The 72,089-nt window shown below is 44.1% G+C and overlaps 1 pseudogene across 1 annotated transcript; it reads left to right on the top strand.

Moving 5' to 3' along the window:
* Positions 1 to 52,390: 52,390 nt before the first annotated feature.
* Positions 52,391 to 56,298, top strand: LOC308370103 (annotated as a pseudogene). Its single transcript has 4 exons — positions 52,391 to 52,729; positions 52,914 to 53,253; positions 54,851 to 55,425; positions 56,193 to 56,298. The product of its transcript is annotated as an uncharacterized misc_RNA (transcript).
* The last annotated feature ends 15,791 nt before the right edge of the window (positions 56,299 to 72,089 follow it).

Below are 72,089 nucleotides of genomic sequence, written 5' to 3'. Positions count from 1 at the left end.
TATGAATGGAGACTGCGTTGTTTGACGTCAGCACGTAGTAGATCTGGGTAGCAGTAGCGTTGTTTGTGGCCTTAACAAGCGCGGCTGTTCTGTTGTTTGGGATTGTACCGAGAGGGTAAGTGAACTTTTGATTCGTGTGATAAGATAAGGTTAGTTGTTTTGATGTATCTGCTGCAGTAGAGAGGTGAGATTTTGGTGTCGTTGCAATATTGTCTGATAATATAGACTGGGTGGTTTTTCTGTGATTGGGTTTTGTGGTTTGTAGTAGTCTTCTTGCATCGCGGTGGTTCTGTCCCTGTTAGGCTAGGCACGGATTTCCTTGGAGTTCGTGCTGGGGGGTAGTGTGGTGTTATCGGTGGCTTGAGCAGTCGTCTCGGGAGCACAGCCGAGGTCGCAGGTGAGTCGTCAATTGCTGGTTGCTTACCGGGCCTACGGTATCTAGTGTCAGTACCGAGCACCTGAAGAGCTAGCGGGGAAGTTATTTAGTTTTCTGGTTAGGTTGATAGAGGCTCCGGGCTATCGGAGCTTTAATTACTGTTGTAGTATCGTATATTGCATCTGGTTGTGAATTCGTTTAAATTGTGGACAGGTTTAAGGGTCATTGATCATGGAGGTTGCTAAAAATGTGCAAGTTTTTTTGGGTGCTCCATCTGCCGAGTTGTTGGATCTGTGTTCGCGTGAAGAAGTTGTCGCAATTGCGGCGCACTATAAAATTGATGTGGGCGATAAACGCATGACTGAGAATATGAAGAGAATCCTCAGAGAGAAATTAGGTCTGGAAGGAGAAGAGGTCGTTGATTTGAGTTCAGGGGCAGCTGCTGCGACGTTGGATAGTTCAGGAGGATTATCCTTCGATGAGCGTAGACAGTTGTTACAGTTGGAGGTGGAAATTCAGCAGAATGAGGTAACGAGACTGCAGCTGGAGGAGCGGGTGCGCCTTCTAGCCATTGAGGGTGCTGGTCAGGGTGCTGCACGTTCCTTCGATGTTTCAGGTAATTTAAAATTAGTTCCTCGTTTTTCTGAAAGTGATCCGGATACGTTTTTCTCGTTGTTTGAGCGGGTTGCAGGAGTCAGGCGTTGGTCTGATGCTGAGCGAACCCTGTTACTGCAATGCACGTTGACTGGTAGAGCCCAGGAGGCTTATTCGGCACTGACAGTTGAGGAAAGTGGCGTTTACGCATCTGTTAAGACTGCTGTTTTGAAAGCCTATGAGCTTGTGCCTGAGGCTTACCGGTTAAAATTTAGGACTTGGGAGCGGTCTGGTAAGCAGACTCATATGGAGTTTGCTAGAGATCTAGCCAAACACTTTAACAGGTGGCGTTCTGCACTTGAGGTTCATACTTATGAGGAGCTGTGTGACTTAGTTGTATTGGAACAGTTTAAAAACTCTGTCTCTAGTCGCATAGCTACCTACATAAGTGAGCATCAGGTGAGAACTGCCTCTGAAGCTGCTAAACTGGCTGACGAGTATGCCTTGATACATCGTGTGCCTGAGTACAGAACCCGAAGCAATTATAGAGGGGATGCCAGTGGGTCCTTCCCTGAAAGTAGACGAGGGGAGAGGGTAATACCATCTTTTACTGGTAGGCATAACGATCACAGGGCTGCTCAGAACTCTTATGACTACAATAAAATATGCCATTACTGTAAAGACAGAGGCCATTTCAAGGATGAGTGTCCTAAGAAAGTTGGCCACGCAAAGCCTGTAATGGCTGCGGTGTCTGTTGAGGCATCAGTAGTTAAGCCATCTGAGTTTGTAATTCCCCGGGTGAAGCCAGTTTCTCCATGTATTCGTCCTTGTACATCTCGCTGTGTCTCTCCCTGCGTTTCTTCTTGTCAGCAGGTGGATACTGTTGCCGGTCCAGATTATTCAGCTTTTGTGTCTGAAGGCTATGTGTCACTAGTGGGAGGTGATTCGAGAGTCCCGGTAAAGATCCTTCGGGATACAGGTGCATTCGATTCATTTGTAGTGGGTTCGGTCTTACCATTTTCTCCTTGTTCAGATACTGGGGATAGTATACTGATATGTGGGATGGGATTGAATGTTGTACCTGTGCCTATGCACAAACTAATCCTGGATTGCGGGTTTGTTAAAGGCGAAGTCACTATGGGTGTTCGCCCTGCATTGCCGCATCAGGGGGTTCATGTCTTGTTGGGTAACCAGTTAGCTGGTAGCCGCGTGTTTGCTAACTTACCATCTTTAGTGGTTACGGCTACTCCTGTGTCACGCATGCCTGATAAGGATGCTCAATGTTTTCCGGAAGTATTCTCAGCGTGTGCGGTGACTCGTGCCATGACTACCGCTCAGTCTAAACTGGAAACCGAGGAGGGTGTTGCTCAGTTGAGTGAGTGTTATCCTGTGCCTGTTCCTGACTCTTTGTTTGTCTCCCGCAGTGACCTAGGTTCTGAACAGCGAGCTGATCCAACACTTGGCGAGTATTTCGACCAAGTGCTGTCGGAGGTTGATGGGGAGAGTGCCCTGAAGGGGTACCTGTTGCAGGACGGGTTGTTAGTAAGAAAATGGGTGCCACATGGGGGCGATCTTCTTGGTGACCCTGTGTTTCAGATCGTGGTTCCTGTGAAGTTTCGACAGGAAGTTCTGAAAACGTCACATGATCAGTCTGGACATCTGGGGGTCCGGAAAACATATGATAACATACTGAGATATTTTTTTTGGCCCCGTCTGAAACGGGAGGTGGCTACATACATTAAGACCTGTCACACCTGTCAGATGACAGGGAAGCCCAATCAGACTATTAGCCCCGCTCCTCTGTCTCCAATTCCAGCTATAGCCCAGCCGTTTGACCATCTGATCATAGATTGTGTTGGCCCATTGCCTAGTTCTAAGTCAGGCAGTAAGTATTTGCTTACAGTGATGTGTCAGAGTACTAGGTATCCTGCTGCATATCCCCTGCGTGTCATTAAGACCAAGTCTGTGGTTAAGGCCCTTACACAGTTTATGTCCATCTTTTGGGATCCCAAAGGTTGTACAGAGCGACCGTGGCTCGAACTTTTCGTCCAAGATGTTCTCTCAGGTGTTGCAACAGCTCCGTGTCCAACAAAGTCAGTCCTCTGCATATCATGCGGAGAGTCAAGGTGCTTTAGAGCGGTTTCATCAGACCTTGAAGGCTCTGTTACGTAGCTATTGTGTTCAACTGGGGGGTGACTGGGAGGAGGGGTTACCCTGGCTCCTGTTAGCTGCAAGAGAGGTTGTTCAGGAGAGTACGGGCTTTAGTCCAAATGAATTGGTCTTTGGACATACAGTGCGTGGGCCTTTAGCCTTGCTCTGTGACTCTGTGATGCTCTCTGAGCCTCCTCAGAACATCATTGATTATGTTAATGGTTTCCGTCATCGATTGTACTTGGCTGGGGAGAAGGCTCGGCAGTCGTTAGCGTCCTCCCAGGTCAAGATGAAACGGCTATATGACAGGAAAGCTGAGGTCCGTCAATTTAGTCCTGGTGACCAGGTTCTTGCCCTGCTTCCTGTGGTGAGTTCCCCATTTCAGGCAAAATTTCTTGGTCCGTTCACGGTACTTCGTAAGCTGACTGATTTGAACTATTTGGTCGAGACTCCAAGTCGTAGACGGAAAAGTCAGGTGTGCCATGTCAATCTGTTAAAACCTTATTTCTCCCGGGAGGCACATTCTTCTGTGGCAGGGGAGAGTGTGCAGCCAAGTATTAGGCCTGCACTCATGGCGAATACGGTGAGAGGGTATTTGTCTAGTGGTGTGGTTGTACTGGATGATGATGGGGTGACTGCTCCGGATGAGTGTAGATTGCAGGGTCGGCTTAAGAACTCTGAGACCCTGTCTAATCTTGACTCTGTGTGTGGGCACTTGTCTCCTGAGCGCTTGACTAAATTGTCTGCTCTTATCAGAGAGTATTTGTGTTTATTTAATGATGTTCCATCACGCACAACCCTCATTGAGCATGACATTGACGTTGGGCAGGCCGAGCCTATCCGCCAACGGTTCTATAGGGTATCAGAACAGAAGCGTCAGGTAATGGAGTCTGAGGTCCGGTACATGCTGGACAATGACTTAGCCCAGCATTCGTCATCTGCTTGGGCTTCACCCTGTTTGATTGTAGATAAAGCGGACAAAAGTCCCCGATTTTGTACTGACTATCGAAAAGTCAACAGTGTGACAAAGCCCGACGCCTACCCATTGCCTCGGATGGAGGACTGTATAGACCGTGTTGGTTCCGCCCTCTTTGTAAGCAAGTTTGATTTGCTGAAGGGGTACTGGCAGGTCCCCTTGACTCAACGTGCTAGGGAGATATCCTCATTTATTACACCTTTTGGTTTGTTCTCTTACTCAGTCATGAGTTTTGGACTGAGAAACGCCCCTGCGACATTTCAGCGTTTGATGAACACCGTCGTGGGTGGCTTGGAGGGCTGTGCAGTGTACCTGGACGATGTGGTGGTCTATAGTAACACCTGGGAAGACCACATCGTCCAGATCCGTCAACTTTTCGATCGGTTGCGTGATGCAAACTTGACAGTCAACTTGGCAAAGTGTGAGTTTGCCAAGGCGACTGTCACATATTTGGGTAAGCAAGTTGGTCAAGGCCAGGTTTGTCCGGTACAGGAAAAGGTTGCTGCGATAGAGCAATATCCTGTACCGGCAACCAAGAAAGATCTTATGCGTTTTCTAGGTCTGGTAGGGTACTACCGCAGTTTTTGTAGGAATTTTTCTGCAGTAGTGGCACCTCTGACAGACCTGTTAAGGGCCAAAGCCAAATACATCTGGTCAACTCCTTGCCAACAAGCATTTAACAATGTTAAGAGTCTTCTCTGTGCTGCTCCTGTCCTTGCAGCTCCCTGTTTGCATCTTCCATTTGAACTACAGGTGGATGCGAGTGACCGTGGAGCCGGTGCAGTGTTAGTCCAATCCGATGGTAATGGTGTTCAGCGTCCGGTGAGCTACTTCTCTAAAAAATGTAACACTTATCAGTTAAATTATTCAGTTATTGAGAAGGAGGCACTGGCCCTAGTGTGGGCATTGCAACATTTTGAGGTCTATGTTGACTCCGGTGCTCCTCTAGTGGTCTATACAGACCATAACCCTCTGGTTTTTTTACATTCTTTGTCCTGTCCAAATCGCAGACTGATGCGATGGTTTTTGTTTTTGCAGTCCTATTGTTTAGACATCCGTCATATTAAGGGCAAAGAGAACATTGTGGCTGATGCCTTGTCAAGGGCGACTTGCCCTTGAAGGTTTAGCTACGGCTCTTAGTATACACATTAACACCTGTGGTTGCTCCCCTTGGTCTATGCTGTCTCTCTCTATCCTCCACTCTTAAACTGCTTCTCCAGGTGACAGGGGTTGCTGGGTTGGTTGATGGTGGGAGAGTTGGATCTTGGTGAGTTTTCCTGGTACGTGTGTTGGTATTTGTGTGCATTGACACTTGGGAAAATTTTTTTTAAAAAAAAAATAAAAAAAAGGAAAAAATATAGATAATGAAAGGTGGTATGTTTAGCTTTCTGGTTCCTTGCCATGGGATATGGCTGGGTTTGGACTGTTTCTGGTGGAGGGATGTAATAATGTTGTCCCTACCCTGTCTGGGTGCGCCAGGTTGGAACTCTGCTCTTGTGGGGGAAGGTGTCACGGCCCCAGTGGGCCGTGCTGCTGTTCTTTGCGCGCGTGCAGTGTTCCACCTGGGCACTAGGTGTCCCTCATTGTTTGTGCTCCTGAGTTGTAGGTTGCCGCGGATCAGCTGGACAGGCTGCACCTGGGCCGGGTGTGGCTACTCTTTAAAACATCGGAGCAGTTGTTCTTGCGGTCTCCCTCACTCGCGCCTGCATGCTGGTGTTCTGTGGGTCTGCGTGGTTGCGGACCAGATGCCAGCCGAGGCGTTGTTTGATTAATTTAAGCATTTTCTTTACTTTACATAATCTCTATTTTTGTAATAAAGTGTCATTTACCACGAACCTCTCGTGTCCGTCCCAGACTTTTGTCACGGTTGTGAGCCGAACTGTGACAATTAACATAACAAAAGCAAGGCCTGGCCAAGGGAAGGGGTGGGGGGGCTTTCACACCAATGTGGGCTTCTACGGCAATACACAGGGTCGAAGACTGTCGTAAATCTCACATTTCATGCAGTGAAAGTGCTTAGCAACCGCTGCACAGGGTAAGTGACAGCCAAGGGACATTGTGAACATGTGACTCATCCATTTATGATCATGTGTGCTCAGAAATACGTTATGTGTGGTTTCCGTTGGGATGAAGTTCCCACTTACCAGCATGTGTCTTTAGCGTAGTTTTTTCTCCGTTTAGTTTTCCCCTCTATAGTTTATACCAGTAACTGGGTATTCACAAGTCTTTGTGCAATGCCACTCTGACAACAGGTTGCGGGCCCAGAATTGTTCTGAAATGTTAGCATAGGAAAAGATGGCTAGCAGGAGGAAAAGGACAGATCGAGCAGCAGCCGTTTTCGATGGAGATGAAAAAGTATTGTGAGCTGTGGGAAACACAATTCTCAGAACGTATACGATTGCAAGGATTAAAGGACGACTTCGCACATCATTATGGATATGGCTAAATCCAAGCGATTCGACAAAAAGTTTCAATCCAGAGACTCCGTGAGATTCAACTTTGACAACACGTAGCTACTTGTGCTGCCGCCAAGGGATATTGCTGAACAGGACAGAGATAACATTCCCCAACCACTACAGCAACAAAATACGGTGCCTATCAGTTTTACCTATCAGTTTTGGTTAATAGTGACCTAAGCAGTAATGGCCAGAAGCTTAACTGTTCAGGCTATTAAACATCATTTTTTTTTTTTACACATTTAGACAAGCCCATTAAGTCAAATAGAACGACAAAGTGATTTATTTGGAACAACAATTAGAAAAAGAAACAAGCACTGCATTTTTATGGATCAAGGTATTTTGTTAAAACATTTCTGATTCTTCGCCCCTCTGACTCGTTGCACTCAGTGGGCCTGCGTTGGGTTGGAGGCTGAAACTCTCGCTCGTAGAGAACAGCAGCGTCAATGGTCAGTTGAGCAACTGATTCTTTTTGCAGTTCGCAAAAGTTGTGCAGGACAAAACAAGCCATGATGACCACAGGCAAATGATCCAAATATAGATCCATAGGTCTCCGTAGTGCACCAAAGCGCGCCTTCAAGCGTCCAAAGGCGCACTCGATAACCATCCTAGCCTTACAAATTGACAGTCCGAAGTACTGCTCCTGGGGTGTCAGTCCCCCGCTTGCATACTCTTTCATCAGGTATGGCATGAGAGGGTAGGCTGGATCGCCCAACAAAAACACCGGGACTGAGGTTTCTTCCTCCACCACAGCCTTTAGACACGGGGGGATGGTGCCATCCCTCAGGTGCCTGTTTATGTTTGAGTTTGCAAACACACGAGCGTCGTGGACACTGCTGGCATCGATGAATTGGAATTTATAATCACATACAGCTTGTACATTGAGTGAGTACCTATTTTTCCTATTTATAAAATCAGACGAATTTGACCTAGGTTGTTTAATATCAATGTGTGTGCCATCCACTGCTCCTATGCACTGATGGAAATTGATATAACCCCTGATTCATATATTTACAAGTGCATTGCAAGCATGTATGCTCTCCCATGTGTGTGTCTGCCATTTGCCCCCATGGTGAGGCCCTCAGACGTGGCCTATGCTAAATGAAGCCCCCGGAACCTCTCCAGACACCCCCTCTCCCAGGGTGATGAAATACACATCACCTATTTACCATGTGCCTTTGTGTGTGTACCTTCCGGAACCTTCCGTGGGGGAACCTCCCCTCCCCTCCCCTCCCACTCACATACCCCTTTGCCCACCTTGACCTATCACCCCATTGGTATCCTCCCATGATCGACCAGTATTTAACTTGTAACACTGTAATACTCTTCAGTCCATTCCTTGTCTATATGGTGTGGAATTGGCTCCCTGCAGGCGCACGTAGAAATAAACCGCAAAGAACTCATTTGATTCACCTCGTGGTCCGTTTGTCTAAAATATTGGCTCAGTTATTATTATATCAGATGGTCCTTCGATTGCCGGATAGTTATTAACTCTCAGAAACAGCAGATAATACAAGCTGACGCCAACACTGTGAATGGGCAGGTAAGCGAGAGAATTACGCTCATTCTATGTGCAGAACTGTTTAAGAGTTGGGACAGTAGAGAAAGCTTACGGCGTGCGAGACCGGCTTTTATTGTACTTGCTGTCTGTTACTAGATTAGATTACTTTGAGTTGATCAATTGGTATCTCTTTGGCACTGATATCCGGCACTACGGCGAATTGTGTAAGGGACGGAAGCCTAGTCCTAAAGGAAAAAGACTGGTTAAAAGTTATATAATATTTATATAAAGTCAGGGATACCAACGTTGTAGACTAACGTTTGGTCTGAGAGAATCACACCTCGGTGGTCCAGGCTTGTAGCGCTGTACAAAGCTTGGAATACGTCTACCATCGGGTGCTCTTGTGGGGGTAGCTAGATGGACCTGTTCGGATGTGTTTTTAGAGAGCTCAATTGCTATTGACTTATATTGTTTATTACTGGGACCATAACGAATCAAATCTCTTGGCGGTCTGTTTCAAGCGTGCTGTGTATTGTGTTTAACTTTGTTGTCTGGTCATAGCAATCTCTTGGTCTGAATTAACATGGCTTCATCTAAAACCGCACCCGCTACGACGGTAACATTAGCGCGCTTTGTTCTCGACACAACAAAAGAGATGTGATAAGATGATAAAAGATGGCTGGAAGGCCTTGTGGGGCGTTAGAAGAAGCTTGCAGTGGTGGTCTGATTTAAAAAGTGAAAAGAAAAAGGCAAAATATGGAATGTATTTATGTGCTGTGTTGATTAATCAGCAAAATGGTGTTTTAATGGGAAGTAATGGTAAACCGATTAATGCAGAGCAGCATTTAGATGCGGTTGTGGAGTCCACTACGAAGTTATGGGGATTGCTGAACATAGTTCAGGATCGCCCACCATTGTTGCTTGATGTACAGGACTGGGCCGGTTGGTTGGACAGGGTGGTCAAACAGTCTACTTCTGTAGTTTACCCTGTTATAACCGCGGGCGCTGGTATCTCTGTTGCCGCTATTAAATCAGACGTTGCGCACACCTCCTGCCTATGCCCCTAATTTTGGTAATATAGCCACCCTTCCATGCTCTCCCATTGTACCCGCTCAGCAAGTTTTACGAGCCCCTATGGCTCCAGTTACCACGCTTGCAGGGCCCGATCCAGCTGTGCGAAATGTATCCATGCATGACATCACAGGGCACAGCTCACATGCAGAGATGAGTACTCTGGGTGAATCAAGTCCCTCCTTACCCATAAGACGCAGAACATCTACCCCTGCTGCGGCAGTAAATGCCGACACTGATAATGCTAGAAATTCCCATGAAACATCTGCAAACGGGTCTTATGGTGTGTGGCAAGCTCTCACCCCACAGGAAAAGCATTCCATACTCAATTACATCCCTCGATTAAAACCAAACGACCCCAACATTGAAGCGTGGAACCGTATCTGGTCTGCCATGCGTAACCATGGACTTGGAATTAAGGATATGGTATCTTTGGTCGAGACAGCTTGCCCCCACGCATACACTATGGACATTCAATCGATCCACCTGTCTAACATGTACCCACAGTCCGTTGCAGAATATCATCAATGTTTTAAAGGTTTCAAAGATGATGTACAAGAATTGCTTGGAAATGGTTTTGCTAGTTTTGTGGATTTATATGCAGTCAGGCATGCCGAGAAAGAACCATTCTTTGATTTCGTTAAACGTTTCGAAGATCGCCATAAGCACTACTGTGAGGTGAAAGCAGACTGGACTGTAACCCTAAATTCTGATGTAATGATTCATACAGCAGTTTCGGGCCTTAATTCTGAACTGAAGACTCTATACTTTAACACCCTGCCTCCCATCAACACTTGGCTTGACTTCAAACAGTGGGGCCAGCGAGTTGACATCAGATTAGCTGTGAAAAGGGATTATGAAAAGGTGTCCACCACACGCATAGCTGCGATAGATGGTGCTACAGACTTCGGCCCCAATCCCTACACACATTTCACTGCCCCTTCTGCCATGTCTACTCCCACAAATAATACATTGCATGCCAACACTCCTTCGCGAGGACATTTCTTTACATGCAGAAAGGATGGGCACTGGTATAAAAAATGTCCTAGCAAGCAGTACAGGCAGGGTCGCAAGAGTAATACAAACCCTGAACCGGCATATGATAAAGACGCTAAACTTATGGAGCAAATGCGCAAATTCTTTGGTGTTATGAACGGTGACGATCAGTCAGCATAACGATTAGAAGCCTCTGATTCAGAGGCTTTTAGGTGCCCGCCCCCGAAACATCGGTGAGCGCGCCAGCCACATTTCTCTGACCCATCCACGATTTTTAACGAGTCAAGGTCTCTCCCTCCCCCCCCCCCATTACGTTTTCAGCTTAAGATATATCTAATGGCTTTATGATTATTTGCCTTTTACTCCTTAATCCAAATTCATCAAATTGTCGCTGAAATCAGTTATTAGTATTGTTAATTCATGTGCACCTTTGTGTATTCTGCAATATTGTGATCATTTATTGATAGCATCCCCACACAAAGCTCATGATGTGGCAACTCCTAATTCGACTTTTAAATGCATTGACAACTACCAGAGCAGGGGCGTCCCTCTCTACCTTCAAGAAGCTCTTGAAGACCCAACTCTTCAGAGAGCACCTCCCTTCCTAACTGGCACCTTGGCTTATCCTGCCCTTATGCAGTAACAGGCCGCACTTCTTTTTCTTTCTATGTCGTTATTTGTAAATTGCCTATACCCACGACTGTTTCAGGTTTGTGTTCTGTTCTAGGCTACAAGCGTAATACATTCCCGACTACAGCGTCATCGCAAAACCTCTCAATAATTATTAAGGTGGCAATGGTTGAACGCAATCTAATAGGGGACAGCTCAACAGATTCCGCCAACACATTTGAATGACAATTATGTTTTCCACACAGCCCTTTCTTATAGACCTGTTTGGAAAAAGAGGGGATACTTGACGACTATAGACACCGTTTAGTCTCGCCAGCAAAATCACGACTGTCGTGGCATTGCTTTCACAAGTACTACCGCACAGTGTATTGTATGGAACAAGAGGGGAACGATCAAGCAGACATAAAAGCGAAAGTAACAGTCAATATAGGCGTTGCTGAATTAGCTCCAACACTAACAGCCCTATGTAACTGGTTTAAAATTAATGTACAAATCAGACGATGTTAGAAAAATAAATCATTGTCTGTAACCCTCCAAAATGACCACTTTGAAGCATTTTCCTTCCAGCATAGAACAGATGATAAAACTCAATTTGATCTGGAATTTTAATATAATGCTTACATTGGTAATAAGATAAGAGTCCAGAACATCAGCGTGCTTTAGGCTCTCCATGCTAAGTTAAGGGACCTTGCCCAGTAGGTTTGGCCACTCCCACATCAGTGTTAGTGGACACGTGCACATCAAAATCTAAATGGTACCATCTTTCCCAAACCAAGAGGTTGCTTGACTACTCGCCGGCTAAATGTTGCATGTTGTACTAACTTACTGCTTATGAAGGTCATACCTGACCGTGTAAGTAGGTCTGGTATGGCCATGCTCGTCTTTATGTTCATGTCCCATGGGTTGTCTGTGTCTATTGTGAAATGTACTGTATTATCAATGAATCTGCCTGTGTCAATCAGTGCTCTGCTCTGCCAACCGCCTCTGCTATGCACTGTCACCTGTTTCCTGTCTCCTCAGATACTGTTCGGACGCGGAGACACTCAGGCTGTTGCAACCATCTTCATCACCATCATCTGGGTCCAGAGAGCGCATCGCAGACCAGGAGAGATCCTACCATCACCTCCTGACCACCACAGTCGCAGGCTGACGACCCCACCTCCATCATCTGGGTCCAGAGAGCACATCGCAGACCAGGAGGATTCTACTATCACCCCCTTACTGTCTCAGTCACACCCAAGGCGCGGTTACACAAGGTCCTACCATCAACCACGGACTTCCTTCAACCCCTTCTCCAAGCTGGACGTTGCCGGCATTTACCACTCAATGAACTGAATTGCCCTTGAATGTTAAGGCTCATATATGTCAATATAGTAGTCTGTGCAGGGAAAGGAATTCATTTGGTGAGTTAAGTTGGTGGATGCACAGCTATCACTCACAGCTTACAATAAGAGTTGTTGCATCTCAAAGCTGCAGAAGAATTTGTCCTCTAAACGAGGTTTCGCTTCTGCCTGTGAGAGAAGGGCTAACATCCTGTTGTTTGTCACCAACCCTCGAATAGACAGAAGTATTTGCCATTTAATGCAGGGTGTCTGAAACATTCTCCACATCCATTTCATTTCCTTTATTTTTTAAACTAGTGCAGTGCCCGTAGGAATTATGCATTCTGTAGTGTTAGCAGACGTAGGTGTAGGCTAGCTGTTGTTCAGTGCAGAACTGGGAGGATAACATGACGACGTGGCCCGACATGACTTACAGCGAGAATTGCGCGTATTTCGTGGACTCCATAGCAACAGATGGGAAAGCAATGTACAATCTGAAAGCCTCCGAGGCTTATCAATATAAGCTACCATTTGTAGCGGCCACTCTTGCGTTGTGATTTTGATTGGCACCCAGCCGTTTATTCATACACTCTGACAGGTTTAATGAACACAGAGCAAAGGCGATCACACACAGTATCTTCCGAATGACAGCCTCTCCCAGCCAGGGTAAATGCAGACTGAGGTTTATAATATTGCAATAATGAGAAAACAAAGTCTACACACGAATTACAACAGATACATCGGGACACATCTGAAAACCTCTCATTGCGTCAGTAGATGCATGAACGCATGGTCACTGGTCTAGGCTTACCATCAACATTGAATAGAAAGCTAACTCTTATACAAATACATCAAACTACAATATACCGGTACTACTTAACATGGTAATGAGAGTTGGTTACATGCGAGGCCCATACGCATCAACTTTGAAACGTAATATAAAGAAGCTTAAAAATAAACGAAACGAAATCAATCACTGTCTTTAGATTATAAAGAAGCTTAAAAATAAACGAATAGATAAAATCAATCACTGTCTTAAGATTACCTGAGCAAAAGTCTGTATCTGTTCACCAAGAAGAATTTGAATGCAGACCTCACCTCCTCTATCCAACGGTATTCTGAACTTTGAGTGAAGGCAGGATAGTTTATAACGCTACGCGTTTGATTGTGACGTCACTACCCATAGTGCCGACGGGACGGGAGACGATAACCCATTGTTTCCTACGGGAAACGGTAAAATACAAATATCTCGAAAACTATACATTCAAAAATCTTCAAAATCAAGGATGCACAGGTTCATGACATGCGTAAGCTACTTGCGAAATATCATAACTAACGTATCTACCGTCAGGGAGATACGCCCTAGACAGACTGACACTGCCACAAACCCACACACAGAGATTCCTGGATTTATAGATAGATATTCGGTCTGGTCGGCTGTGGGGTACCCTAGTAATCACCCCTTATGTACGTTACTTTTGGCACTCCTCCCTGCCTATGCTCGTAGCTACCATGAAAACTTGGTTGTTGGGGTTATGGTTGACTATGCAGAGAGCTTCAATTATACTAACTGTTGGATCTGCCGGAAAATGCCCTCAGGTTATACTGATGCCCGTCCCACATAACCTTGGAGACGTCCAAGGGAGTGTGGGCAGCGGTGTCAGGCCTGGTAGGTATCTTCCTGGCAATCACTGTTATCTTAGCCGTCTACCAGACAATGGAATGTCTCTGTATTGGTCACCACCATCCCCTCCAAGCCAGCTACTGTACAGGCTATTGCCTCTTGGTCAAATCCCCAGCGTATGAAACATTGTGTAGGTGTGAGCATGGCGGAGAGAAGTCCCATCCACCTGAGATGGCTGAGTAGGTTATTGTTTTTAAATGTGAATATTTACATATTCAAATAGGGGACTGATGGAAATTGATATAACCCCTGATTCATATATTTACAAGTGCATTGCAAGCATGTATGCTCTCCAGTGTTGGGCACGTTACTTTGAAAAAGTAATTAGTTATAGTTACTAGTTACTTCTCCCAAAAAGTAACTCAGTGACTGAGTTACTCCACTATAAAAGTAACTAGTTACCAGTAAAAGTAACTATTGCGTTACTTTTGCGTTTCTCGCCCCCGTAACCCTCACCACCCGTCCCCCACCTTCTCGGCATGTGTTTCAAAAGCCAGATGAATAGAGTGCACAACAACAAAGACAAGTTCCTGCACAGAGTTTTGCATTTATTGCAACTCAACGTAAATGACATCGGATGAACATACACTTTTCAAAATATTTTTTTAAAGAGAAATACACAATCTAAACAGAGGCTTTAAACTGAAGTGAAAATGTATATGGATTTCTTAAATCCAACTTAAAGTGCATGAATGCATCTGTTAATTTTGCATTTGTGCAATCATTTATCCACCCAGCCAACCCAGTTGTCTCACCAACAGCAAAGACAGTCAACAGCACAAATGTTCACTTCATGCAACTCTAACTCAACAGAACTAGTACACAACGGATGGACAAAAAATGCTCCGATTTTGTTTCTTAAAGAAAGTAAATTGCTTACAGGAGTGCAAATTGAACTGGAATTGTTCATGGGTTTGTAAAATCCAACTCTAAACATGGATGCATTCCTCTCTCCATCCATCCACCCAGCCCAGTCATGTCAACATTTTAGCCCTTAAACCAGTGGTCACTGCATGAAATGTGGGATTTACGACAGTTTTCGACCCTGTGTATTGGTAATTAGTATGATTACAGTCAGAGAAAAGGAAGGGAACACAAGAAAATAATTTCTCATTTTTATATCTTTTGAAAATATTTACAAATTGTCATTAGCAAAGTTTACAGAACTCTGTGTCATCCTACAGGATTTAGCACTTAATATGCTACATTTCAGCCAGTGTGCAGAGTGGCATGACAACAGTAACCTTTTCCCTTGTCTTCCTTAACTGCACAGTGGATGTGTGTACAACACATCTCCCAGCAATGCGTTCTATAGGGAGGAACGATGCTGGGTGGGTGGTGTCTGCTCCCTGCAAACTCCAAACTTCTACTGGCTTTCCATAAAAATGTCTGTCAGGATGGGGATTAAGCCTAGAAACTTTAGCTAGAACATGTTTGCATGTAGTACTATTTGTCTTGACATTAAGACATTGGCTTTATAACAGCTGGTCTTGGTTCAGATAGAGGGTCAATGATGGGCACCTCAAAACTGTTAGTGTTGGTACACCACTCATTATACGCTGATCTCTTTACTCTAGATCAGGGGTCTTCAACGTTTTTCAGGCCAGGGACCCCCAAACTGATGGCGAGATGAGCAGGGACCCCCTACTATATAAATTGCATAACATTTTGTTTGTAATACTGGGCCTAGTGCCAAATAAACATAGCTACCCTGTTATTGTGTATTCAATACTAAGCTATTCAAATAATACAAAGGTTAATACATTCATTAACATTTTTATTTTTTAACATTGAATTTAACCTAACATTTTTTAACATTGAATTTAATTTAACATTTAACAACATGAAAGGTACAGGGTGGCCATGCCACTGCCATTTATAAACATACATCTCGCAAACAACTCTGAGCTAACAATTAATAACAACTTATTCAAATAATTCAAAGATATACAGTACTGTGCAAAAGTTTTAGGCAGGTGTGAAAAAATGCTATGAACTAAGAATGCTTTGAAAAATGTAAACAATAAATGTTTATTTTTTATCCATTTACATGGTAAGACTGAGCACAGCAACAAGACACAACGTAGTTATACTGCATCAGCAGGGTCTCTCCCAGACAAAGATTTCAAAGCAGACAGGGGTTTCAAAATGTGCAGTTCCAGCTCTTTTGAAGAAGACGTTGAGGATCGTAGACGCAGTGTTCAGCCAAGGAAACTTAATGCAGCTGATGAAAAACACATCAAGCTTATTTACCTTCGAAATCGGAAGATTTCAAGCAGTGGCATCAGCTCAGAACTGGCAGAAACCAGTGGTACCCAGGTACAGACATTTACTGTCCGGGGAAGTCTGGCCAGAAGTGGTCTTCATGGAAGAGTTGCAGCCAAAAAGCTCTACCCCGACAAGGAAACAAGGCCAAGTGACTGAACTAAGCACGTAAACATAGAAACTAGGGTGCAGAAACATGGCAGAAGGTGCTCTGGACTGATGAGTCAAAATTAGAAATATTTGGCTGTAGAAGAAGGCAGTTTGTTCGCTGGAGGCTGGAGAGAGGTACAATAATGAGAGTCTGCAGGCAACAGTGAAGCATGGTAGAGGTTCCTTTCCAGTTTGGGGCTGCATTTCTGCAAGTGGAGTTGGAGATTTGGTCAGGATGAATGGTGTCCTCAATGCTGAGAAATACAGGCAGATACTAATCCATCATGCAATACCATCAGGGAGGCGTATGATTGGCACCAAATGTATTCTGCAGCAGGAACATAACCCCAAACATACAGCCAATGTCATTAACAACTATCTTCAGCTTAAAGAAGAACAGAAAGTCCTGCAAGTGATGGTATGACCCCCACAGGGCCCTAATCTCTACATCATCGAGTCTGTCTGGGTTTACATGAAGAGACAGAAGAATTTTAGGAAGCCTACATCCACAGAAGATCTGTGGTTAGTTCTCTAAGATGTTTGGAACAATTTACCAGCCGTGTTCCTTCAAAAACTGCGCAAGTGTATCTGGAAGAATTGATGCTATTTTGAAGGCAAAGGGTGGTCACACCAAATATTGATTTAATTTAGAATTTTCTTCTGTTCCTTCACTGCATTTTGTTAATTTATGAAGAATTGATGAAAATAAACTGTTAACACTTCCATTTTTGAAAGCATTCTTAGTTTACAGCATTTTTTCACACCTGCCTAAAACTTTTGCACAGTACTGTATGTTTTTATTTCATCATACATAAAAAAGGGACAGTGAATCCTTAAGCATCTGTCGATGGCACACATCCTCCCACATTAGTGAGATGTATCTTCTTTTCAATAACTCCTGACTGTCTGGCGCATGGAGTTGTGTTGACAACATAGATGTTATAGTGAGATTGACAGGTCGACAAACCAATCACACCGCTAGCAAGTTGTTAAGATTGTAGGTAGTAGCATGCTAACATAAGCTAGGGGGCTCATACACCTCGCAAATCCTCTCAGACTTATTTTTCAGTTACAATTAACGTTTTTTGACCTTGTACAGTGTCTATTTGTCTTTTTTTTTTTTTTTTTTTTTTTTAAATCTAAGCAAAAAAATGTCAAACTAACAATTTATAGGTACAAACAAGACCAGCTATGGAGTTTGGTCCGCCATCTTTTATTTTTGATCTTCGATCTCTTTAGACTAGGGCAGAAACGCAATCTGATTGGCTAGTGCCTGTGCTGTCGTATTTGCATGAAAGGTGCTGTGAGTGAACCGTGCCCAGCTTGTGAGAGCTCCTGTGGGTAGCTGAATTTGTCGATTGGACTGAAAGATAACGTCTTTTTGATCAATTTATACGTTCGCTACAATATGTTGGATTCATGTTAAGGTAAATTTAAAGGGAATAAATACAATTCTGATTCGGAAGACATTTAAATTTGTGGGGAAAAAAATTGGTTGAATGTTTTTTTTTTTTTAGAAATACAAAAAAAAATTGTCTTATCAACCAAACATTTCGCGACCCCCCTGCAGTACCTCCGCGGACCCCCCGTTGAAGACCCCTGCTTTAGAGCCTTCTATGGAGAAATATACATTGAGATATGATACCCTTTTGCATGTCATGCTAAAACAGTCAACCTCAATTATACAGTTGTTAGGGTACATCTGGTGATACATTGTTCGTAAAGCACATCTGTCATGCTCATCCAAGATAATCTTATGGAATGGAGAGATTGGCAGAACGTTACAGTTTTCTAAGACACGTTACAGTTTCTTCTGAACACAATATTAGTTTGTTTAATCAAAAGCTACATTGAATTGAGAAAATCTTTACATTTTAATCTAGTGCAATTAACTTTTACCCAGCACCACTTTTTACAGTGTAATTGAGTGTTGGCACACACAAGTGATTATGTACTGTATAAATACCAATGTCTGTTTTAAAGATAGCTGCACTAATATACTCAAAATCATACATTGTATATTCTTCATGCAGCTTTGTCCCCAGCAATTTAGACCTCCATAAAAATATTATAATTCCATATTTTTCCCAAGTTTATGTGTCAGGTACTTTAGATTTATTTGTTGACTAATAGCCATCGTCCAAACACACGCGTCGTGGGCGCTCGAACGGTCTCGCGAGACAAATGAGATCACCCCCGCCAACAATTTCAACCTGAACCGCGGAATTTAAACTGCTGCCAGAATGCCAATGCGAAGACGACTCCAGTTCCCTCTTAACGGGAATCTCCTACAGCCGCATCACAGCTGCAGCTGTCCAGAAAGCTAATCCAAAAATCGCCGTAAGTCTATTTATTTTTAGGTGATTTCTTCTTACAGATATACAAGGCCTCAGACTTTGCCCGCAAGCAATGTAAATTATCCAGGGAAATCATTGTGAAACGTGCCAGACTGTCCATGCCTGTTGCTTAGCCTAACTCTGAAAATGTGTATTGTAGGCTACTACTACAGGAAACTGAGGCGTTTACACAACAGAGAGGATAACGCCATGCAATATGAACCAATGCAAGGGTGAGATTTAAAGACAAATACTGGATCTGTTCAGCTAAAGTCGGTGTATCATTCTCTATCATTCAACTAAACTATTGACATTTTGTTTTTCACAGATTGAGCTCACCGCATAACACGGCAGTCACAACAGATTTGGTGGGTGCCCTGTCCCAGTGTCCGGACATGAGCGGTGTGGACCGTGGAATTATTTTAAGTAGCCTAAGTGACCTTATATATTACTTTTGTTTTCCGTTTGTTGTTATCTGTTATTTAACTTTTAACTTAATTATTTATTTTCCAGCGGCTTGTAAGACGTATTACGAGACTTTCCGGAGAAATTACCGGTAGCCTACAGCCAGCCAAGCCTTGCTGTCCAGGCAGCGGCCACAAAATCTGCAGCCCGTCTTTGCCAGAGAAGAAAGAGGGTAAGATTGATAAGGATTAGATCAGCTGTAGGCTACAGTAATTGCAGCGCACGGTCCTTTGTAATCGTGTTAATAAAATGTGACGTTTTTGCATCAGAAACTTTATAAGCAAATGTAGCCTACAACCCAGCCGTTAAACACATTTGATGGACGAAGTATAGAAATATGCGTAATTGTTGTGTCAGCACAACGGCACTAATTTGGTTTATCTTTACAGCTGTTGGAGGCGAGGACGACTGTCTTGACGAGGGACGAAATGGATGGCAAGACGTAACTCTGGACCTGATGTCCGATGAAGAAGATGGCACAGACGAGGGGGGAACTGGCTGGATCGTCCGGCAGCCAGTTTTCAGAAGCAGCGAGCTCTCTGACCTGTGTGCGGCTCTGCAGGGAAGACTCGACCTGGACCCGAGATATGCGCTGACGCACCATAGAAGGCTTCGTGGCACACCTTCGCCAAGACTACCACCACTGGTGTATGACTCTGAGGCTGCAAAGAGACATTTCCGCCACTATTAAAGCCGTTGCAAAAATATTTTGTCCCAGTGCTGTGTTGCTGTTATTGCTGCTGCCGTTTTTTTTTCTTTTCTCTGTTTTTCTGTGTAAATAAAGCTTTGGTTTTCAATTCCTGACTAATGCTCGATTTGTCTAAAGCAACTGCCTTTCTATTAGGCCTACTATGATTATGATTATTTAAATGATTAATAAGAAATTCATTAATTTTATATCTAACCATTATTAGTAGCCTATATTATTATACATAAATTATTAATTTCGTTTTTATGAGGCAATAGCTGATACTGGGAGGGGCTACGATTTTGTCAGTTGAAAGATGACCAATAGGGAAGAATCTCTTTCCCCAATCACAAGACGGTTACATTTTAAATCATGGTCATTTTCAACCAATGGCTGCATTGTGTGTGAAGCTACAGTCAATATGCTAATAAGAGCCTTTCACACCTCTGTCAGCGGGAGGTGAGAATTAACACATCGCCCCCCTCTCCCCTCTTGGTCTGTATTCGGGAAATTCCGTGAGTTTGCGGCAGACGGAAATTTCGGGGGAATGTCCGATATCAACCAGGAATGCATATCATTCGCGGCAGTATCACAGCGTTTACGGGCCCGATAATCTTGCTTTTCGTGCAGTGGGTTGTATCGCAAGAGAAGCAGCTTCTCAAACTTGAGGTCAGAGAGCCTGTTCCTTTTTGGTGTGAAGACCAGCTTCCTCAGGCTAAACAGTCTCTCTACCGGAGCACTCGATGGAGTGGCAGCATTATACTTCAGAGAAATTCTCCTTATAAGAGGAAATCCATGAAGTGAGTCAATCCCTTGGGCTCCTGATTTCAAATAATCTGCCACTTGACTTTCCGCAGTAGCAGAAGTGTCGTCCTCATCATCAAAGGAGAAGAATGCATCCTCAACAGTTGAGCTGGTGCATGTGGGTGTGGTGGTGCTTGTACCTTTATGCTGGTCTTCACTTCTTACACTTGCACGACATACCGCCAGCAGCTCTGCTTTGGCCTTGTCCTTTCTTTCTTGGGTCCGCAGCCAACGTAACTTGAACCTGGGCAGAGTCACAGCAGCCAGGAGAGCCCTGTCGCTGTCCAGCACCTCTGCAAATCTTGTTTTTATTGCCTGAAATGACATAAAGCAAAGAACACATTACTGACAGTCTACAAATGCAAACTCTCTCTCTCTCTCTCTCTCTCTCTCACTCTCACTCTCACACACACACACACACACACACTGCGTACATGAGTACAATATATAATACATTATACACAAGTATACACATTTATTATAATTATACACATCTATACAATTATACACATTATACACAATTTTCACAATTAGACAGAAATGTAATTCTTACCTCCACAATTGCACAATTGGAAGGTCCACAAGTATTTGAAGCCCACTCTTCAGCTCAAGGGTTTTCATCATCAAGGTCTCCAGGGTAGGTAGCAGTGTGCCGAGGTAGCAGTTGTCCTCTCCTTGGAGGATATCTAGGGCGACTGTCAGTGGCTTCATTGCAATGCAATATTCCTTAAGGAGTTGATGCTCTTTTCTGTGGTTGCTTTCGAGCCAAACTTGGATGAGATTGTATTTAGGTCCACTATGGGAATCTCGCAAATCCTAGCTAGAGCATCATAGAAAGAATTCCATCTGGTACTGCAAGGCACTATCAGCTTCTTTGCAACCACATCCTCTACTGTCTCTGCGGCCACTGTGGAACGGCTGGCCTTATTCCACAAGGCTGTGCATTTTGCAGTTGCACTTCTGTAAACTGCCTTCTCTGGTCTGGAGAGAATCCACTTTTCTATGTCAGAACATGACACAAGGTTCAGAGTATGTGATGCACACCTGTAGTGTGGTGGTAAATTAATCACATCATCATCCTCAACAGGGGCTTGCAAGACATCATTTATGTCAACAAAAGTAACCTCGTCATCTTCATCATCCTCCTCAACTGACTGATATCTCATAAATGCCTTAACGAAATTTGAGCCATTGTCAGTGACAGTTGCCGTTATTTTGTGCGAAATGCCATAAGACGAGTGGATGTTGTCAAGTTCTGTGGTAATGCTCTCATGTGTATGACGGCCCTTGAACCGTCGGCATGCCAGGGCAGCTTTTTTTCTTTGCGTGTTTGCTGGATGCATCCAGTGTGCAGTTACGCCTAGGTAGCTTTTGTTATGTGCTGTCCATATATCTGCAGTAGTAGCCAAGTATTCCAGTTGCTCGAATTCTTTTTTTAGCTCAGCATTCATGTTAGCATATTCGATATCAATGTATTTCGAGAACGTCTTTCTACAGGGCGGACCGACGCCTACTTTTCTTGGGATTTTGCCTTTCAACGCCCTGAAGGAGTCTGACTCCACTGTTGATATCGGAAGCATGTTTTCCACAACGTATCTCCCTATCAAGCCATAGAGCTCTGTCTGAGATATTTTCTGGGGAGCAGAAGCACTGAAGTCCAGCTTTTGTTGTTTGCTCGGGGAGGGTCCTTTATCAACACTCGCCCCCCTACTAGAACCACCTGTTTCAGGTGCTTAATTAAATTGGAGTTGCTAATACAAGACGTGGACAAATGTTTCGTTCCGCAACATAATGTGCACTCGACGTGCACATTTTTACCCTTGACTTCGATGAGTTTGAAATAATGCCGGTATTTCCATCTGGAAAAGGCTATTTTGCTGCTGGAGTCCTCCTCACTCTCCATCTCTCTCTGTGTGCCGTACGTAAACACCCGCCACTATGCATGCGGAAACACCCACCTACCCAACTTCTCTGATTGGCTGATGTATAGTGAGATTACCAATCTCATCCTCCCCTCTCTCATGAGTCATGACAAGGCGAGCACCTATCATGAGGTTAAAAAAAGAAGGTTAAATTAAGGTACAATTGTGCGATCTGAGTAACGTGCAGTAACGGGGTGTCGGCAATGGTAACTGCGTTATAGTTACAGTCAAAGTCATTCGTTAGGAAGTTCCGGTCGTCGTCGAGCATGGAGTAGACCCTACGATAACTAACCTACAACTATTAACCCCTAATAATCGACCCTGTGAGATGATGGCCACGAAAACCAGCAGAACTACGAGAAAGGACGAAACTTCAGCCAAAGATAGCGTAGCTGCTGGCCGTTCGGATATGGACGCCATAGCCGCCATGTTAGAAGAACACAGAGGGGCCCTTTCGACGGAATTCAGATCCGCTTTCTCAACCCTCGAGAGAAAATTGGACACTATTCAATCCAAAGTCGATGACCATGACATTCGTTTGCTATCCCTTGAGGCCAGTGCCAATTCGGTCAGTGATAGCATTAGGGAATTGGAAACTAGCTGCTCAGCCCTAGCCAACGACAATGCTAAGCTACAAGCAAAGGTGGTGGATTTGGAGGGACGTAGCAGAAGGAACAACATACGTATCATTGGCCTACCTGAGTCAGTCGAGGGCTCACGTCCCACGGAATTCTTTGCTGGGCTGCTGGTGGAGGTGTTGGGGGAAAATGCCCTTCCTACAACACCAGATTTAGACCGTGCCCATCGTGCCCTCACCGCTAAGCCAAAACCGGAGGATAAACCCAGATCAGTTGTCATTTGCTTTCACAAGTTCCAAGTTCGCGATCGGGTGATACGTGAATCCCGCAAGATGAGAGGTAAACTCCAGTATCGTGGCAATCCAATTCACATTTTTGAAGACTACAGTCCGGATGTTTTGAATCAGCGCTCTGAATACCGAGATGTCATGAAGGACCTCTACAACCTTGGCCTCAAACCTACACTTCACTACCCAGCTAAGCTGTTTGTCACGCTTGACAAAGGCAAGAAACGGCTATTCTCTCCCCAAGAGGCTCAAGCGCTTGTGTCTTCGTTTAAACGTCCATAACCGAGCGAGTAGATGGATCATACTACGCTGACAAGGGGCAGCGTGAGTACAGATATTTCAACAGCCATACCACAACACAGACTTTAGGCGACGAGATCCAATGTGAGCTGTTAACCATACGAACTGTGAGTTTTTTTACTTGACGTGAGTTAAACAGGTCAGCAGTTCGTTTCATTTTTATGTTGCTTGCTTTTCTAACAGTCTACTAAGCTTTACTTCATGCCTGTGCCTTGGATAGATACATTCTCCTTTATGATGTTATCGCTAGATGTACTTTAGAAGTAATTATATAATGGTTAACAATTCGTTCTGTGATGATATCCATCGGCATGCATGTTGTCCCTTTAAAAACTTGGCTACAATTTTTTATTTATTTATTTTTTTCACCTACCTACTATTACTAGCAACCGTAGCTTTGCCGTAACACTAACTGAAGTGTCTTGTTCAAAAAGTGTTGTGTGTTAACAAGGTGTTTATTGTAACATTATTGTTTTGTTGTAACTGTTATTATATAGGGAGGGGTAGACTTATAGCCTGGTGGGTTGCGAGTTCGAGACATGAGAACCCAGGAGATACCATGCAGCAGTGGGAGTTACCTCTTTGGTAGTCTCCAGGCTATGGGGGGGAGGGGGGAGGGGGATTGGTTATTGGTTTTATTTAATTTTTATCTTTATTTGCCAGCTGATATATTTATCTTTCGTTTTTCTCTTGACGGTGTATATTTACTCTGCTTTACAAAACTAGATAATAGCACATGACACTTCTACAACTCAAGTGCATGGAAGTGGCTATAAGTTTGTCAGTTGGAATGTGAGGGGTCTTGGTCATGTTATGAAACGCGCTAAGGTATTTGCACATCTGAAATCATTGTCTGCAGATATAATGTTTCTGCAGGAAACACACATTAAACATACCGCCAAAGGTAAACTTAAGGTCAGTTGGGTAGATCAACAGTATGAAGCTAATTTCTCTACTAAAGCTAGGGGGGTGGCGATCCTAATTAGGAAAAATGTCCCTTTCATTAAGTCCTCTACAATTAATGATCCCAATGGTAGGTTTCTAGTAGTGTCTGGAACCCTAAACTCTGTTCCAATAACACTTGTCAACCTTTATGCACCTAATTTTGACAACCCAGACTTCTTTCAGAAGGTCTTTAATTTGATTCCAGACATCTCCAGTACTAATATTATACTAGGGGGGGACTTTAACTGCGTGTTAGACCCTCTTCTGGATAAACAGTTTTCCAAATCCCTTCAAAAATCAAACTCCTGTATTCGCCTAAACACTTTGGCGGACAATCTCAACCTAGTTGACATATGGAGGCTAATTCATCCAACAGTGAGGGACTATTCCTTCTTCTCTCCAGTGCATAAGTCATACTCCCGTATTGATTATTTTTTACTCGACTCAAAACTGTTATCAACAGTGGAAACTGTAACATACCAACCTATTTTAATATCAGATCATGCGCCAATATCCATGGTACTCAAAATAGGGGTAGGTAGAGCTCGACGCAATCAGTGGCGTTTTGACCCCACACTTTTAGCGGACGAACAGTTTACTAACCACCTTCAAGTTCAGATTTCTCACTTTATCACAGAAAATGACACTGGCGACGTCAACGACTCCATCCTGTGGGAAACTCTAAAGGCTGTCATCAGGGGCCATATCATAGCTTATGTCTCCAGTAAGCGGAAAAGTGAAGGCAGCAGACTAAAAGCTATAGAATGTGACCTATCTTTTCAAGAAGATTCATATAAGAATAATCCCAATGACACCACTCTTGAGACAATCACCAACTTAAAATATGAATATAATACTATACTTTCTCAAAGAGTTGGCTCATTACTGGCTAAAACACAACAAAAATATTTTGAATTGGGTGACAAGCCTCACAGACTTCTTGCAAGACAGCTGCGGCACTCACAGGCGACACGCGCTATTCACAAAATAAGAGACAAACAGGGCAACCTCACAACTGATCCAGTCAAGATAAACAAGGCTTTTGCATCATTCTATGAGGACCTTTACCAGTCTAAAGTAAACTCTACAGATCCGCAGATAATGAATCAATTTTTAGAGAATAGCCAGCTCCCTTCACTGGACGAAACAGCAGCAGAGGCAATGGATGCCGTCATAACGTTGGAGGAGATCCAAACAGCTATTTCTCAATTCCCTAACAACAAAGCCGTTGGCCCGGATGGGTTCAACATTGAGTTTTTTAAGAGATACTCACCTAGTCTCGCCCCATTGCTTTTGCGCATGTTCACCCATGCTAAGGAAACTTCTGTTCTACCCCCCACACTTTACAATGCAAACATTGCTTTGATTCTCAAAAAAGACAGGGACCCGTTGGAAATGTCATCATATCGTCCAATATCTCTTCTCCAGATGGAGACAAAAATACTCAGCAAAGTGTTGGCCAATAGAATGTGTAAGTGCATAGCCAGCTTAATAGACCCTGACCAGTCTGGCTTTGTCCCAGGAAGACATATATATTTCAACCTACGACGTCTTTTCAACATCATTTACCAGAAACAAAAGGAGGAGTCTGTGGTTATTGCATTGGATGCTGAGAAGGCTTTTGATTACATTGAATGGAGGTACATGTTGACTGCCCTGAAATACTTTGGCTTTGGCCCAGATTTTATTAAATGGATTGAGATCATCTATGCTCACCCTCAAGCTTCAATTCTCACTAACGGTGAAATCTCACAACCATTCCACCTCCATAGGGGTGTTCGTCAGGGATGCTCTTGTTCACCCTATCTATTTAATCTAGCCATTGAGGCTCTAGCTAGTCAAATTAGGTTGAACAAGGACATTGCTCCAATTAAAATTCACAATTTAGAGAATAAGATATCCCTATTTGCAGACGACATCACACTATTTATGTTCCACCCCAAATCATCCATCCCACCTTTACTACAGCTAATTGATACTTTTAGCAGTTTTTCTGGCTATAAGATCAACTGGGGAAAAAGTGAACTGATGCCCATATCAGACAAAGTTGACCTAAACTTTCTACGCACCACTCCTTTTAAAATAACACAAGATCAATTCAAAACTTTGGGTATCATTGCCACAAGGGCTCATGGGAAACTCCTCAGCAGCAACTGGGATTCCAAAATTCAACAGTTAAATCAGAATATCCAATTTTGGAACACTCTGCCCATTTCCATGGTGGGTCGCATTAATGCCATAAAAATGGTTGTCCTCCCTAGATTCTTATACATTTTCCAAAACATCCCTGTCTTCATCCCCCTATATTATTTTAAAAAGCTGGACACCATCATATCTGCCTTCATATGGAACAATAAAAGAGCCAGAATATCCCAAAAACACTTAGGGAAGTGTAGGGCAGAAGGAGGTTTTGGGTTGCCAAACTTTAAGCTATACTATTGGGCCGCTAATCTGAATGCGCTACTATACTGGAAAGATGGTATGCCAACCACCAGTAGTCAAGGGGATGTGCCCTCATGGCTTCAGATAGAAATATCCTCATGTGGTGCCACCTCCCTTCCAGCACTTCTTAATAACCCAGCAAAAATAAAAACACCGCCCTATATAAATAACCCTGTAATCCTTCACTCCTTAAGAATCTGGAAACAAATTCAATCTTTTCTTGATTTACCCAAAGTCTACATAAACAGTCCAATTTGTCACAACCATGCTTTTACACCTGGATCTAGCCTTTTCCAGATGGAAAGACAAAAATATTGTGTTTGTGAGGGATCTGTACTCTGAAGGTAACCTAATGTCATTTCAACAACTTCAACAGACCTACGATTTACCGTCTGCACACTTCTTCAGGTTCCTCCAGATTAGGAATTACATTAAGACTCATATACCACACTACGAGCATATGCCCAAACACATCACACTGGACAGTCTTCAGCGCCTTATACCAGGAAGCAGGTGCACAGTTTCCATTCTATATGATATGCTAAGGGGCCATGAAGTAGTGCCCACTGACAGGTTGAAAAACTATTGGGAGCAGGAACTTAACATGGAAATTTCAACCGCTTGGGAGGGAATTATGGATAGAATCCACAGTAGCTCTATTAACTCCAGGCATTCCCTAATTCAATTTAAGGTAGTCCACAGACTGCATTTCTCCAAAGCCAGGCTCCATGGCATTTACCCCAACATTTCTCCTTTGTGCGATAAATGTAAACAACATACTGGTACTCTAACTCATCAGTTTTGGTCTTGTTCTAAGCTAACATCCTTCTGGTCTCTTATATTTGACTACATTTCAAAGGCCTTCCGAAAAATTATTACACCAGACCCACTCCTTGCCATCTTTGGTTCAGTGTTGTATGACCCCAACATCACAAGTTATGAAGGGCAAGCCATTTCCCTCTGTACTCTGCTGGGCAGGCGCCTCATCTTGCAACAGTGGAAGTCAGACGCTGGCCCCCTATTCCAACAGTGGCTTAGAGAGTTGGGCAACGTATTGCATATGGAAAGACTCCGCTATATAATTAATAACAAACATAGACACTTCCAAAAAACATGGCAACCTCTGCTGGACAGGTGGGCAGCCGCCAGCGAGAAAAACAAGACCCAACAAGCAACTTCCAGCACTTGAGTCCACAACTTTTCTTTTCCTTCACAAGTCTTGTGAATAATATTGTATGTCAAGATTTTATTTTCCCCATATGCTGGCCTTTATTTTTTTACTTTGTATATATATTTTTTTTTCCTTTTTTATTTGTATTTATTTTCTTTTTATTAGGGTTGTGGGTTGGAGGGAGGGCTGATGGGAGGTTGGGGATTTTTTGGCTTTTGTTGTTTAAGTTGTTTAAGTTGTTGTAAAATCACTTGAAGGATAACTCTATTACCTTTGTTATGTAATTGTCTGTATAACCCTAATGTGCCCTTCATTCAATAAATATATATTTAAAAAAAAAAAAAGTCATTCGTTAGATTACTCGTTACTGAAAAAAGAAACGGCGTTAGTAACGTTTATTTCAACGCCGTTACTCCCATCACTGATGCTCTCCCATGTGTGTGTCTGCCATTTGCCCCCATGGTGAGGCCCTCAGACGTGGCTTATGCTAAATGAAGCCCCCGGAACCTCTCCAGACACCCCCTCTCCCAGGGTGATGAAATACACATCACCTATTTACCATGTGCCTTTGTGTGTGCCTTTGTGTGTGTACCTTCCGTTTGTCTTCCATGTTCATGTTCTTGAGTCTTGACGTTATAGCTTCTCGAGCGCAAGCTTCCCCTAGTGCCATAGCGACCGAACTAGTGCCATAGCGACCGAACGTCATCGTATCTTAAAAGCTACGTGGACCCCGTCCCCACTACTACTCGAACGCGGCGCTTTCAGGTGTCTCCGGCCAGGGGAGCGTATTTGAAAACCTCCGTTTTCAGTCCCCGAATACGCCGTATTAGTGTGGACGGTCAATGCAAACGCAGACATATTTATGCGTTTCTACATTTACCCGGGCTAGTGTGGACGCACTCTTAGAACATTGGCGCAGGTGTCAGTGAAGCACAGGTGCAAGCCAGTTTAATGACCCTATTTTGATGTCAAAATGGCCCAATGTAAGTCAATGGGAACATTTTGATTCGTTTTTCTTTAATATCTTAAAAAGTATAAAGTTCAGAAAAATGAAAATTACATAGCATAAGTGTCCTTTACAAGACCTACCCAGCAAAGTTTGAACGAAGTTTCTAAGTTTAGCAGTTGGAGCTGAATTCATCACAGAAGTTCGGTACAAAGAATAACTAGAAAATGCATTTCCTGAAGGAAATACCAGTGCATGAAATGCCAAAGTTAAGAAAGGAAGAATAAAAGAAAGAAGAGTGAAATGCCAAAGTTAAGAAAGGAAGAATAAAATAAAGAAGAGTGAAGGAAGAAAAGAATAGTAAAAGAAGGAAAGAAGAGTGGAAGAAGGAAAGAAGAGTGGAAGAAGAAAGCAAAGAAGAGTGGAAGAAGGAAAGAAGAAAGGAAAGAAGGGTGGAACAAAGAAAAGAAAGAAGAGTGGAAGAAAGGAAAGAAGAGTGAACAAGAGTGGATCTGGATAAAGACAGTAGAGAGAGTGAAGAGGGAAAATATTGAAAGAAAGCGAAAAAAAAGCAGGGACGTGAAGTGTCATTTTGAAAAGTAAAAAAAATAAATAATAATAATAATAATATATTTATGTATTATAAAATAAATATTCATATTTCTCTTGTTATCTGTGTTACGGGTGTCATTTCTGCATGATTCCGATCATTTCGAGCCTTTTTATTATCAAAATAAATAAATGTCTATGGGCAGGTGAGGCAGTGGGATTGCGCAATCACTCCAAACTGGGTTTTACGCATGCGTGCGCAAGTGTAGAACCTTTGAGTCGAGCTCAAAACTCATTGAAAAATCCCTTAGGGGAGGCAGGCAGTACCACTGCCTCTGGTAAGGAGGCGAGCGAGAGCGCACTTGTCGGGTATAGGTTCTGACGTCGGTTGGACTTCTTCGACACTTCTACTTGACGGCGAAAATGGAACATCGTATTGCTAAGCTGAAGCAGATCTCAAAACTGGACTTTCAATCCAAACGTGAAATGAAATGTGAAATGATAAATAATGGGAGACCAATGCCGGAGCTAAAAGTTTTGCTTCAAACGACGGGACAGAATGTAAGTAAGTAAGTAAGACTTTATTTATATAGCACATTTCGTACAGGAGTTGCAATTCAAAGTGCTTGACATACAATCAATAAGAGCAAGCAGCAGGAGCAATAAAATATTGGTCAACATCGTATCAGAACCTGATGTTCTGATAGGCTTAAAATATTAAAATCATAATAAAAGTAATAAAACCCTTCTGCCTGGTATTTAGCGCAGTCGAAACCATAGTGCTGCTCCATAGATTCCGACCTACCCTGTTAAATATTTTCCCTAGCTATATTTCCCCGGCCAAAGGCCACCCTTCCTTCAGAGGCCTCTTCGTCTTCTTCCACCGAACGCACTTCAGGGCTTCGGGAGAGACACTAGCTCTCTTTTACAGGCTTAAGGAAGGTGACTGCACCTAGGGGACTAGAACATTTGTTATGGAAATATCTCTGAGAATAATATGTGATATACTGATCCACAATATGGTTTCCGACAGTGCCATGGTACCCTCAAAACAGTTTTACAGAGAAATAGTAAAAGTAATAAAAGTCATAAAACCCTTAAAACAGTTTCAAAGAGAACAGAGAAATAAAAAGTGCCAGATAAAATTAATAAAATGCTTTGGTAAAAAGATAGGTTTTAAGCTGCCTTTTGAAGGTGTCTAGCGTGTTTGCTTCCCTAATATTAACGGGTAATGTGTTCCATAATTTTGGGGCGTAGTTGACAAAGGCTGCATCTCCAATCTTCTTATGACTGCTTCTGGTGACCTGTAACAGACCTGTATCTGATGATCGCAGTGTTCTAGCTGGTGTGTAGTTAGTAAGAGAGTTAGCAATGTAGCTAGGTCCTTGTCCATAGAGCTTTGTATGTGAGGAGGAGGACCTTAAAGTCAATTCTACAGGTAACAGGAAGCCAGTGTAAAGTAGCTAGGACAGGACTAATGTGTTCTCTCCTTTTAGTTTTGGTTAATAGTCTAGCTGCAGAATTTTGAATGAGCTGGAGTCTTACAGTTGTTTTCTTGGGAAGACCAGTAAAAAGTGAATTACAGTAGTCTAGCCGGCTCGATATGAAAGCATGAATAAGCTTCTCGGCATCATTTTGGTTTAAGAATGATCGTACCTTTGCTATGTTCCTGAGGTGAAAGAAAGCTGTTTTGGTGACTTTGTTAATGTGGGAGTTGAAATTCAAATCTGAGTCCAGGGTGACACCAAGACTAACCACCTCAGGTTTAATCCACCGGGATAAACCTCCTAGATTCTTGGTGAGCATCTCTCTTTTTAATTTAGGGCCGATAAGTAGGACTTCAGTTTTGTCCTCATTGAGTTTTAGAATGAGAATGTATTGACATTTGCATCATTGGAGTGTTTCACGTTTCCCAACGGGACTACATGCGCAACACCAACCACGCTAAAGGCTGCTTCTACAGGACAGTTGGCTTGAAGTTGTGAGCAGACTAGGTGAGCTAAACTAGCCACTGACTGCATTAGCTCAAGGATGATCGTGGGAGAAGAGGACAACCTATTTCCACTGAACAGGGAAGTCGTGAGTGGATTACTTTTGTTTTTATTTACGAGCTCCAACGAAAGTGCACCAACTATAAATTATACTGGCCAGTAGAACATGTTGGTATTGTGTGCAATGTATGCGGTGTTTAACTGTTTGCTTGTTAATATGTTGTCTAAATAAATATGTAATTGTTTTTTTTTAAACTGTGTCCGACTTGGGTGAATGGTCATTTAAATCTAGGGTTAGGGTTAGGGCATCCCACCACCGTAGTTATATTTTCTCCAGACAAAATGAAATGAGCCATATCATTGGTGGAGGGCTACATACTCTAGCTTGTAACTATTAATATCTTATTAATAACTCATCATAATACAATACAAAAACGATTGTTTAAAAATAATGGTATTAGACAATTAAACGTAACGTTTTTTCACCTATCAGATGACAATTTTAAAACCATAGACATATATACATGTATGTATACATTATATACATTTTTAAACAACTAGAGCTCAAAATTACGTAATCACTTCCGGTTTCTGTGCCTCACCAGCTACGAACCTCACGGCACGTCATTGGAAAAAAGAGTGAAGTGATTTTCCTAGTTATACAGTTGAATGGAGAGGGACAGAGAGAAGAGGAGCCTTGGACCATTGGCGCATGTGTCAGTGAAGCACAGGTGCAAGCCAGTTTAATGACCCTATTATGATGTCATAATGGCCAAATGTAAGTCAATGGGAAAATTTAGTATAATATTTATATATATTTATATAAAATTTTATATAATACTTTAATATCTTAAAAAGTATAAAGTTTAGAAAAGTGAAAAATACATAGCATAAGTGTCCTTTACAAGACCTACGTGACAAAGTTTGAATGAAGTTTCTACGTTAAGCGGTTCGGGCTGAATTAATCGCAGAAAAAGGTAACAAGAAGAAGAAGAAGAAGCCTAGGAATAACAATACAGGGCATTTCATGCACTGTAATAATAAGAAGAAGCCTAGGAATAACAATACAGGGCATTTCATGCACTGTAATTACTAGCTAGCTATCCAAGTTCACACCCTATACACTCGACTGCCACTTTGAAGTTGACTTAGGGCCTGATTTACTAATATGCGAGCGCTTCTTAATATGCGTTCGCAAATTAACGCACAGTGTTTTTGCGCATTTTACTTGGTATTTATCAAACCAGATCTGCGCTGGGCAAACTGTGTTTACTCCGCCCTATATAGGGCCTGATTTACTAACATTGCGACCCCTGCTTAAACTGCGTTTGCACATTCACGCACGGTGTTTTTCCGCATTTTCCGTGGTATTTATTTAGGAAGAGAAAATTAAGCTTCAGCGAATTGGAGATAGATATATTGGTTCACGTTCGCTCAATCACTGAACCTGATTCAATGTGCTGCTATATTGTTGTTCTGCCTGCCATCAGCTACAGCAAGATGTTTAAAAGAACACGATTATAAAGAATATGCTATTGGTGGCATTAATGCATAAACTGTCTATTATAACAATATAGATGTGTACATGGCGAGATTAATTATTTCTACAAGGGACATGGGTTCACTACAATATATATGGACGTGGGTGCAATCAGGGACGGACTGGCCGTCGGGCATACCGGGCATTTGCCCGGTGGGCCGAGGTGCAATATGGGCCGATAGTCCCGAATTTTAATTTTTATTTTTTTTCCCCCATATAATGGTCTGACCGGCTGGCCCACGAAAGTAGTTCATCAGCGGCCCTATTGACACTGGGCTGGCCCAATCACATCCCCTGGGCTGACCCAACACCAACCCCTTTCGATTTGGACCTGCCTACATAATGCATTATAGCGGTAAACAAACTCAGCGTGGCCCATGGCCTTGACATGCTTGACACGCGCACGCTAGTCTGCCCATTGGCTGTCTTCTTAAGTGACTAGGGGCTCGTCCAATCATATCACCAAACACCTTCTAGCTAACTTGGTCGGTGCACAGAAACGCACGTTTCGTTAGAATCCTCCAGTCCAAATGGAGAGAAAGCGAAAAGGGGGTGCAGAGAAACTGCGAGATAAGAAGAGGCTTGCTCTTCAAGCCAACGCTGCCAAATGTGCCAAAATATCGGAAATATTTGCCACAGCAGGGCCATCATCAGCTCCCGTGGATGGTGGCTACAGCCAGGGAGATACGATACAACGACCTACGGTAAGCTTACTGATCATGAATTAAAACGTCTCTAAAATATGTTTGACTTAGGACCTATGTTCTATGGCCAAGTTCGTTTGCATTGTAAATACAAGACAAGTCTGTAGCTGTTGCTAGCCCTCAGACTATTGTACTCTGAAACAGCCAGCCATTAGCCTACACTCTATGTTGTGTGTTTGAGTGGTGGGCTAGCCCGTTAGCCTATTGGTGCGCGGTGCCATGTCAATGTTCCGAAAGCCCAGTATTCCCAAACCCTGGTATTCCGAAAATATGCCAATTTGTCCAGATACCGAATAATGATAGCCCGCTATACGCTCCAGTTTTCCCGTCCCCCCCGAAGTTCAGGGGCGTGGTTCAAACGTTAGTGCCACCTCATCAACACGTTTCCTACAGGAGGAAACAGACTCCCTTCTAGAAAAGGGAGCAATACAGCCTGTCCTCTCGGAGACGAGAACAGGGGGTTCTTCAGTCGCTATTTTCTGGTTCCAAAAAAGGACGGAAAATATCGACCGATCTTATACCTCCGTATTCTGAACAAAGCTTTAAATTGTATGATGCATATTGTATTGTATTGAATTTAGATTAATTAAGACCACCGCCTTAACACACAAACTCTTGTTGAACTCATAAAGTAGTAGGTTCAGTGACGTGCGGTGAGACAGCTGTCAGAATCAATGTTTCGTTGGAATCATGATGTAACGTTGTTGTAGCGGGAATACAGCAATGCTATTTTCTAATTGGCAGGGCATATGTATGATTCTTCGCTAAGCACTGAAGCGACTGAAACGGTGAATTTTGATCACATTCAGCGAAGTTAACAGGTAGAACGGGAGAAAAATAGGGCGTCTTTTAGGTATGTTGACATAGAATGTTCGCCGCGAGCAGTTGTTGTCTCAATAACATGATCCACTCTGCATTAATACTGCCAATATGTGTCATACAAAATTCACTACTCGCCGCCTGGTGAAAGTATGTTTGTCCTGAATACGTCAGTATTTACATCGAGTACAACCACTGTAATCGTTAGACATTTCGAGCTTTCAGCCCTGAGGTGTTTTCAGTTCACCGCAACTCTCTGAAAATGTGAGTGGCTTTCAACCGGTCAGCGGACTTCATCTAAAGCCTTGGACACTGATGAAAGTTAGGTGGACTTCAATATACTTCTTATCTTGGTACAAACGAAATTTCATCGAAATCCATGGTCGAGAAAGTATTAAACTAAATCGTGGAAAATTGTAAGTCAGATTGTGATGAGTAGATTAGCGAACGTCCTGTCAGATGCACTGCAGCAGGCGTCGTATTTGAATGAATGGCCGCTTATTAATTATAGTTGTTTTCAGTGAGGTACCATGGGTCTGATGCCCATTCCAACTAAATGTTCATGGTTTCACTTGAAAGTACTAACAAAAGTCTACCTTCTGTTCAAATTTCATGCAATTATCTGATAAAATGAGGAAGTTACAAGCAAAAACATGTGAATAATAAGCGTTTTCGGTCACATGACTTCCATTGTAAGTAATGTATAATATTTTGATATAATCGGTGATATTACAAATACCATAACTCTCTCAATCCTCAACTGATTTTCACAATCCAGGTGTCATTGTAAAGGGAATGTCTGGCTCTGTCTAGTCATGTGATCCATTTTGAGTTTAGGGGTGTTTGAAAATGTTGTCATCATACCTACGTCTTTAGGCCGTCCTGCCTAAAAGTAGGGCGTCCCGTTTCTTCTTATTTTTTAGTAGACTATAGGGCAGACGCCCTGCTAGCTATAAGCCTGGTTGGTGTAGACATTCGAGAGACCAAAAAGACTGAAAAGATGTGTTATCGAATTTAGTGGGCTGGTCTGGTTCAAAATGCCCGGGCCGATTTTTTGTCCCATTCCGCCCCTGGGTGCAATCAATGGTTCATATTACGTTTGGAAAGTTTGTGATTTCAAAAAAAGTCCTGTTTGATGTCTATAATTTCAGCTGTGGCAGTGGGGAAATGTATTGACCAGTGCGCCATAGCAATGCTTCGAGTACCTGTGTGAATATTTGTGAAGGCTGAGATATATCAACTGCTGATACTATAACTGTTTGAAATGATCCGGTGCCAATATTTGCAATGTTTACCAACTGATTGAATGGAATGTGATCTCCGGCTGGAGGGTTAGATGTCGTCTCTGATCTGGTCCAGTAATTGAAGTATTGCGTGGCTGGTTAACCTGTACCGTCTAATGATTTCTGGTTCGCTTAATTGAAAAAGTGTTACACGAGTTGAAAAAATTATTTCTGTGCGCTGCCTCTGTCTATGTCTTCGCCTTGCTCTTATTACTGCTGCCATATCAACGTATTCAGACTCAGTGGAAATGCGCTTCCTTGTTAAGACATGCTTTTATGAGGCGGAGAATTATCCTGCAAATTGGAGACGTGCGCTCGACAGGCAGTTTAGTAAATACCACGCATGACATCATTAGGCACACTTACCTTGTCTCCTCCCATGTAAATGGCGCCTCACACGCCTACGTTACCACCCACCTCCACGTTTCCTCCCCTGTTCACACCCACAGGCGTTAATATGCGCTGCGGCCCCTTAGTAAATACCGTTTTATGTTTATGACCGCTATTTTACGCCAGAAATGGGCGCAATCCTGTTAGTAAATCAGGCCCTTAGTGTTGGCTTATATATGCTAATAACTAGTAAACATTAGCTACTTATCATTTACAGTTACTAGCTAATTTAGCGTGGCAGGTGGTTGGCTTTCAGATGCCTTCTGAGGTTTGTTGTGTTCTTCCAACCTATTTTTTTGGTTTCTCTCCCGTTATTGCGGTGCAAGTTATAATTAAAGTGTGTTCAGATATCTTATCCTCTTTTTCTTTCAGTACCGAGTGGTTGAACTTCATATAGCAATCATATAACGTTTGAAAGGGGGTCACTTGCAAGTCTGGGCATTTCAGGGAGTGGAGAATGGATACATTTACATTTACATTTAGTCATTTAGCAGACGCTTTTGTCCAAAGCGACATACAAAATGTCTAAAACGTCGCCTCTACCGAGTTTACTCCTCTCCAACGTCCGCTCATTTAGCAACAAAATAGATGAACTGTGCCTTCTCATCAGGACTAGCAGGGACTTTTCTCTTTCTTCCGTGTTGTGCTTCACGGAGACGTGGCTGTGTGGATTAATACCGGACTCTGCACTGCAGCTGGCAGGCTTCCAACTCTTCATAGCGGACCGCCATACAGAACTTTCCGGCAAGAAGAAAGGTGGGGGAATCTGTTTCTACACTAACAGTGGCTGGTGCAAGGATGTGACAGTGATTCAAGAGTTCTGTTCACCTGATCTTGAATCATTTTTACTCCCCCCGTGAGTTCGTTTCATTCATTCTGGTCGGTGTTTACATTCCACCGCAAGCCAACGTGCAGGTTGCTCAGCGCCTGCTCGCCGATCAGATACTGTGTGTGGAGAGGACTAACCCGGACTCCTTAGTTATTGTCCTCGGAGACTTTAACAAAGGAAATCTCACCCGCGAACTCCCCAAATACAGACAATTTATTAAATGCCCAAACAGAGAGGAGAACATTCTGGATCACTGCTACACCACAGTTAGCAGTGCCTATCATGCCGTCCCCCGGGCTGCACTGGGACACTCTGACCACATCATGGTCCATTTGTTCCCTGCATACAGGCAGAAATTAAAACTCTGCAAACCTGCTGTGAGGACATCTAAGCAGTGGACCAGTGTGCATGCTTGGACTGTACTGATTGGGAGGTCTTCAGGTCCGCTACAAACAGTCTGGATGAGTACACAGAAGCTGTGACATCATACATCAGCTTCTGTGAGGACAGCCGTTTACCATCACGCACCAGGGTGAGTTATAACAATGACAAACCCTGGTTCACAGCTAAACTCAGAAAGTCAAGGTTGGAGAAGGAAGAGGCATTCAGGAGTGGGGACAGAGACAGATATGTACAGTCAAAATACAGGTTTAGAAAGGAGGTGAGAGATGCTAAACGTCTTTACTCTGAGAAACTCCAACACCAGTTCTCAGCCAACGACTCTGCTTCTGTCTGGAAAGGGCTTAGGCAGATAACAAACTTCAAGAGCCCAGAGCCCCCCACTCCACTAACGACTCACACCTGGCCAACGACTTGAACGAGTTTTACTGTTGCTTTGAAAGACAGTGGGACAGTCCTGATACCATCCCCTGTGACACCACCCACCAGCTCCAGCCCATCAGCGTCACCTTCCCCACCACAGCAGAGGCCTGCGCCTCTCCACAGCTGCCCGCCCCAGAGCACCCCCCCTTCTCCCCCACCACGGTGAAGACTCTATCCATTATGGAGAGGGACGTCTTCAGAATCTTTAGGAGACAGAACCCCCGCAAAGCAACCGGGCCAGACTATGTCTCTCCATCCATCCTAAAGCACTGTGCTGAACAGCTGTCACCGCTGTTTACAGACATTTTTAACACCTCACTCAAGTCATGCCATGTACCAGCCTGTTTTAAGACCTCAACCATCATCCCTGTCCCCAAAAAAACAAAGGTCTCAGGACTTAATGACTACAGACCCGTAGCTCTGACCTCTGTTGTGATCAAGTCATTCGAGCGGCTTGTGTTGCGGCATCTCAAAACCATCACTGACCCTCTACTGGATCCCCTGCAGTTTGCCTACAGAGCTAACAGGCCTGTAGACGATGCAGTAAATATGGCCCTTCACTCTATCCTCCAGCACCTGGACACCTCAGGAACATATGCCAGGATCCTGTTTGTGGACTTTAGCTCTGCCTTTAATACAATCATCCCGGCTCTGCTACAGGACAAGCTTCTCCGGCTGAGTGTGCCTGACTCCATCTGCAGGTGACCGGAGGCAGCACGTGCGGCTGGGAAAACATGTCTCTGACCCCCGAACCATCAGCACCGGTTCCCCTCAAGGCTGCGTTCTTTCCCCTCTACTTTTCTCCCTGTACACCAACATCTGCACCTCCAGTCACCAGTCCCTCAAGCTCCTCAAGTTCGCGGACGACACCACCCTCATTGGGCTCATCTCTAGTGGGGATGAGTCTGCCTACAGGTGGGAGATTGACCATCTGGTGACCTGGTGTGGACCGAACAATCTGGAGCTCAATGCGCTGAAAACAGTGGAGATGATAGTGGATTTCAGGAAGAACCCAGCCTCACCCACCCCCATCACCCTGAGAGACGCGCCAGTTGACAGTGTTGAGTCCATCCGCTTCCTGGGCACCATCAGCTCCCAGGACCTCAAGTGGGAGCTAAACATCATCTCCCTCACCAAAAAGGCACATCAGAGGATGTACTTCATGCGGCAGCTGAAGAAATTCAACCTGCCAAAGGCAATGATGTTGAACTTTTACACCTCCATCATTGAGTCCATCCTCACGTCCTCCATCACCATCTGGTACGCTGCTGCTACTGCCAAGGTCAAAGGCAGACTGCAGCGTGTCATTCGTTCAGCGGAGAAGGTTATTGGCTGCAATTTGCCATCTCTCCAGGACCTGTATGGATCCAGGACCCTGAGGCGTGCGGGGAAGATTATGGCCGACCCCTCCCACCCTGGTCACAAACTCTTTGTGACCCTCCCCTCAGGCAGAAGGGTGCGGTCCATCAGGACCAAAAACTCACGCCACCAGAGCAGCTTCTTCCCGTCTGCGGCTGGCCTCATTAACAAGGCCCCGGACCCCAGCCCCCCAACACGGATTTATCCTGAACTCTGTATTGCACACTAGTCCTGCATTTTCCATTTAATAAATTCTGTACATTTTTAAATATATTCTAGATTTAGTTTTACTATAATCAATAACTTAATATGTGTATAATAACTAATATTTGTATAGTTTATTGTGTATGTTTATTGTTTGCACCAACGTCCCACAAAAAATTCCTGGTAGGTGAAAACCTACTTGGCAGTAAAAACCTTTCTGATTCTGATTCTGATTCTGAAAAGGGAGTAAAGCTAAGAGCAATAAAACCTGGTGTAACAATAAATACTGCTTTTAAAAAAATATACATTCTCAAGAAATAGAAAACGACATAGAAAGAAAAAGAAATGCGGGACTGTCACTGCTTAAGTGCAAGTTAAGCCAAGGTGCCAGTTAGGAAGGGAGGTGCCCTTTGATACAGGACCGGGCCACATTCAACCAATTATATGATGCACTGCACTCATTCACCACTAATGTTCTTGTCTCATCTTACATAAGTAAAAAAAAAAAATAGATTTAGTCAGAGTCTTTATTTTCAAATATCCGTTTTCGTCACGTTGACGTCGACGTCTAAGCAGTGGCGGTCCGTCAGGGCCTTCAAGGCCTTCTCTGCTGGCCTAAACATCATCAGAAAATAAATGTAATAAAATAAATTTAATTTTAATATTTTCTTTTCATAAATATGTATTAAATGATTCCCCATAGTCCATTATCTTCATTTCATGCTTCCAGCGTTGTTCATTTATGTTAGAGCTTTCATCCAATCATATTTCCGCTATCATGTGTTGCCACGCTCCTTGAAATCTTCCCCGAGAACAGAAATCTTCCCTGAGGCCTTCAGAATTCACATTGAAGGCCCGTGTACATCTGATTGGCTATCACAACTTGCTGTTTCAGTTCATTTAAGTTGAATGAACTGAAACAGACAGTTGTGACAACCAATCAGATTTCGAGTTGGCGACACTGGGCCTTCTAGAAGGCCCGGAAGATTTATTTCCTCGCGTTGAACGTGACACGTAAACGTCCTTTGATTGGATACTGAGGCAGACCGGTGCAGTGCTTCAGTGCTCAGTTTAGCTGGCTAAAACGACGTACATCGGTTTCAATGCTTATTACAGTGCATGAAATGCCCTGTATTGTTATTCCTAGGCTTCTTCTTCTTCTTCTTCTTCTTCTTCTTCTTCTTCTTCTTATTCTTGTTACCTTTTTCTGCGATTAATTCAGCCCGAACCACTTAACGTAGAAACTTCATTCAAACTTTGTCGCGTAGGTCTTGTAAACGACACTTATGCTATGTATTTTTCACTTTTCTAAACTTTATACTTTTTAAGATATTAAAGAAAAACGAATATAAATTTCTCCCATTGACTTACATTGGGCCATTATGACATCATAATAGGGTCTTTAAACTGGCTTGCACCTGTGCTTTACTCTGCCGTGCTAAGGCAAAAGACCGTAACTTCAAGTTTGGTCAAAAATGAGTTTTTGACGTATTTGTAAAATATCAGCAGTAATTAAACAAATGTACTGATATTAAATGTACTACTAACATGCCATTATCAAATTAAAGCCAGTGACATCAGTATTTTGGTTGATTTCACGATGTATAGGCTACCGACAGTTAGCATACCAAGCTAGGTAGCATTACCATTAGAATTGCATGGCAGATATGCTAAGCTATCGGGCTATTCCCCCACCCAGTGCCTGTGGCTAGTCCGAAAAAGGTGCATCTAAATCGGGTAACTTCGCTTGGCGAGCGGGGGCATGTGGAGGGGGAAAATGGGCCTCATTCTCTATCGTTCTCTCTCTCTCTCTCTCTCTCTCACACACACACACACACCCCAATGGACTGACATAGATGTTTTATGTGTTTCATGTGACAATTCAAGTTCATTGTTTTATGTGCTTAATGTGATAATTCAATGGTGTGTGTGTGTGTGTGTGTGTGTGTGTGTGATAATCATTGTATTGGTAATTGTGATAAATGAAATAGTATTACTACTGATTAATTAATAGGGTCATTATTCCATTGTTATCATACCACTGAGCTTTAACATAGAAGTTACTGCCTTCTGCCTTAGTATGCTTCACTGACACCTGTGCCAAATCCAAAGAACCTCTTCTCTCTCTGTCCCTCTCAATTTAACTGTAACTAGGAACATTAAGACACCATCCATTCTCTATTTTTTTTTCTCTCCATCTCTCCATCTTTCGCTCTGTCAACTTTCTCTCACACTCAATCTCTCTTCTTCACTCCATTTGTATCTCCTTTTTTCAATATTTTCACTCTCTCTTTATCTCTTCATCCAGAGCCACTCTTGTTCACTTTTCTTTCCTTCTTCCACTCTTCTTTCCTTTCTTATTTTCTTCTTCCATTTTTCTTTCCTTCTTACACTCTTCTTTCCTTTCTTCTTTCCTTCTTTCACTCTTCTTTCTTTCCTTATTTCCTTCTTCCACTCTTCTTTCCTTCCTTCACTCTTCTTTCCTTTCTTCTTTCATTATTTCACTCTTCTTTCTTTTCTTCTTTCCTTCTTCCACTCTTCTTTCCTTTCTTCACTCTTCTTTCTTTTCTTCTTTCCTTCTTTCACTCTTCTTTCCTTTCTTCTTTCCCTCTTCCACTCTTCTCTCCTTTCTTCACTCTTCTTTCCTTTTGTCTTTCCTTCTTCCACTCTTCTTGCCTTTCTTTTTTCCTTCATCCACTCTTCTTTCCTTCTTCCACTTTTCTTTCCTTTCTTCACTCTTCTTTCCTTCTTACACTCTTCTTTCCTTTCTTCTTTCCTTCTTTCACTCTTCTTTCTTTTCTTCTTCCTTTCTTAACCTTTGCATTTCATGCACTGGTATTTCCTTCAGGAAATGCATTTTCTAGTTCTTCTAGTTGTTTCAATTGGTAAGACTAAATATAATTACATTAACCAACTCAAATAAATTAGTTTACACAAACTTGATAATTCCAGTTTTTGATACAATTACAACGCCATTTTCAAGACGGAACTTTCAAGAAAAACTGGATATCGTGAGGATGGGAAGTTTAATGAAACTGCTTTGCAGGTGGGACAATGCGATGTTACTTGTTAAACTTGTTAAACTTAACATTGAGTCACATAGGCTACTTTTGGTGGACTTAATAAAACTTTGTAGACTAATCCCTGAAAATCGCCTTTTATTTTTAAGTTGTGACAGTAATATCCAAGCGATCATATAACTTAGAGTTTACTACTCTTTAATGTATTGTTAATACGGGTGTATTGATTTGAAATGCTCCGGAAATATTAATAAAGTCTGTTGTACTCGACTATGTTAAGGTGATGCAATGCTCACTTATACTGCCTTTCTGTATAAAATATACTGGTTCGAGAGCCATGGCGTCATAATGATGGTATTAGGAGGTGGATTCACTCAGTTTAACATCGTGTAGGTACACTGTAGGACATCGCTGAAGGCCTAGTCGTGAAATGCACGGACCGCCACTGCGTCTAAGCCATAGGTGAAAGGGTCGTTAGCGCATATTTTTCGTTAACAAAATTAACACTCATTTTGAATGGTTGAAATTTTGTGATGCTGATGCAAGTTGTGATGTCATATTGAAGAACAAGACAAAGTTCCATCTCTGTAATTGTGACCATGTTTTGTTCTACAGCAAGTTTCACGTTCACCGTATCATTCTACAGCAAACAGTCAGCACGAACAGGTGAGTAAATTCCAGTCTAGTAGAAGGAATGAATAATAAATTAAAATCCTTTACCATCCAGAAGATGTAAGTGATTTCCATATACTGTACAGCTTTAAAGGTTTGATTTAGGGAGGCTTTATGGATTGTATAGATGTTTTTTCAATGTTGTCTTACAGCCAGACTAGTTTATATGGATCATAATTGTTTCAGCAAATTGAACATATATTTACTATAATAGAGTTCAGTCACATCCATTTATATACAGTATGTATACATTTTGTATAAATTGTTTTTTATTTTACATATATAGTATACAGGTTACATGCATTACTAATAGGGGTTAAAGGTCAAGCCCATCAAGCTCTGTGATTGGAGAATTGATAGTTTTCAGTGACGTCACTACAATTGTTAGCTGGCGGGCAAAAAGAACAGCGAAACAGCGAGAAACAGTGGAAAACTTCGAGCAGTGCCTACTCAAATACGATTGCCATCTACCACAGACCATACCACTTTAGCCAGACAGAAATATTCAGAAGGGAAAACAAATTAGGAACTTGTGATACATTTACTGCCGGTGTCCTGACATTTTTATTTCGTTAACCTCCCCAAAGTCCCTGTCTGAGCTCCAGTGTGGAGATATTTACATCTATCTAATAGAAAATCCGTCCCCATACACATCTCAAAAACTGAAAGCCTACAAAAGCTGAAAGCCTACAAAAGCACAGATAGTTATTTCATTTTCAGAAGTGATTGGGTTCACAACGATGTCGTCTGGAAGGTGAAAACTAAAAACCATCTTCATAATCAGAGCAAAGATGAGTGCTATTTAATAGCTAGGTACCAGCTAGCAAGGTACCTGCTGTAAGCTAGCAGCTGTTAGCCTACCCAACGATGTCCTTTATTATTTATCACAATTCCCTGGTTTAAACAAGTACGAAAACCTGGTCTGACAACTTAAATGATCTTCCCATATATTTTCTACTGACATTGTAGTATTACCAGTTGAATGACAATATACACTAGCCTAGCCTACTTGCTTGCTTAGGTACTTAGGTGGAGCAGCAGCTGGGTAATCCAATTTGAATCGTGTGGATGCTTTGTTTCTTGTCTTTATTACTTGATCTATTCCCATTTTAGGTAGTTATTCTGATAAATTAGGCGACCAGAACAGGGTGACTGCTTTTATTTCCAGCTCCAAAAGTAAGGCTAATTTACTGTGTGTCCGAGAAAAGTTGACCCAGAAGACGTCTACGTACAATCAGCTGGCAGTCATGGCGAAATATTTTTTCTTTTTTATCAGCTGGCAGGAGTGTGGGCGGGTTATAAATGCGATAAAAACTAAATCCGGGGCTTGTCTCCTCGCCGATTTAAACAGCCAACCGAGCAACAACTGTCTGGCATTTTACTAATTTATATTAAAAGACCTTGAAAGGTGGGTGGTTCCTGTATTAACTCCTGTGTTAAACAGCTATTGAACGTCTTTTTTGCCCGCCAGCTGGTCATTCTGACGTCAGCTGAAAACTATCAATTGTCCCTGCAAGTATCATGATGTCACAATAGAAACATGTAGGTAAGAAATAATACATTCTAATCTGTCCCTCTCCAATAGAACAGAATTACAGATTAAGAAGAACTCATTTAACAAAGGTGCGGAGGAGATAAGGAGGGGGAGTAGTGTGGAGGTTATGAAGACAGAGGGAAAGGAAACTGGGCATCACTATGTCTACGAAAGCCTCGTTAGGCATCAGGATGGTGTCCAACTTAACACAATGTCAGTCAGACAACAGGCGGACACTCACAAAATGGAACAGTAGATGAGAAATACCTACGAAAGCCTAGGAAGGTATGTATGTCATACACTCATCGATGTGGTGGTCTTGGAGATCATCCATGGTATCCCAATGTTGGAATCAGATTGTGCCCAATCGGCTCTTTAGTTATAGTGTTTGTGGTTGTTCATATGTTTAAACATGAATATCTCTTTTCCCCTCAGGGCTTTCATGGCTCACTTAGAGGCCCATAACAGGCACTTTGAGGTCACTGCCCACGACACACTGCCACGGTGAGTAACCCATGAAGGTCATAAACTATCTTAGATTACCAGGTCTAGGAAGCAGAAATTGTGATTAGATTTATACAAAGGTGAATGAGATAGAAAAAAAGTGAGCTTTGATAACCTTTGCTTTCTGGCATCTTGTGTCTTTCCCAAACCAAAAGATTCACTTCGGATCAACTTCGTATCACTTCGGATCAACATACCAATTATCAAATGGGTGGAAACATCCAGAAGGGAAATCATCTGGTTATGGAGTGTTTTAATGGCAAGAGATCTGTTTCGACCTCACTCTGACCGTCACTACGGTCTAAAAAAGGAATGATCAACTTCGTTCTGCCTATCACCGAGACCATATGTCAAAAATGTCATGTCCATGACCTCCGGAAGCAGAACGACACGTGTTTATAATAACAGTGAATGCTCCCAGTTCAGTCTCTCACCTTGATCGCCTCAAAACCGGACCAGGTAAGACGCAGATCTTTTCTATACGCTACACAGCCAGATAATTCTCTACCCGAGGGTAACAGGCGCCTTGTGTCCCTGTGAATTGGTGTGGACTGTGCAGTTAATTTGACGTGAGTCTGCTTTAATTGCGTTCGCGCTCTGTTGCAGATCACCGTAGCGCTTCTCTTGTATATTTTTTGTTATCACGCTTGAATTAAAAGAAGCTTTAAGTTGTTTTGCGTGCCCTATACTGCTGGGCCACCAGAAGAAGATATTTAAGTTGTTCATTTTTCCTTGCTGTTTGTAACCACGGAGTGAGCCTTCATGTTTACAGGCCACATAATAACGCTACACTGCATATTTGTTGTTGCTAGTAGCATATCGTTTGACATAACTCTAGAGTGTTTCTAGTTGTTGTTTAAATTTATCATTGCACTTGTACATTGTTTGATCTATTGTTTGGCATTGGCCACTGGCATACTACAGGTAGGTAGCCAGGTAAGTATAGATTACTGTTATAAGTTAATGCTTACTGATTAGTTATTGTTGTCTGTTTCATTGTAATTGTGCAGGCTGATTACTATTTTGATCTGGGTAGTCAGCGTGAGTGTTTGATCAAACAGCACCCTATAGCCGCTGTTCGCAGCCACTGGGTGAGGTGTGAGCCGGTTAGGTGCGTTCGCGCGCTGTTGCCGGCCACATAACCTTTTCTTACAACTTGCCATGATGGCCTCGCACCACTGCAGAGTCTGCTGGGTTGCGATGAGCACCGCAGATGGGCCCTGCTTGCCTTGGGGCCGCCCACGTGTTGGAGGACGTGGACAACCCCTGCAGTGCAGCAGCTGACCTGTCCAGAGGGGAACGACTTCGTCGTGCTAACCAGGTGTGCGGGCACGTGCATGAGGGCACGGCGGAGAGGCGAAGCTCACCCCATCGCTCGTCCCGCCCCCGTAAACATGGCCATAAGCGCAATCGCTCAAGAGACCGGCAGCGGGAGTCTCCCCTTAGGTCTGACCAGGAGGAGGCCTCCAGAGCTGCAAAGCGCCCTGCTCCAGCTGAGGCAACAGAGGGCAGTAGTGCGGAGTCACGCCAAATCCTCTTGGCTCTCCAGGCACTATCAAGGAGGATGGACGGGCTAGAAGGACTTCAAGGCCCGCCATCCATACCGCCGGGCCAGGAGGGTCCCCCCTTACGCAGGCCTGAGAGCCATGGTGAGGAGGAGGACTTGGCCGATGCGGATGTGCTATCCCTCCATGCGTCTCAGGCTACAGACACAACAGGCCAGGGCAGTCGCGGTGGGGAACCATGTACCTACTCTAGAAGTGAGTCCACAAGGGTGGGGGAGATACCTGTTAGCCCTCTGCTGACCAGGGTATTGAGTGCCGCTAAGATTCTAGGCCTGCAGCCCCCCACACCAGACCCGGCTCCTCATAGGGGTGTTTGGGAGGGTGTATCTCACGCTAGCCCCCCTCCTCCTATTCCTGTGGCAGAGGACTACACCAGAATGCTGAGGACTGCTTGGGGTAAGACCTTGCAGCGGCCCCAGTTTAACACAGGCTGCCGTCAGCTGGCAACGTCTGTGTACCCAGCTGAAACAGGGCTGGGGGACATGCCGCCTGTCGAATCGTCAATTGCCTCTTGGACATCACTTGGGCCTGCCCGGGCGTCCCCTAATCCACGTTGCCCGCGCAAAGAGTGTGCAAAGAAGGACCGCCTGGTCACTCGATCTTTTAATGCATCTGCACGAGCAGCCCGTATGGGCAATGCCCTTGCTATGACGCTGGCGGCTCTGTGTAAGACGCTAGACCCGGCGGACAGAGATGCCATGGCCCTGGTGGAGGCTGCACTATCGGCTCACTCCCAGCTTACACGGGACGTAGGGGACTCAATGGCCTCCGCAGTGTTGTGCCGTCGTCAGGTGTGGCTGGCGCAAACCTCTCTGCCAGAGGCTACTAAAACAGAGCTGCTTAACCTCCCTGTGGCACCTGGACATGTATTTAACCCAGGATCCCAGGAGGTGCTGGACCGTGCAGAACGTGCTGCAGCATCTAGGGGGGCTGTCCAACGTGTATACGTTAGGGCAGCTCCAGGCATCAACCGGGCACCAGCAGGTGGGTTCAGGCAACGGCAGCCCGGCCGGCCTCCACAGGCAACTAGCGTTGTCCAGAGCCACCGCTTTCATGCAGCTAACCAGGGGCCAGCCCTACATCCCCAGTCCAGGGGGTGGCGGGGACCGAAACCAAACAGAGGCAAGAACACAGGACGCGGCGGTGGTGCTACCTAGCAGCCAGGGGCTGCCCGTCGGATGCCCTTCCCAGCTGTCTCAGATCTCCTGGGAGGGGATTGTGCCAGACCCATGGGTCCTGGCAACAGTAGCCCATGGGTACCGGCTACAATTTCGACGGCGGCCCCCAGCATTTTCAAGGGTCAGAGTAACAAATGTCAGAGACTCAGTTTTAAAGTCTGTGCTCGACAAGGAGGTTCGAGAACTACTTTTAAAGGGTGCCATCGCAGAGGTGCCACTCAGCGCACAGCAAGATGGGTTTTATTCCAAATATTTTATTGTGCCCAAAAAAGACGGCGGTCATCGGCCTGTCCTCGACCTCAGGCCCCTGAATCAATATCTCAAGGTGCTGCCATTCAAAATGGTCCACACCGCAGTGGTGATACGGTCAATCCAGAAGGGGGAGTGGTTTACGTCTCTGGACCTGAAGGACGCTTACTTTCATGTCCCAATCTGTCCAGAACACAGGCCATACCTCCGGTTTGCCTTCCAGGGCAGGGCGTTCCAGTTTCAGGTCCTTCCTTTCGGCCTCTCCCTGGCCCCAAGGGTTTTCAGCCGGGGTGGTGTCCGCTGCACTTGCCCCCCTCCAGGCACGGGGGTTGAAAATACTACCCTACCTGGACGATTGGCTCGTTTGCGCCCCCTCTCAAGAACAGGTAATGTACGACACAGAGACACTGCTGGCCCACATCCAGTTCTTGGGCTTCACGGTAAACTGGAACAAAAGCAACTTGCAGCCCCGCCAACAGGCGGAGTCCCTTGGTGTCATTCTCGACTCGGCCAGCATGAAAGCGTCCCTCACTGGCCGGAGAGCAGACAGTGTGGTGGAGACTCTGAAGTACTTTCGGCTGGGCAGATTAGTTACCGCCCACAGAGTCCAGAGGCTGCTGGGCCTGATGGCTGCGGCAGCGGTGGTGGTTCCTCTTGGCCTGCTGAGGTCACAGCCCTTTCAACGCTGGTTCAATGCTTTTCAACTCCACCCGAGAGACGACAGGCGGGTCAGGCTGCGCGTTTCTCGTGCTTGCATCCGAGCCCTGCGTCCTTGGAGGAACAGGGAGTTCCTGCTCAGAGGTGTCCCCCTGGGGGGTCATCCTCACAGGAGACAGGTCATCTCGACGGATGCATCCCTGACAGGCTGGGGGGCTGTCTGGGAAGGACGTTCAGTAAGAGGCATGTGGCAACCTCCGTGGACGTCAGAGCATATAAATGTTCTCGAACTGAAGGCCATCCACCTCGCCCTTCAGGGATTCCTGACATCAGTATGGCACAACCATGTTCTGGTGAGATCGGACAGTACCTCTGCAGTGTACCACGTCAATCACCAGGGGGGGATGAAGTTTCAGAGATGCCTCCAAGTGGCAGAGGAGCTGCTGACATGGGCATGGCCAACTTGCCTCACTGAGGGCTGTGCACATCCCTGGCGTGGCGAACGGTGCGGCCAACATGCTCTCCAGGACTGGTCCACTCCCGGGAGAATGGAGATTGCACACAGATGTTGTCCACCAGATCTGGCGGCGGTACGGGGTTGCACAAGTGGATCTGCTGGCGTCAGCGGAGACAACCCACTGCCCAGAGTGGTACTCCCTCAGGGGGCAGGGGGGCAGTTTGGGCCTGGATGCCCCGTCACAGGAATGGCCAATAGGCTTACTGTACGCTTTTCCTCCACTCCCTCTCATCCCGCAGGTTCTTCAGAGGGTCAAGGAGGGCCAACACACAGTCCTACTGGTTGCCCCACGTTGGCCACGAGACCCTGGTTCTCGGACCTGCTCCAGTTACTGCAGGGTCAGCCGTGGCAGTTGCCAAGCAGAGCAGATCTGCTGTCACAAGCAGGCGGGCAGGTCTGGCATCCGAACCCGGGTTTGGCCGTTGCAGAGCCCGTCGCTGATCGCTTAGATGAGTCTGTTCAGGAGACACTCAACAACGCTAGGGCCCCATCTACTCGAGCCAGCTATGCACTCAGATGGGGGATCTTTTCAGACTGGTGCCGTAGCATGGATCTTGAGCCAGCAGCAACTTGCCCTGTGCCTCATGTGTTACGCTTCTTGCAGTCCCAGCTGGATCTAGGCAAAGCGGTCAGTACGGTGAGGTACTGCCAGGTCTATGCTTTTGCCATTTCGGCTTTCCACCAGGGCGAGAATAGCAGGCCCCTTGGAAGGCATCCTTTGGTCAGCCAGATCTTGAGGGGGGCGCGCCGGTTGCGTCCAGCTCGTACCCTACGGGCACCCGGCTGGGACCTACCTTTGGTTTTAACTTCACTCACTGGGGCGCCGTACGAACCCATAACAGATTCCAGTCCACGCTCTTTGTTGCTCAAGACTGCATTCCTTTTGGCTCTCTGCTCAGCAAAACGAGTCGGGGAGCTGTGTGCCCTCTCTGTCAGTGACGACTGCCTCAGATGGAGGGAAGGCGGCACTGGTGTTTCACTGTGGCCAAATCCAGCCTTTTTACCAAAGGTTATTAATAGGCAGTCCATCAACCAAATTCTGGAGGTGGATCAATTTCAGCCAGCCTCTGCCTCACAGGCAGAGCAGGAGAAGTTACTCACCTTGTGCCCAGTGAGATCCTTGAGGGCTTATCTGACCCATACACAGCCACTGAGGAGAGCACACTCCCAACTCCTCATCTGTTATGGGGCAGCAAAAAGGGGGACGCCTCTCTCAAAGCAGAGGCTGTCCCGTTGGCTGGTAGAGGTTATCTCCCATGCCTATAGCGCACGGGTGATGCAAGCCCCTCCTGGTACAAGAGCTCATTCTACCAGGAGTATGGCAACGTTTTGGGCTGCCCTCAGGGGAGTACCAGCAGACGATATATGTGCAGCGGCCTCATAGTCTATGCCATGCACTTTTACTAGGTTTTATAGGGTGGATGTAACTCGCCCAGCTTCGGTCGGCAACGCCGCCCTCATGTCCGTGACCGAGCGAGGTTTTTAATAACTAATTCTGGGTTCCTCGCGACTCTTTTGGTATGTGTCATCCCTTTTTTAGACCGTAGTGACGGTCAGAGTGATGTCGAAACAGATCGTAAGTTACGAATGTAACTATGAATCTGTGAGACCGAGGGATGACCGTCACTATCTTTGTCGCTCAGAACAGCCTGAGGCGCTCAAGGTAGGAGACTGAACTGGGAGCATTCACTGTTATTATAAACACGTGTCGTTCTGCTTCCGGAGGTCATGGACATGACATTTTTGACATATGGTCTCGGTGATAGGCAGAACGAAGGTGATCATTCCTTTTGTAGACCGTAGTGACGGTCATCCCTCGGTCTCACAGATCCATAGTTACATTCGTAACTTACGTTCACAAGGGTACTCCAGAGCAAAGATGGAGAGAGACCCCTTCATGAGGATGGAGATGAACAAGTGGAGAGCAGAGATAGAGAGAAAGAGTGAGATGGAGAGAGAAAGAGCGGAGCTGGAGAGAACAAGGAAGGAGGTGGAGAAAAAGGAGAAGGAAGTGAAGCTTATAAGAAAGGAGATTCTAAGAAAAGAGGAAGTGGTGGTGAGGAGGAGAGCAGCGATGGAGAGGGAGAGACAGGCGATAGAGAGAAACAGACAGGAGATTGAGAAAATGAGAGAAGAGGCGGAGCAGAAAAGAAAGAAACAGGAAAAAAGGATAGAGCAGATGGAGAGAACGATTGCAGAGATCATGGAAATATGGAGGGACCAAAAGAAAAGGCAGACAAAAAATGAAAAGGAACATGCATGGCTTGTGGAGAGGAGGAGTGCAGAGATGGAAAGATACAAAGAAATGGAGAGGGAGAGACAGGCGATAGAGAGAAAGAGACAGAATATTGAGAAAGTGAGATTGGAGACAGAGCAAAAAAGACAGGAAGAGGAAAGAAGGATAGAGATGGAGAGAGCTAAAGCAAAGATGGTGAGAAAGAGAGAGGAGATTGAGAAACTGCGAGTGGAGATGGAGCGAATAAGAGAGGAAGTCAAATTTGAAAAACACAAAGAAATGGAGAGGGAGGGACATGAAGACCAGAGGCTAAAAGGAAAGGAGAGAATAGAGCAGGAGACCTCCCAGCCATGGAAGACCATGGGACTGCCCTTTGAAGACAGTGAGGATGGATCAGAAGAAGACTGGAAGGAAACTGATGAGGAGATGAACAGGAGGGGGGGGGGCTCTCTCAGGAGACAGCGATGACAGCGACAGGGAGACTGACTCTGATGACTTGTGGATGGATGAGGTGGAGGAACAGGGGAAGGAGGTGGAGCAAATGAGAGAGGAGATTCTAAGAAACGATGAAGTGGAGAGAAGGAGAGTGGAGATGGAAAGATACAAAGAAATGGAGAGAGAGAAACAGGCGAAAGAGAAAAGAAGACAGAATATTGAGAAAGTGAGAGTTGAGACAGAGCAAAAAAGACAGGAAGAGGAAAGAAGGATAGACATGGAGAGAGCTAAAGCGGAGATGGTGAGAAAGAGAGAGGAGATTGAGAAATCAGCACAGAAGGATTGCAAAGACGATGAGAGGAGAAAGATAGAGATTGAAGAGGAGAAAGCTAGAGAGGAGGAGAGAAAAGTGAGTGAAAGGGAGGGGATGAGGGGGGAGGCTCTGCCAGGAGACAGCAATGACAGCGACGGGGCGACTGACTCCGATGACTTGTGGGAGGATGAGTTGGAGAGACAGGAAACAAAGAGAAAGAGAGAGGAGATTGAGAAGGTGAGAGTTGAAACAGAGCAAAAAAGAGAAGAACATGAAAAAAGGATGGAGGAGATGATGATAGCAGAGATGGTGGGAAAGAAAGAGGAGGGAGAAAGCAGCACAGAAGGAGCAAAAAGAGGACGAGAAGAGAAAGATAGCGATTGAGAAGGAAAAAGCAAGAGAGAAGGAGAGAAAAGTGAGAGTTGAAACAGAGCGAAAAAGAGAAGAACATGAAAAAAGGATGGAGCAGATGGACAGAACAGCAGAGAGGGCAGAGAGGGTGAGAAAGGAACAGGAGGAGAGGCTGAGAGAGAAAGAAAGAGCCAAACTAAGAGAAGAGGAGAGAAAGAAAAAAGAGATGCAAGAGAAGACAAGGAGAGAGCTGGGGCAGATAATACAAAGAGAGAGGGAGGAGAAGGGGAAGAAAGCCAAAGTGGACAAGAAATTACTCAAGCCACGTGACAGCGATGACATTGACATAGTTAGCTTAAGTGATGAAGATATGGAAGGATGTGGAGCTCCCAATGGACCAAATGGAAAGGCAGACAAAAAACGAAAAGGAACATGCATGGCTATAGAAAGCCCACAACAAAGAGAAGGAGGATGAGAATTAGGGATGCACCGATACCACTTTTTTACAAACCGATACGAGTACGAGTATTTTTATTTGTGTACTTGCCGATACCGAGTACCGATACCGATACTTCCAAGATTTGGTTTCCATGAAAGATTTTATTTTATCCTCTGCAGGTTATGTCAAGCCTATAGTACAACATTAACAGAAGGCTATCCCAAGCCAAAAATAAACAGAGCTTACTGGTTTAAACAAAAAAAAAAAGAGTCAATATCATCACATTAGACAAAATGTAAATATAGACAGATGGCAATTTAATTTGCTGCATAGTTAACAACACAGTCTGCTTAACAAAAAGTGAACAGAACTATCCTGAATAAGAACATGAGCAGAGTTCAGTTACAAAAGGATCAACAACTCTTTTCTTCCTCTTCTCTCTCTCTCTCTGTGTGCGTGCGCGTTTTTTTCTTTTGAAAGACGTCAGTAAAGATTAGTTGCTTTGGTCTCTTGCGCCACTGGCATGAGTGAACTTTGTGTGCTTAGCACTATGGTGCGTCTTCAGATGTTTAATCAAATTGCTTGTGTCAAACGAAGTACTTTCCTTTCCGCCCCTCGACACTGTAACAGTGCAGATCTTACACTGTGCCTTACTCCTGTCATAATTTATCTTAAAATGAGTCCAAATCGCCGTTAAGGCAGCACAACGGTATAGTGATTTCTTACTAGAGTTTAATGTTGACAATGAACTGTGCTACGTTCTTGCAGCCAAATTGACACTTGCCTGATGTTTGACTGTGTTAGGGTAGTTGTTTGCAACCTAGCCAACATACCTATCACAATAACATTGCAAATAAGTTAACGCAAGAGCACTTAATATTAGCATTAGTCGGAAAAACGAAAAAAACACGTAATACTAGCATCAATGTCCAAGAGTGTTAAAACAACCTTGCTAACATCGCTAACGGAATGTCTTGCTAGCGGCTACTTGCTAGCGGGTGTTTATGACAAACTAGCAAGTCAACAAGATTCCTGAAACACAACACAAGACAAGGCAGACGTCCTCTTTTACCCTCACATGTCCTCCTTTCGAGACCTAAATGCGTCCGGGTAAAAGAGGAGAAAACAAATACATTCCCATCCCCGTCAATCAACCGTAGCAAATGGCAATAATATGTTTTAGGCGCAGCGTCGCTAAAGACAGTAGGCTAGCCCCTACACTTTGCCTATGTAACAGCAGTTCTAAGTTAACTGCAAAACATAAAATAGCCGAAGATAGCACTTACCTTTACTGGAGGTCGTACGTGTTAAGTTTAAAATCTCTAGCGAAACCGTTAGCTTACGCAAGCCACCTCCACACATCGTATCCAAGCTGTTATTGAATTGATTTAAACTGCAGGTTCAACCTCAACTTATCTGTCTGCAATACCGCTCTCGGCCTCTATGCAACTCGGCGCTCTCACACCTGGCAGGCATAGACAGTAGAGGAGAAGAAAACACACGCGTTAAGACGCAACACTGGGTATCAGTTTTTGGTATCAGTAATTTAAAACGAGTACGAGTACGAGTATTTTAACAAAGTATCGGCCAGATACCCGATACTGGTATCAGTATCCCTATGCATCCCTAATGAGAATCCTTTTAACAGGGATTGCAGTGACTCCAAGACTTTGACTAATTCAAATAGTCTGTGGATGCATAAGGCCATGAGCCCAAAGCTGCAGTCAGCAATGCATGGACAATCCAGCAATTTGATAATACAGAGATGGAGGAGGAGAAAGCAAGAGAGGAGGAGAGAAAAGTGAGGACGGAGCAGATGGAGAAAACTAAAGCAGAGATGGTGAGAAAGGAACAGGAGGAGAGCCTGAGAGAAAAAGAAAGGGCCAAACTAAGAGAAGAGGAGAGAAAGAAAAAAGAGATGGAGAAAGCAGCAGAGAATGAGCAAAAAGAGGACGAGAGGAAAAAGGTAGAGATTGAGGAAGAGAAAGCAAGAGAGGAGGAGAAAAAAGTGAGACAAAGAGAGGAGATGAGAAAGATTGTAGAGGTGATGAACAGGAGGTGGGAGGCTCTGGAAGAACAACGAGATGACAGAGACGGGGACTCCGATGACTTGTGGATGGATGAGGTGGCAAGTGGAGGTCAGAAACCCCCAAAATAAACCTCAGGAAGAGGGGGAAAGAGGACACACCCAGCCTGGAAGCAGGGGCGGATCTAGCCATTTTGGGGCCCTAGGCAAAATATAGACATGGGGCCCTCATTTTTGAAACACGTACACAAAACAAATAACCATCCCAATACTCTTAGAATCGCAATAAACCCATAGTGCACTGCCACTCAACTCTCCACAGTAAAATCAGTTTCAGATTTCTCCAGCCTTTGCCAAAATTACATGTTTATTACTCAGATCAAACGAGAGAGAGAGAGAAAGTGAGAGAGAGAGACAGAGAGAGAGAGAGAGAGAGAGAGAGAGATTAGAATTTCCATTCTCTGCCGTGTTCTTTTAGGAAGGCTGATACATTTTTCCAGTCGTTCGTGCCGTCAGTGCAGAACCGCTGCTTGTTGCAATCGCCAAACAGCCGACAACAGAAACAAACAGCGTGGTCTTTCGTCTTACTGTACACAAGCCAGGACCTCTGGATTTTTTCGCCATTTTTTATGTTCAAATAGTAGTGCGTGCTTGTAAAGCGTCTGCCCTGTTTGTTCTGGGGGAAATCTCCTCGTAATTGCACTGGTCCTTTCTGTACAATTGAACAACGCTCGGAGTCTGTAAACTTTTCTGGCCAATGTGCAGGGTAATTTTCACCGAGTCGCATACAGATCCCTCTGCTTTGGTTTGAAGTAACGTTATTTCGCGCTGCGCGCGTTACTACGTCATCATATTCTGGACTAGTCCAATGCACAATGGAGGGGGGCATGTGTGCTGGAAAATTATTATTTAGGCATTAGTTCGGCGTTATGTTATTTTTTTTCTACTAGAAATGTGTTTTATTTTTCTGTGTTGAATTGGGTGAAGAAGAGATTGAGTTTTGGGACCACAAAAGTAAAACAGGTTAGTGTGATGGACTTATTCTCACACACATGAATTATTTCTTGGTATATTTTGTGTTGAATGCTTGCCCAGGGGCGGACCGGCCATTGTGAATACCGGGGAAATCCCTGGTGGGCCGACGGCCCAAAACACACCGGCCCATTGTCAATATCGACCGGCCCACCTCCATCAGGCCCACTACCAGCGTATATCAGTACAATTTACTTTAAGCCTTTGAAGACAACACAAATCCACTTTTCTCTGAGAATTGTAACCGTTTATAAGCACTGACTGTCTTTACACTTATGGCGACTATTTTTCAATAATTTTTTTTTAGGGCCGGGACTCGATTAAAAAAATTAATCGAATTAATTAGAGGCTTTGTAATTAATTAATCGAAATTAATCGCATTTTAATCGCAAATAAATATTTCACCTGAGAACAGTGAGAAGTAATTTTTTTCACATGGATTTTTAGCATACCATTGAATAATGACTGAATACATAAGCTTAAGCAACACAAATATTGTTTATTTTTGTTCAAGTCCAACAGACCAGTGCAATTTGTGCCATTAAGTGTAGCAATACCATATTTAGAAATGTAGTACATTTCAGAAATCCAGGTAGCCTACAGATAGGTAGACCTTCTGTAAACTATAATACTTTGGGTTTTTTAAGTAAAACACAATACTTTCAAGTACATTCAGAACATTGGAAACCCTGACTGTTAGAAAACATCTCTGGTTGTACCCGGAGTCAGGCTTAACGTCCACGCTAGCTGCTATATGTTTTGCATTGAGGTGATACTCGATGTGCTGCGGTGATATGCAAATTCCTTGTTGCATAGCTTGCACTGAACCATGTTCTTATCGACGCCTCCATCCGTTCGTTTTTTGTAACAAAATGTCCCATTCACTGGGCCAACCAACACGGTCTCATCAGCTTCTTTGTTCATGTTCACTGTGCCACTGTGGTTTGTTGTTCAACTCATAGACATATACAGCCGCGGAAAAAATTAAGAGACCACTTCAAAATTATCAGTTTCTCTGGTTTTACTATTTATTGGTATGTGTTAAAGTAAAATATACATTTTAGTTTTATTCTATAACCTACTGGCAACATTCCTACCAAATTTCAAATAAAAATATTGTCATTTAGATCATTTATTTGCAGAAAAATGACAATTGGTCAAAATAGCAAAATTGATGCAGTGTCTTCAGATCTCGAATAATGCAAAGAAAACAAGCTCATATTCATTTTTAAACTACACAATACTAATGCTTACACTTAGGAAGAGTTCAGAAATCAATATTTGGTGGAATAACCTTGATTTAAAATCACAACTTTCATGTGTCTTGGCATGCTCTCCACCAGTCTTTCACATTGCCTTTGGGTGACTTTATGCTACTCCTGGCGCAAGAATTCAAGCAGCTCGGCTTCTTTTCATGGCTTGTGACCATCCATCTTCCTCTTGATCACATTTCAGAGGTTTTTGATGGGATTCAGGTCTCGAAATTGGGCTGGCCGTGACAGGGTCCTGATCTGGTGGTACTCCATCCACACCTTTACTGGCCTGGCTGTGTGGCATGGAGCATTGCCCTGCTGGAAAAAACACTTCTCAGAGTTGGGGAACCTTGTCAGAGCAAAAGGAAGCAAGTTTTTCTTCCGGGACAACGTTGTACTTTGCCTGGCTGAGGTTTGTAAAAGACCATAAGGATTGAAAAAGCGGACTGGAGGTTCTTCTAAGTTCGTCTTCTCTGATGAGTCCGATTTCACAGTAGGTGCAAGACTCTCTGGCTTGTAGGCCTCTGTTGTGTATGTAACGGATGAAGGTAGATTATCAGTGAGACACGAGCGGTACATTTGATTAAAACATTACTTGATCACTTCTCATCACTTCTCAACATATTGCAGAACAGCGCCACCAGGTGGATGGAGGGAGTATGCCACTATACCACATATTCCTCTTTGTAAGAATAAGCTGGATAGTAGAATTAGAATACAGGTATTAAACTAGAAAGAACTCAGGTATGAATCCAAGGAAATAAGCAAATCATTTTGGTAAGTATTAAAACCTGTAGAAACATTAATCTCAAAGGCAGGTATGTATCAAAAGATAAACATTTAAATTGTAAGAGTTTATACTATCAATAAGTAACAGGTAATGAATTGAACGACATTGTTAAGGTAGGTATTATGCCACAATATGAACCTTATGACATTAAAGCAGGTAAATAAGCAAACTGTATATTGATCATCAGTGAACAATGAGCATCTTCACATGTTTACATCATATCACATCTTTTCTCTTTTTTTTTTTTTTTTAAGTCTCATATTCCTCGAGCCACGCAGGAGCGTGTCGTACTCTCGGTACCCGTGGAGACTGATGCGGTGAGTGCACAGGTTCAGGGTCAGGTGGCTCGGCACCTTGGTTGCTTGATGGGCAAACATCATCAGGCTGTGATGCTGGAACAGCAGCACAGGTGGAAGATGAGGGTGAAAGGTGGAAGGCATTCTACACTTTTCCATCGGACAGCAAGTAAGTGGCAGGACCCTTTTGGGCTACCACCTTCAGGGGGTGTGTGAACTTTGACAGTCCTTTCGCAATGATTCCAGGTTTGCGGACGCGGACTGTAGATCCGATCTGGAAGTTGGGTGGTTTTGCACCACGTCGTTTGTCAGTGTATTGTTTTGATTTTTCTTGTTTCTTTTTTATGTTCTGTTGCAGGTGTGTTATGTCAGTGCAGGGGCGCAGGGAGTGTAAACCTCTGATGTGCAGCTTGGTGTTGAGAGGTCTACCATGTAGCAGTTCAGCAGGTGACACTGAAGTCACGGCATGTGCAGTGGCTCTGTATGTTTGCAAGAACTCAGTGTAAAAAGGTTTCAGTGGTTTACCTTCAATGTTGGCTGTTTGTAGGCCGTCTTTGAACACTCTGTTGAAGCGCTCGATTTCCCCATTAGCCTGTGGGTAGTACACAGAGCTGCGACAGTGCTTGATGTTCCTGTCTGCAAGGAAAGACTCAAACTCAGCCGAAACAAACTGAGAGCCATTGTCAGTGACCAGTTCAAGGGGATTCCCTTCTCTGCTGAACACAGTGGCAAGAAAAGTCATAACAGTGGCAGAGGTAACAGTAGAGCTGAAAGCAATCTCAGGCCACCGGCTGTAGTAGTCGATGAGTGTGATGGCAAAGCGGCAATCAGCAGGTGCAGTGTGAATCGGACCAACAATGTCCACAGCTACCTTTTCCCAGGCAGCGGTAGGAGTAGGCACAGGTTGTAGTGGAGCAGTACGGGTGGTTGCAGTCTTGTCATGTTCCAGGCAGGTGAGGCACGATTTGATGGTAGACTCGACCTGCGAATCCATTCCAGGCCACCAGTACAAGTCTCTCATTCTTTGTTTTGTGCGAACGATTCCTGGGTGAGTAGCATGAGCGAGCTGGATCATCTTGGCCTGTAGTTGTTGGGGTACGACTACACGGTGAGTGCCACGCACTATGACACTGTTCTGCACAGCCAACTCGTACTGCACACTGAAGTACGGCACGATGAGAGGGTCTAGGCCTTTTGCAGTACGAGGCCATCCCTTGGCAATGAAGCGTCGCACTTGCTGTAGCACAGGGCACGCATCACAGGCACTGGAGAACTCATCAGCTGTAACTGCAGCGAGGTCGGGGGACACAGCAGCCACCATCTCCAACTCCATCTCCTCGTGTTCATCTGTGATGGGAAGAGGCAAACGTGACAAGCAATCTGCGGTAACATTCTCATGGCCAGGTTTGTATTCTATGGTGTAGTTAAAACACAGCAGACGAGCAGACCAGCGAGCTATTCTCATGCCTGCACGTCCAAGGCCCTTGGTAGTGAGTAGAGTGGTCAGGGGGCTATGATCAGTCCGTAAAGTGAAATGACGGCCCCAGAGGTAAGTACGCCACTTTTCAGACGCCCAGACGCATGCCAAGGCCTCTTTTTCGACAGTGGAGTAGTTGCGTTCACATGCAGTAAGCGTTCTTGAAGCGAATGCGATGGTCTGTTCTGTATTGCCCTTCATCTGTGTCAGCACAGCACCAATGCCATAGTCTGACGCATCTGTTGTCACGACTGTAGGGAGGGAAGGATCAAACAAGGCAAGAGCAGATGAAGTAGCAATGATCTCTTTCACTTTGCAAAAGTTCTCTTGCGCCTCCTCTGGCCAGTGGAAAGTAACAGACTGACGTAGTAGAGCACGGAGAGGTTCCACAAGCGTGGCATAGTTGGGAATGAACTTTGAGTACCACGCAGTCAGGCCCAGGAAGGAGCGTAGAGAGTGTGCATCGTGTGGAGGCGGAGCTTGAAGCACAGCTTGAACATGGCCAGGGTCTGGTTGTAGGCCAGAGGCAGAGATGAGATGCCCAAGGAAAGGCAACTCTGTCTCTCTGAAGTGGCATTTCTCAGCGTTGAGCTTCAACCCACTCTCCTTTAGGCAGCGAAGTACGGCTTTTAGTCTGGCGTCATGCACTTCAGGTGTCTCTCCACTGACAATTATATCGTCAAGGTAGCACTGCACACCCTTTTGACCCGCCAGGATCTGAGACATCATGCGTTGGAACGCACTGGGTGCTGAGGCCAGGCCGTAAGGCACTCGTGTGAAACGAAAAAGTCCATCATGCGATATAAACGCTGTAAGATCTCTGCTGCTTGGATGTAACTGCAGTTGATGGTATGCATTTTGTAGGTCGATTGTGGAGAACATTGTAGCACCACGGAGCTCTGTAAAGACCTCCTCGATGTGTGGCAGGGGGTGACTGTCTATCACCACAGACCTGTTTGGTTCACGTAGGTCCACACAAACACGAAGACTACCTGACTTCTTTTTGACGATCACCAGAGGCGACACCCAGGCAGACGAGTCGACTCTCTCGATGACGCCATCGGCTTCCAGTCGTTTCAGCTCCTCGGAGACATCGTCGCGCACAGCATATGGGAGTCGGCGTAATTTCTGCTGGACTGGAGGCACATCTGGACGCACTTTGACTTTGTGTATGAATCCAGTAGCAACGCCTAATGTGCTTGTAGTGTTGACTGTGTGACTCACCAGTGGCGAAGCAGGTGAGGCAGGTGTGGCGATCTGTCCATCTTGGATGTGTAGGCGAAGTGCAGTGAACAGATCCATTCCAAGCAATGGTGTGCCATCGGGGACGATGTAGAAGTCAGTGTGTGTGCTCTGATTGTGGTATGTAACAGCAAGCTGGAGACAGCCAAGTACAGGAATAGGCTTTTTCATGTAAGTCACCAGGCGTACAGTAGGCTTAGTGAGAGGCACATGCATGAATGACTGACTGTAGATGCTCTCAGGGAGAATGGAGACTGCTGAACCAGTGTCAACAAGCAAATCAGTGGTAAGTGACTGTCCATCTTTAACATGAAGAGACACTGTGCAGGTAAGGCGATTTGTTTGTGAGACAGAAGAGGTAGGAGCAACATGTAGTACTGTAAGATCGGGAACAGCAACCTCTTTGACACTGTGTGTGGGAACTGCGCTGCGGCACACTTTACTGAAATGTCCCGTTTTTTCACAGTTGTTGCATTTTGCATTCTTGGCAACACATTTGGGGTTGTTTGCTAAGTGTGAGTTGGATCCACAACGGTAGCACGTTTTATTTTGAGAAGTGTGCTGTGTAGGTGTGTGTTGGACTGGTGCCTGCGGCTTGCCTTTGCCTCGTGTGAAACGCTTGTTGTAAGAACCGTTGCCTCCTCTCGGCTGAACGAGTCTCACTGTAGCATCATGCACGGGAGCAGCTATAGCTTTAGCTTCAGCCACCGCAGATTCAATTTGAGTAGCAATCGTGATGGCATTTTGCAATTTCAGGTCAGTTTCCAACAGTAAACGTTCTCTAATCCGTGTAGAGGTAGTTTTCTCGATCAGCTGATCTCTTATCATGTCATCAGCTAACGTGCTAAAATCACAGTTCACAAGCAAGTCCCTCAATGCAGCAATGTACTGTACAGTTGTTTCGCCCGGTCTCTGAGCACGCTGACGGAACTTACTCCTCTCAGCCACGACATTCACTTTCGGCACAAAAAACATCTTCAGCGCGTCACAGGCAGACTTGTAAGAAGTGCCAGTGTCAGGTAAGTTAAGAAAAATACGCTGGCCTTCGGTGCCTAAACAGTGCAAAAGTAGTGCGCGCTTACGTTTGTCCGGCATGTCGTTAGCAGTCAATGCTAGCAGATAATTTTCAAACATCTGTAACCAGGTTGTATACAACATCGTCGGCTCACCCGGACTTCCCAGTAATGCAGGAGGTTGTGAGATTCCGATACTAGCCATTCTCGTCGCCAATATGTTGTGTATGTAACGGATGAAGGTAGATTATCAGTGAGACACGAGCGGTACATTTGATTAAAACATTACTTGATCACTTCTCATCACTTCTCAACATATTGCAGAACAGCGCCACCAGGTGGATGGAGGGAGTATGCCACTATACCACAGCCTCTCCAGGTCTCCGTCTAACCATCAGACGACCATGTGTTGGGCAAAGCTGAAAATTGGACTCATCAGGGAAGACGAACTAGAAGACCCTCCAGTCCGCTTTTTTCAATCCTTATGGTCTTTTACAAACCTCAGCCAGGCAAAGTACAACGTTGTCCCGGAAGAAAAACTTGCTTCCTTTTGCTCTGACAATGTTCCCCAACTCTGAGAAGTGTTTTTTCCAGCAGGGCAATGCTCCATGCCACACAGCCAGGCCAGTAAAGGTGTGGATGGAGTACCACCAGATCAGGACCCTGTCATGGCCAGCCCAATTTCGAGACCTGAATCCCATCAAAAAACCTCTGAAATGTGATCAAGAGGAAGATGGATGGTCACAAGCCATGAAAAGAAGCCGAGCTGCTTGAATTCTTGCGCCAGGAGTAGCATAAAGTCACCCAACGGCAATGTGAAAGACTGGTGGAGAGCATGCCAAGACACATGAAAGTTGTGATTTTAAATCAAGGTTTTTCCACCAAATATTGATTTCTGAACTCTTCCTAAGTGTAAGCATTAGTATTGTGTAGTTTAAAAATGAATATGAGCTTGTTTTCTTTGCATTATTCGAGATCTGAAGACACTGCATCTTTTTTGCTATTTTGACCAATTGTCATTTTTCTGCAAATAAATGATCTAAATGACAATATTTTTATTTGAAATTGGGTAGGAATGTTGCCAGTAGGTTATAGAATAAAACAAAAATGTACATTTTACTTTAACACATACCAATAAATAGTAAAACCAGAGAAACTGATAATTTTGAAGTGGTCTCTTAATTTTTTCCGCGGCTGTATATGTATGTCTAAGGTTCAACTTGTTTGAACCGAATTTATGCGCGTTAGTTGGTGCGCCAGTATAATCGGTCCGTCTGAAACTCCTCCAGTGAGAAACGTTCCGCGGTGCAAAAATAGATACGATTAAAATGCGTCAATTTTTTTAACGCGTTCATTTTTGTGAAATTAATTAATCTTAATTAACGCGTTAAAGTCCTGGCCCTATTTTTTTTGCAAGTTACTTCTTAAATGTGTTTTACGGACTTCGGAAGTTCAACGTAAGAAAATATCTCCACGTTTATAATGAACACCTGAAAATTGGTTCTTACACAGCCGAAGTGTTCTCAGCTGTGCAGATTGAGGATTCTTAAATTTTGATGTGCATACATACACGCAACACGCCCCGCCAGGGCACGCAACCGTAGTGACGTGTGCAGTCCGCCCAAGTCCTTCTAATACGGATGAGGCACAGCTCGTCACTGCCTCTGTCAATCTCTTCCATCAGTATAATTTTGTTTTAGGTGTTATTAAATGTCAATTACTCTAGCCTACATTTTATTTGGAAAACCACCGACTGGTGACAGTGATAAGTAAGATGTGGCGTTGACCTTGCCAAATGTTAGCTTGCTATTCACAGATGAGGTAGCCTAACGTTCCCTACAGCTAGCCTAGCTAACGGTATGTCTTAAATTAAGACCGTTATGATCTGGTAAAATAATCAAGCTGGTGCTGTTGTCAACATCGAGATTATCTATTTTAACATGTTAGCCGTAGTCACTTGCTTACAATCGATGAGCAAGCTATCCATGGTGGTAGTGGTAAATAGGGCAATCTTAAAATTTCTATTAACTTGTGTCAAATAAGTTAACCAGCTAGTTTGTTATGCTAAAATCACTGTGTTACACACAACACTTACATTATAAACAATGTTAATATGTTATCTAGATTGTTAATATGTTATCTAGAGGTGTTGACTTGGCCAAGTATAGCTTGCGTTTCACAACACTTACATTATAAACAATGTTAATAAAAAATAAATGAAGGGACATTTATAATAGACAAAAAATTGCGATGAATTGTGTTTAAATATTTTAATAGTTTGACAGCACTAATTTCAAGTATATTTATCTAATACGCTTTGAGTGTACTAACCAATAGGCTTTTTAGTTATACGTATAACCATCTGTGCCTGCCTATGAATGTCTCTGCCTTTGTCTGTGTTTGACTAGATGCGTTTAGTAATTATACCTGTGTGTATGTCTACTCTGTTACAGTGATATGGACACAGAAAGACACATGGACAATGAAAGGGAGAGAATTGAATCACAGATTCTCCAAAAATGTGTCACATCCTACATATCATCTTCCCAATGATATAATTAATCTCAGTGAACAGAAAAAATTAAAATTGGAGAAACACACACATATGTATGCAATACAATATCAATAAAACTTATAACGAGAACTTTGTTGTTTATTTAGACCAAGTATTTTTTGAGGGTTTAATTATACGTTTTAAGTATTGCTTCCCTTTTAAATATATATTTAAAAAAAATGAAAACTATTTTTCTAACCCTCTACACTAACACTAACATATCATTTCAGGCCTCATAATCTTCCATAATTATTCACATGAACAGAGATAAAGTAACTGTCATGAGTTGTTATGGCCACCAGAGGTTGTGGTAGTGGAGGAAAATGTCAGCACCGAATGACGTTATACTCACCTGGAACTCATTTTACTCAGTTCATCTGCACGTTGTTTTCAATTCACCAACATAACTTCATATGTCTACTTGCTCTGTTCATTTATTTTGTGCCTTACACGCCCCTTTTGCAAATACAGATCACCTGCCATTTATGGATCATGTATTAATAATCTATCCTCGTCCATCTCCAAAGTGCATCCAGGTTTATGTATAAGAGCTTGATGCCAATATTGACCATATTTGAATCTGAGCTTCAGATATGAATAAAGAAACCTGCAAAAAACATACTTTAAAAGGAAGATTGAGCAGATTTTTGCATAGATTTAAGGAATATATATTTTTTAGTAGTACATTTTTTACTGGTCACCCCTTAATATACCTTAGGGGTGTTGTGTGGTCTCAGGGGAATTAAAGTCAAAGAAAGAATATTTTAAGGACTTTTTTTTCCAACAGCATCAGTGGATTTCCCAACGTCATATGCATCGGTCATTTGCTCGTTCATATCGGTCACACTATACAACTAGTGTCTGGTAACAGAGTGGTTATAAACCAAATGATGCCAAAATCACCAGATTTCTACATAACCATGCTGAAAACATTGAGCAATCTTGATCACTATTCAGAAAACACCATACCATGAATTAGGTTAATAGCCTTCTAAACAGAACGCCAGGATTAGGCACTCACTGATTTTTATTGGTGTTGTCCATTCAAAGTCATATAGTAATTCAGCCAGGAAGATTTACAAGTTGAATATTTTCGGTCAGTTAGTATTTAATATGTAGGTTCATTGCGCCCGCATTTAGCAGATAAAGCACACTGATGCTCCTACTCTTTTCTCTCCTGCAGCAACTATCAATCTGCTGGACAGTTAGCGTACTCAGCCGAGTTACCAGTTAGCACAACAGTTACCAGTTAGCATATTCACCTGAGTTACCAGTTACCAGTTAGCGTACTCACCTGCAGTGCTCTCAAGTTTTGAAGACAGGCAAGAGTGACATATCCCCCCCGTCAAGCCCCCGCCCCGCCCCCATTTCGCATTCCACCCGCCACGCCCCGCCCCTGTCGTACGTACCTTATGTATGCATAGTCATAGAATTAGATGGTATTCTTGTACATTGCAGTCAACCTTATGCATTTAAATGTACCTTGACCTCTTGTACACTCATCTCTGCAGTCAATGGCATGTACTGTAAATGTTTTTGACTGTGTTGGTTGACTTCAGTGCCTGCTGTTTGGCCTGATGCCCCTTACTGCCTATGTACCTTGTCACATCCAGCACACCTTGATGGGCACAGGAGTTCTCTTGGCGGCAGATATAACACCAGTATGTTCATTTGTGGAAACATCAAAACACATTTTTGAACTTGAGCCAGGAACATAATAATACACTTAATAAAAGAATGGTACGTTTGCTGGAAGCCAGTAGGGTTTTTGGAATGTTGGAACTTGTCTGACTGGTCGGACTAGAAGGTTATGCCAATGGCTTTTTCCATTGGACTTTGTTGATGATTCAACAGTGTCATATGTGTGTCTGTGTGTGTATGCACAGATACTCTGTCCCTTCTACCTTTCAGGCTATTTGTTTAACTTCCACTGTGAATCATCCTTACTTGATTTATCATGTCATAAATCCCTCATTGCATTCATCTACCTCATATGTCAATGTATGTAATGTAACCAATATGTTTTTACAGAAATTTGAATAAGATGCTTGGCCAGTAATTTGTTTTTAATGTCTAAACATTTAGTTTAATTCTCGCAGTATTATATTTTTTGTAATCTAGATTATAAGAAAAAATGTGAATGGCAAATGTTCTAGTGCAAAACATATCATGTGAAATATTAAGAAGGGGGGGTTGTGAGAACATAGTGTGCTGGAACAAAGAAAGGGCTCAATCAAATTCTTGCAGAAGTGCTTTCAGTCACGATATACCACCCCACCCGTAGACGTTGTGTCACTTTGTGTTCTTTTTATCTCAGTAACTATGCAGGAAGATAGGTGCCAGTCATGAGGTGAGACATCTCTGAGGCTGAGGTCATTCATTGTGGCATTGTGTTAATTGTCTTAATGTCTGTAGACCTGTGGAAAGGCATGATGAAAAGCATTTTGTTTTAGAAGACATTGATTTGAAGGCCATGGGGTGTAAGTTAGACAGGACAAGACATAATACAAGGTTATTGAAAAAGCAAAACAAACCTATATTTATTTAATTTTAGCAAAGTTTGCATACTTGTATTAGACAAAGGCATACAAACGTCTTAAACACAAACAAAGGCAAAAAGGGCAGTCTAGTGTTAGGGTGAACTGGTGACATGTATCACTTTGGATCCTATAAGACATCACCACACAAACTTTAGCAATAAATCGCTTATCCCCCCCTAAGGGCAGGCTTGAAGCACGTAGATATTTTCATGTTATTCCTATATGCATTTAATATCTGACATTTTGCGAGTTTGAGCATTACCAAGAACACTTTGAGGAAGCATTACACAAACTGCATATACAGCTGTGGCACCTGTCATAATTTGCAGAAGGAGGAAGAAATGAGAACCCAAAATACTGGCAAGTTGCCAAGGGGACGCTGCTCCTCAATGATGGCCATGCTCAATCATTGAGACATCAGAAAATGGGAGGAAAACTATTGGGAGAGCTAAGACTATAATAACTCTGATACTTCCTTGTAACATCAGACTATCCATTGACAGCCTCCCTTTGTTGATCTTAAATAAAATTATAACTACTCAACGAATCCCCAAACTCAGGATCGTCTGAAAGATACTTCATCTTATAACTGCATGAAATGCAAAAGTTAAGAAAGGAAAAAGAGTGAACTGCAGTCAAGTTGTCATTGCTTGTGTCAAACCATTGTGAATTTGTCGTAACATTAAAACAGGAGACAACTTACTCCTTGTAGAAAATTTCGGAAGATCAGTCGCACGCAATTCCAGGATGCTTTATTTTCATTGGTTGCTGGATTAAATCCTACCCAGATACAACATATACGTTTTTTTTCTGATCGGCTATTGTGTAGCCCATTTATTTATTTTTATTGGCTGATAAGTGGCACCTCACGGCAGAACTGCAGGGGATTTGGTGAGACGTGCTTGATTCCTCCATGGTGAGGGTAGTGCGGCCAGGTCATGTTTGCGCGCTGCGGCACATTAAATGGCCCAGGGTTTTTTTTCAGCGTGAGAAATACGATGTGTGGCGGGAGTGCGTGACAAAAGACCAAAATGAGTGACTGTCACGCTCAATGCGTGACACTTGAGAGCCCTGCACCTGATTTACCAGTTAGCATTACAGTTACCAGTTAGCGTATTCACCTGAGTTACCAGTTAGCGTACTCACCTGATTTACCAGTTAGCGTACTCACCTGAGTTACCAGTTAGCGTACTCACCTGATTTACCAGTTAGCAGTTAGCGTACTCACCTGAGTTACCAGTTAGCTTACTCACCTAAATTACCAGTTAGCATACTCACCTTAGGTACCAGTTGGCGTACTCACCTGAGTTACCAGTTAGCATACTCACCTGAGTTAGCGTACTCACCTTAGTTACCAGTTAGCGTACTCACTGTAGTTACCAGTTAGCATACTCACCTGAGCTGCCAGAGTAAGGTGACCTTGTACTTTTGACACCTAATGTCCAGTATTTACTGCTAAATGATTCCATAATACGACAAAATCCCTGTTTTATGGGTGTTGAAAAGTTAGCTGAGACATACAGTGATGGAACATATACATATTCATTTGAATTTGTTTGAAAATTCATGAAGCAGTGCATAATTCCCTTACCAAGTTTTAGGGTGCCATCTTTGGTGTGGAGATGTACTGACATCCCATCTACTAAATGTCAAGATGTATTTAAATGCCTCTCCCACAAAAGACTACATTCAAATAATTACATTACAACCTCACAGCACAAAACTATCCCACAAGATTTTAAAAATCAGACTTAAATAAAGTACTTGTATCTTTTTGGGTTCCTACATTAGGGTTCATATGCTTCATTATCTGATTTTAAACCTTAAACCTGGTATTTATTTTGTTGAAATGTAAAACAAAGTGAATTCAAGTTCCAGTGGTAGCATGTTGTAGAGCACTATGCAACAGTCTTATGAAACCCTCATGTAACCCTCAGGGTCCTTTGAGATTTAAAATATTTTTTTCAAGGGAGGCCCAAAAAAAGATATTAGCCATAATCTGTAGTTCATTATATCAATCTAAAAATCAATTAAAGTGGATAAGTGACATGATTTAATTGATTGCACAACATAAAAATATATATAATATATACGTATATATACACACACACACACACACACACACACACACACACATATTCAGTTAAATTGCTAAGCCATCTTGTGACCAAGGTGAAATAGATGGCGCTGCTGGTAAAATGGTGCCATGCTGGTCTGCCTGACTTTGTCCCTCTGTCCTTCCTGTAGTATGAATAGCTGGTGTGGGCCAATCAAGACTGCTGGAGGCCCAAAGAGGTGAAGGTCCCTTTAAATGGGAGCAGGCCTTCAAAGGCGAGGAAGGAGCCAGCTGTGCTGTTTGGCCCATGTGTTCTTACCATCCCTCTCTCCCGCTCTCTCTCTCCCTCTCTCTCTCTCTCTCTCTCTCTCTCTCTCTCTCTCTCTCTCTCCTCCGTCACACACATGCTTTGCATGCATCGCAGATGACGACAACATGACATGGGCTCCCTCCCTCTCTCCCCCCTCCCTTTTCCATTTTCCCTCACTCATTACTATTGGCTCTCTGTCCAGGTTGCTTTCTCTCTCCCTCTCTCTCTGCACTCCTAAACATGCACATGTTACCAACGCATGTTTCCTCCATATGACCCCTGCATTTCCCCTAAACCTCTCCCTCATTCAGGCTCAAACACTCTCGCACTGTCTTTCACACACACACACACACACACGCCAGACACACACACACACACACACACACACACACACACACAAACACACAGACAGACACACACAAACACACACACACACACACACACAGACACAAACACAAACACAACACACACACACACACACACACACACACACACACACACACACGCTGCTCCCCCTCCTTGTGTGAGTACAGTGATGTCCCTGGTGACACTTAGGCATGTCACAGGCTCTGTCTCTGTCTTCCCATCCACATTCACACAAGCTGTATCCATCCATCCATCTCTCTCTCTCTCTCTCTCTCTCTCTCCAGTGTTTTAGTTGGACCATGGATCCTTCTCTTACGCCCTTTCTGATTTGTAAACCCACAGTGTGGAGTGGCAGAGGGTACTCTCGGTCTAGTCTGCACTCACACCCACACACACACACACACACACACACACACACACACACATACACACACACACACACACACACACACACACACACACACACACACACGTCTAAACAGATTCTTTCTCCATATGCAGATCATCCCAACCTTCCTTGGACTATTCCTACCTCTCTGTCTTTCCTCACAAAACCTTTCCCTTCTCAATCTTTGCTTTTTATATCCCCCCTCTCATCCTCCTCTCTCTCTCTCTCTTTCACATTCTCTCTCTTTCACCCTCTGTCTCTGCCTCTCTCTCCCTCTCCCTGTCACAGACACGCGCGCACACACACACACACACACACATGCTCGTTCTGCTCTCTCCTCCCCCCTCCCTCTCTCCTTCTCTCTCTCTCTCTCCCTCCCTCCCTCCCTCTCTCTCCCCTGCTCTAGCACTGCAGTGCTGCTAGTGATGAGAGCACCGGCTTGCACAGCGGCGGAGGAGGAGAGGCAGGCACTGCAGCATGCAGCAGTAGCGTCAGAGAAGACGCCATGAGGAGCAACCAGAGGAGAGCAAGGGAGAGCGAGAGACAGTGAGAGAACAAGAGAGAGAGAGAGAGAGAGAGAGAGCGTGTTCGAGGGAGCACAGCCCTGAGATCCTCTGCAGCAGCAGAAGCATCGGTAGCAGAAACAGCAGTAAAAGCAGCAGGCAGAAGGAAAGGGCTGCTGTTTTTGAATCTCCCTGCACCCTGAGAGGGAGAGAGAGAGAGAGAGAGAGAAAGAGAGAGAGAGAAACCTGCACCTTTGAAAACCCCCCTCCTCCTCCTCCTCCTCCCCTCCCTCAATCCAGCAACTCCTCCTCCCCCTCACCCACTATTCATACCACCACCCCCCCCCCCCCCCACCACCTCCTCCGCCAGCACCAGCAACCGGCTCCTCCCACTCAGTCACCTCGCTACGGCAACACTTCAGTAGGACGACGATAGCATACGGGACGCAGCGGAGGCAGGGACGTCAGCCTCCTGGGCCCTGACAAGAAAAAGAAGAAGAAGAAGAAGAAGGAGGAGACAGAGACACGGAGGCTCGTTCGGCTACCCTTTCTTCCTTCCATCCATCCAGCTTCCTCTCTGTCCTTTCCCTGCCGGAGGCTCCAGCTTGGATTTCTCTGACCCGGGGGAGAGGATGGAAAACTAACCCAACTTGTGCGGCCACCAAGCTACGCCTTGTGGATGCTGTTTTAGAGCCGACTCCTAGCTTCAGCTACCTCTTTGTCATTGTGATACCCCACCCCACCCCCCCACCCCCCATTACCATTACTCTTACATTTTCTCTTCCACATCATCAACCACCCCTTCATCTCTCCTCCCTCCATCCCTTTCCTCCTCTCTCTACCCACCTCTCTGCCTATCTCTCTCTCTCTCTGCGTTGGGTTGTTTTTGTGGGGACGGTCGCCGTGCCGATACTGCAGCACCCTGGACTGCAGGGGCCCAGCCTGCAACCAGGAGGACATGAGGACCCTGGGGTGCCTAAGCCCCTGAACTGCCCCCACTGCTGAGGTGCCTTTCTGATTTGGAAGG

The sequence above is a fragment of the Sprattus sprattus genome (assembly GCF_963457725.1).
Source record: "Sprattus sprattus genome assembly, chromosome: 1".
Lineage (NCBI taxonomy): Eukaryota > Metazoa > Chordata > Actinopteri > Clupeiformes > Clupeidae > Sprattus > Sprattus sprattus.
Note: the sequence above shows the minus strand (reverse complement) of the source record. Positions and strands in the feature narration are given on the sequence as shown.